Source organism: Bos indicus, chromosome 1 (genome assembly GCF_029378745.1).
Source record: "Bos indicus isolate NIAB-ARS_2022 breed Sahiwal x Tharparkar chromosome 1, NIAB-ARS_B.indTharparkar_mat_pri_1.0, whole genome shotgun sequence".
NCBI lineage: Eukaryota > Metazoa > Chordata > Mammalia > Artiodactyla > Bovidae > Bos > Bos indicus.
Window position 1 is genome coordinate 10718751 of NC_091760.1, and position 72089 is coordinate 10790839.

Below are 72089 nucleotides of genomic sequence, written 5' to 3' on the forward strand. Positions count from 1 at the left end.
TCTCCCAGGCAGCTTTCATTCTGTACTCCCTATTCCACCGAATCCTTGCCACCAGCCTTTTTTTTTAAACCCACTGTGATCTGCTGATCTTCATCCTAACAAATGATCTTTTATTAATTCTGGAGAGATTTACCCCTTTGACTTTTTACAGTGCTCTTTCAATGATGGGAACAAACGGACAGCCTGTGACAAGAGCTGGAGGGAGAAGTTTGTGCTTTCCTAGTATTACTTCCCAGTAACTCAGGGATACACTGAACAAAGATAATTGAGCACCTGCTCTTTGTCTGATAGTGCATGATGCACAAGAAATAAAAAAGCTGATAAGTGATGGTCCTAGTTTGGGAAGAGCTCCCAGATGAATGAATTCTTTCAGCTGACATTGTTTTGAGTCCCTCCTGTGTATCAGGCACTGTACTTGCTGCTGGGGAAACAACAGTGAACAACAGAAAAAGTCCCCCTTTTCAAGGCAGTGACACCCTAGAAAGGAAAGCAGACAATAAACATTCAGGATGCTTTGAGTATAAATGAATGAAGTGGAACAAAGGTGAGCACTGGGAGATCAATTATCCACTCGAAGTTGACCAATCAAGAGTGACTGTACACTTCTTAGAGTAGGGTGGTAATGGTGGTTAAAAACAAACAAAAACTACTAAATTCTATAGAGTCAACTGAATCTGCTGACAGATTGTTTTATTTCTTTTTATTTTAAAAAATTCTGGCTGTGCTGGGTCTTCATTGTGGCACATGGGTTCTAAAACTTGTGAGCTCAGTAATTGCCGTGCGAGGGCTTGGTTGCCCCACAGCATGCAGATCTCAGTTCCTTGACCAGGGATCAAACTCATGTCCCACTGGACCACCAGAGACGTTCCCATGCTGACAGAGTAAACGCAAGTTATTAAAGAGAAACATGAGTCTCCCTAACGTAGGTATTTTGGATTATGTATCTGAGAGAAAAAGAGCTGTCTTTACTTGAGTTGGAAAAGTCAGCAAGATGAGTAGGTTTTTTTCAGTGAATCAGGAAGCAAGATTATGATCAGAGAGTAAAGAATAGAGAGGAAATGTGGAGAAGAGAGGCGAACTGGTTGTCTGGGAGAGTATTTAATTGCCTATTCCCTCTGAGGTTTGAAGTTTAGAGGAAGATGAATGATAAAATGTTTAACATTATGCAGTATGCTTGAGATGCCTAGAAAGAATAACAGCATTTATATATAATCACTGTGAGATGTAATCACGAAAAGACATACGGTGTACATTTCAATAAGGATGTGTTGTGTTGGTGGAACTGTAATAGTGATATAACTTATCACAATAGGGCTTCAGGCCATCATTCTCCTGTATTAGAGTTAAGACGGGAACATTTTGTATTTTAGGAAAGAACTGTTTTATTCTTCGTGAATTAAGATAAAGGACCACCAATCCTTTAAGAATATGATGCTTCTTTACAGCAGGAGAACTTATAGATCATGAGTAATGGCTTATGTTATAGAAATAAATGAATATTCACCAACAGCAGAGAAGAGCATGGTTAACTCCTCTCTGCAAGGACATTAACTTCGTGCATGTCCAGCTTTATTAAATATTTAGCTGCAGTTGAAAACCTGTGAAAAGCAAAACCTTCAGTCCATACATTAGAAGAGTTAGAATGCATCTCAAAGTTTATCATCTGTATTTTGACCAAGGAACACTCGGTGTATTTTGCTAGCACTTTATGTAGGATGTATTGAGTTCTTATATTTCAATAAATAGAATTTATCCCCTGTTTACATGATAAAAAAGTGTTTTAAGATGGAATAAATGATGAACGGTGGCAAATTTTACTGTTGGTCAAAATAAAATAAAGGCTGAGGTTTACCTTTAAAGTTGACCATTTTAGAGTCATTGGTGACCATGACAAGAGCAGATTTTGAGAAGTAGGGGGGAAGAGAGCCTGATAAGAGGAGGTTTCAGAGAGGATAAAAGGAGAATAACTGGAAATATGAATATAAATAAGCCCCTCCTCTAAAGGGTTCTCTCCAAGAAGAACAGAAAGATAGAGTCATAGCTGCAAGAGCATATAGGACAAGGGTGGGTTGTTTAAATGGAAGATCCCATGGTTCCTTTGAAAGCTAACAGAAATGACACTGTGTGAGTAGAAGGGATAGTGCAGGAAGAGAGAAGTCATTGAGAAGTAGAGGGAAAATGGAAACTAATGATGAAATAGAGGAGTTGGCTCTAGATAAAAGGAGGGAGAACAGATCAACCATGGTCACTGGAGATTAAGGCAAAGAAAAGATGTATTAGATTTACTAAGGGAACATATCAAGTTCTTTTTTGGATTGTTTTTTTTTTTTTTTCAGGGAAATACAAAGCAAAGTTGAGACTGAGAAATGGGGAGATAGTGGAGGTTTGGGAGAAAGCAGAGGTAGAAGCTAGTTAGTCTCCTGGGACAATTTTTAATTGTCTGTCCTCTCTGTAAACAAAATAAAAAACAAAATATTTTATTTTGTTTAAAATGCTGGTTTTGACCGACTAAATTGATTTTCTAACACATCGCTGGATCACTATTCACAGTGTCAAAATTCCACCCTGAGGCAACTCTGCCCTATAGAAAAGTGGGCAAAACATCAGTATGACATATTCGGAGCTCCTGGGAGGTTTTAAACATTTGCGATGACTGGAAAGATTGTTGCATTGGTAGTGTACAGAATGGATTAGAACTGTGAGGCTGGAGGTGGAGAAGAGTGCTAGAAGATTATCACCATAGTCTTAACAAGAGATTATGAGTACAGGAACTGGGCATTAAATTTGTGGATTGGCAGCAGGAAAGATTTAAGAGATAAGTAAATAGAATTAGTGGGATTTGCTCACGATTCTATCTGGATGTTTGGTGTTGATGAAAGAGGTGAAATGACTGAGAGAGAAGATTCAAGAATATTTTCCAAGTTGTCCATTTTATTTGCATATAGTTGCTGATAGTAGTCTCTTATGATCCTTTTATTTCTGTGTTGTCTGTTGTGATCTATCCATTTTCATTTCTGATCCTGTTGATTTGATTTTTCTCCTTTTGTTTCTTGATGAGTCTGGCTAATGCTTTGTCAATTTTATTTATCTTCTCAAAGAACCAGCTTTTGGCTTTGTTGATTTTTGCTATGGTCTCTTTTGTTTCTTTTGCATTTATTTCTGCCCTAATTTTTAAGATTTATTTCCTTCTACTAACCCTGGGGTTCTTCATTTCTTCCTTTTCTAGTTGCTTTTGGTGTAGAGTTAGGTTATTTGTTTGACTTTTTTCTTGTTTCTTGAGGTAAGCCTGTATTGGTATGAACCTTCCCCTTAGCACTGCTTTTACAGTGTCCCGTAGGTTTTGGGTTGTTGTGTTTTCATTTTCATTTGTTTCTATGCAATTTTAATTTCTTTTTTTATTTCTTCTGTGATTTGTTGGTTACTAAGCAGCCTGTTGTTCAGCCTCCATATGTTGGAATTTTTAATAGTTTTTCTCCTGTAATTGACATCTAATCTTATTGCATTGTGGTCAGAAAAAATGCTTGGAATGATTTCAATTTTTTTGAATTTACCAAGGCTAGATTTATGGCCCAGGATGTGATCTATCCTGGAAAAGGTTCCATGTGCACTTCAGAAAAAGGTGAAATTCATTGTTTTGGGGTGAAATGTCCTATAGATATCAATTAGGTCTAACTGGTCTATTGTATCATTTAAAGTTTGTGTTTCCTTGTTAATTTTCTGTTTAGTTGATCTATCCATAGGTGTGAGTGGGGTATTAAAGTATCCCACTATTATTGTGTTATTGTTAATTTCCCCTTTCATACTTGTTAGCATTTGTCTCACATATTGCAGTGCTCCTATGTTGGGTGCGTATATATTTATAATTGTTATATCTTCTTCTTGGGTTGATCCTTTGATCGTTACATAGTGCCCATCTTTGTCTCTTTTCACAGCCTTTGTTTTAAAGTCTATTTTATCTGATATAAGTATTGCTACTCCTGCTTTCTTTTGGTCTCTATTTGCATGGAATATCTTTTTCCAGCCCTTCACTTTTAGTCTGTATGTGTCCCTTATTTCGAGGTGGGTCTCTTGTAGACAACATATATAGGGATCTTGTTTTTGTATCCATTCAGCCACTCTTTGTCTTTTGATGGGGGCATTCAACCCATTTATATTTAAGGTAATTATTGATAAGTATGATCCCATTGCCATTTGCTTTATTGTTTTGGGTTTGAGTTTATACACCCTTTCTGTGTTTCCCATTTAGAGAAGATCCTTTAGCATTTGTTGGAGAGCTGGTTTGGTGGTGCTGAATTCTCTCAGCTTTTGCTTGTCTGTAAAGCTTTTGATTTCTCCTTCATATTTGAATGAGATCCTTGGAAGGAATGGATACATTCTTAGAAAAGTACAACTTTCCAAAACTGAACCAGGAAGAAATAGAAAATCTTAACAGGCCCATCACAAGCACGGAAATTGAAACTGTAATCAGAAAACTTCCAACAAACAAAAGCCCAGGAACAAACAGCTTCACAGCTGAATTCTACCAAAAATTTAGAGAAGAGCTAACACTTATTCTACTCAAACTCTTCCAGAAAATTGCAGAGGAAGGTAAACTTCCAAACTCATTCTATGAGGCCACCATCACCCTAATACTAAAACCTGACAAAGATGCCACAAAAAAAGAAAACCACAGGCCAATATCACTGATGAGCACAGATGCAAAAATCCTTAACAAAATTCTAGCAAACAGAATCCAACAGCATATTAAAAAGATCATACATCATGACTAAGTAGACTTTATCCCAGGGATGCAAGGATTCTTCAATACCCACAAATCAATCAATGTAATACACCACATTAACAAATTGAAATATAAAAACCATATGATTATCTCAATAGATGCAGAGGAAGCCTTTGACAAAATTCAACATCCATTTATGATAAAAACCCTCCAGAAAGCAGGAATAGAAGGAACATACCTCAACATAATAAAAGCTATATATGACAAACCCTCAGCAAACATTATCTTCAATGGTAAAAAATTGAAAGCATTTCCCCTAAAGTCAGAAACAAGACAAGGGTGCCTACTCTCACCACTACTATTTGACATAGTTTTGGCCACATCAATCAGAGCAGAAAAATAAAAGGAATCCAGATTGGAAAAGAAGAAGTAAAACTCTCATTGTTTGCAGATGACATGATCCTCTACATAGAAAACCCTAAAGATTCCACCAGAAAATTACTAGAGCTAATCAATGAATATAATAAAGTTGCAGGATACAAAATCAACACACAGAAATCCCTTGCACTCCTTTACACTAACAATGAGAAAACAGAAAGAGAAATTAAGGAAACAATTCCATTCACCATTGCAACAAAAAGAATAAAATACTTAGGAATATATCTACCATGAGGTGGATGAAACTGGAGCCTATTATACAGAGTGAAGTAAGCCAGAAAGAAAAACACCAATACAGTATACTAACGCATATATATGGGATTTAGAAAGATGGTAACAATAACCCTGTATACGAGACAGCAAAAGAGACACTGATGTATAGAACAGTCTTTTGGACTCTGTGGGAGAGGGAGAGGGTGGGATGATTTGGAAGAATGGCATTGAAACATGTATAATATCATGTATGAAACAAGTCGCCAGTCGAGGTTCAATGCACAATACTGGATGCTTGGGGCTGGTGCAATGGGACGACCCAGAGGGATGGTATGGGGAGGGAGGAGGGAGGAGGGTTCAGGATGGGGAAAACATGTATACCTGTGGAGGATTCATTTTGATATTTGGCAAAACCAATACAATATTGTAAAGTTTAAAAATAAAATAAAAAAGAAAGAAACAAAATACCTATATATAGAAAACTATAAAATACTGGTGAAGGAATCAAAGAGGACACAAATAGATGGAGAAATATACTGTGTTCATGGATCAGAAGAATCAATATAGTGAAAATGAGTATATGCCAACAAATTTGGAAAACTCAGCAGTGCCCACAGGACTGGAAAAGGTCAGTTTTCATTCCAATCCTAAAGAAAGGCAATGCCAAAGAATGCTCAAACTACTGCACAATTGCACTCATCTCACACGCTAGTGAAGTAATGCTCAAAATTCTCCAAGCCAGGCTTCAGCAATACACGAACCATGAACTTCCAGATGTTCAAGCTGGTTTTAGAAAAGGCAGAGGAACCAGAGATCAAATTGCCAACATCTGCTGGATCATCGAAGAAGCAAGAGAGTTGCAGAAAAAACATCTATTTCTGCTTTATTGACTATGCCAAAGCCTTTGATTGTGTGGATCACAATAAACTGTGGAAACTTCTGAAAGAGATGGGAATACCAGACCACCTGACCTGCATCTTGAGAAATCTATATGCAGGTCAGGAAGCAACAGTTAGAACTGGACATGGAACAACAGACTGGTTCCAAATAGGAAAAGGAGTACATCAAGGCTGTATATTGTCATCCTGCTTATTTAACTTCTATGCAGAGTATGTCATGAGAAATGCTGGGCTGGAGGAAGCACAAGCTGGAATCAAGATTGCTGGGAGAAATATCAATAACCTCAGATATGCAGATGACACCATCCTTATGGCAGAAAGTGAAGAGGAACTAAAAAGCCTCTTGATGAAAGTGAAAGTTGAAAGTGAAAAAGTTGGCTTAAAGCTCAACATTCAGAAAACGAAGATCATGGCATCTGGTCCCATCACTTCATGGCAAATAGATAGGGAAACAGTGGAAACAGTGTCAGACTTTCTTTTGGGGGGCTCCAAAATCACTGCAGATGGTGATTGCAGCCATGAAATTAAAAGACACTTACTCCTTGGAAGGAAAGTTATGACCAACCTAGATAGCATATTAAAAAGCAGAGACATCACTTTGCCAACAAAGGTCCGTCTAGTCAAGGCTAAGGTTTTTCCAGTGGTCATGTATGGATGTGAGAGTTGGACTGTGAAGAAAGCTGAGCACCAAAGAATTGATGCTTTTGAACTGTGGTGTTGGAGAAGACTCTTGAAAATCCCTTGGACTGCAAGGAGATCCAACCAGTCCATTCTAAAGGAGATCAGTCCATTCTAAAGGAGATCAGTCCTGGGTGTTCATTGGAAAGACTGATGCTAAAGCTGAAACTTCAATACTTTGGCCACCTCGTGCGAAGAGTTGACTCATTGGAAAAGACTCTGATGCTGGGAGGCATTGGGGGCAGGAGGAGAAGGGGACGACAGAGGATGAGATGGCTGGATGGCATCACTGACTCGATGGACATGGATTTGAGTGGACTCCAGGAGTTGGTGATGAACAGAGAGGCCTGGCATGCTGTGATTCATGGGTCGGATACGACTGAGCGACTGAACCGAACTGTCCTCTCTGTGGAATGTTTCCTGTAGAACACCACCCCCACCCCACCGCCATCAAATCCATGAAAGCCTTTATCATGGCTACAGATGGTGATGGAGAGGGGAGCTCTCAATCTAAATCTGGTTAATTCCATCTTCTCTAAGACCTCAACCTTCTGGATAAGCCTAGGAATGAGGACCTCACACAAGATAGATGAATACTGATTCCTTCCATGGGAGTTTTGGCCCTGGAGATGAATGAGTCCATATCCTTCTAGAAAGTCTTGATTGGTGGAAACGCAAATCCTATTTCATGTCATGGGAAAATGAGAAGCACATCTGTGGGGGTGAGGCTGAGGAAAAATAAAACATATGTGCATAAATCACAAAGCGAGAGAATCCTCAGTGCCTTGTTAACCCTAATTCTAGGCATTCCTGAATCCTAGTCCTTCGATTGCAAGAGAATCCTTAATAGCTCTTGTTATTGTTCAGTTACTAAGTTGAGTCCGATTCTTTTGACACCCTATGGACTATAGCCCTCCAGACTCCTCTATCCATGGGATTTCCCAGGCAAGAATAATGGAGTGGGTTGCCATTTTCTTTTCCAGGGGATTTTCCCAACCCAAGGATAGAACCTGAGTCTCCTGCTTTGGCAGGTCGATTCTTTACCACTAAGCCACAGGGAAGCCCCCTTAATAGTTTATCATACCCCTTTTGGCTTGACATACTTTGACTTTGGTTTCTATCACATGCAACTGGGAGATTCCAAAGTAAGCCATGCTCCATCATGGCCAATATTGTGAATAAGCAGAATAGGCACTAAGGGTATATAATGTGATAGATTCAGGAATGTGAAACTTCTTGAGCAAAGCATCTTCCCCCAACTCACCAATTGTGATTTATGAAATTCCACGATAAGGGTGAAAGGGAGTTACCATTTACAGAGTATTTCAGGAGTCTAACCCTAAGCCAGGTGTCTTAAAAATATTATCTCATTAAGATATTAATATTATCTCATTAAGTCCTTTGGCACTGGATAAAAGCTTATTCTTCCAGAGCCCATGGAAGAAATATCTCTTCCTAAAATGCATACATATGTGTCTAAAATATTATTGCATATGCTATTATTCTAACTTAAGGTGAGAGTACATTAATTGTGATATTTATAAATATTGTTTTTGTTGTTCAGTCACTAAATCTTGTCCAATTCTTTGTGACCCCATGGACTGCAACATGCCAGGCTTCCCTGTCCTTCACCATCTCCCAGAGTTTGCTCAAACTCATGTCCATTGAGTTAACCATCTCATCCTTTGTACCCCACCCCCTTCTCCTCCTGCCTTCAATCTTTCCTAGCATCAGAGTCTTTGCATCAGAGTATTGGAGGACTTTAGCATCAGTCCTTCCAATGAGTATTCAGTGTTGATTTTCTTTAGGATTGCCTGGTTTGATCTCCTTGCAGTCCAAGGCACTTTCAATAGCCTTCTCCAGCACCGCAATTCAAAAGAATCAATTATTTGGCACTCAGCCTTCTTTACAGTCCAACTCTCACATCTGTACATGACTACTGGAAAAAAACACAGCTTTGACTATACGGACCTTTGTTGGCAAAGTGATATCTCTGCTTTTTAATATGCTGTCCAGGTTTGTCATAGTAAATTATGATTAAATGATAAGAATCAGAGAGGTAAAATGTGAATTCTTGAGCTAGAGACCAAGACATTGAAAATAAGATTACAGTAGACAGAGGGCTGGAAGTGTAGTGGCAGCCATAAAGAACACAAGAGCAGACAGAGGTAAATCAAGCATAAAATGAAAAGCTGTAGGCAGTTGCTGAAAGAAACACGTCCAGACATATAAAAAAGTATCTGGGAAGGAGAGAGACTGGTGTGTGGCAATGCCTATTACTGGAATCAGTTATTGCTGAGTATGTCAGGTGAGCATTCTCCACTGGATTATAAGGTTGGAAGGGATTACACAAAAAGGAATGTCCTTAGTTATCAGAAGTTCAAAAGAGAAACATCCGCCTGGATTCAGACTGAAAGCCAGCCGTGGAAGAAATATGTGGTACAAAGAATAAATGTCCATAAAAGCCAACTCTATCTCATGGAAAGCTTTTTATTTTCAGTTAGAATAAATAACAGGATGTTGTACTTACTGAAATTCAGCCACCAAACAGAAAGATATCCAATGTATATACATTTATACAATATATACATGAGATAGATATTGGATATCTCTTTGATTTGATAGTGAAATTAAAATGTAAAAATATGAATATAAATAAATACGTGTATTTATGTGTGATACTTTATAAATATTATTATTATTATTAAGGAAGAATTCCTGGGAAGGATTCAATGTCAAAGGGGCAAGGCTGTCATTTGAAATGCATAAATTCTTTAACAATGAGTTCCCTGCAGAGAAAAAGGTCAATAGTAAAATCCTTACACTCACCCCAGGTTTGGAACTAGGAAATCTACCCATTTAAACTACTTATTGGATAGTTTAAATCTTTGTTCTAGAATTTTGCTTTTCCCAGCATTCAGGCCGTGCTGAAGGAGAGCTGTTTATAATCTGAGAATGTGTGTGCTAAGTCACTTCAGTCCTGTCTGACTGTTTGTGATCCCATGGACTGTAGCCCACCAGGCTCCTCTGTCCATGGGATTCTCCAGGTAAGAATATTGGAGTGGGTTGCCATGCCCTCCTTCAGGGGATCTTGCCAACCTAGATATTGAACCTGTGACTACATCTCCTGCATTGGCAGGCAGGTGCTTTCCCACTAGCACCACCTGGGGAGCCACAGTCTTGGAAGGGTTCAGCCAGCTATTCGAGGCTCAGTTCTCCCTTCCCAATTTTCTTTTCCCATCTGAGTCTCATTTGAGAGACTTGTCCTTAAGCAGTTCTCTAATCAAGGGGTAGGAAAAATATTTCTGAACAAAAGGAATTATAATGCTTTTCAAAATGGCATATTCAAATGTGATTTGAAAGGAATACTCTGAAAAGTTAACATTTTGCCCATTATCACAGAGACAGAGAATGCTAGATCTGAAAAGGAATTTAGGAGCCACTTCATACAAAATGCTTATTTCGTTCATAGGTGAACTAAGGCCCAGATAGCCAAAACGACAGGACCACTGTTCACAGTGACCTGACCAAACAGTTAGAAGGAGATCAGAGATGTTCCACTCACAGCACCAATTTCTTCTGAAACACACCTTCTAGGACTTTTTAAGAACTTTCATAAACTCCTGATATCATTTGAATCTACATATTAATAGCCAACATAAAAAAGATCACTAAAAGATGATTAACTAATTAAAAAATCTCAACAGTACATACCCTTTGTGAATGAAGCTAAACAATTCGTTAAAATTGGAAGTGGGCAAACTGTATATCATAAAAGTAATGCTCTATTGTTAAATTTATCCATGTACTACATAGATGATCACCATAAAGTTACCCCCCGAATCCTATTTATTATAGAGTGACCAAAAATGGCTCTGGAAAAAAAAAATAGCAGTACCCTAGAAGGAGTGGTTACTAACAAAGAATATCCAACTGATGGTCTTTTTTCCATCAAGAGCGCTGGCAGCAGAGCACAACAACAGATCTTCACCCAAGAAGATAGCTGACAAAATATAGACTAGCTGGACAGGGACAGCAGAACCAGGAATTTGATTAAATTCAGGAACTGTTATGACAGAAAATGTTTGTTAAAACATAAGAATGAAGGCACAGATTAAATAGTCAAATAGGCTAGATTTTGCTGAAGTGTTCCCTTCCCTGAGATGGGGTGGGATGCAGAGACAGAAGATGTCAACCAACTAGACAGGGGTCCAGAAACTCAGACCAGGTCTTTTTCAGGGCAGTTAAGGAAGGATGGAAAGAGAGGAACCTCAGGAAGAAAGGTAAGAGATGAACTCTGCAGAAATGTGAGGAATGCAGGAATAAAGTTGAGGCAGGCACCAACAGAGAGTTCATCAAGAACACAGATTGGGTGACTATGTTACTGGGTCATGATCAGACCTACCCAGTGGACAAGAGATGCTGTCAGGTTCAGCTGGCCAGCTCATTCTGTCTTAACAGACCCTCTGATGAGACAACCTGGGGCCTTAGCCCAGCCCAGTGACCATGAATCATGTGCTTCAGCACTAAGCCATTTTAACATAATGCCAAATGGAGGTGAAGAAAATAGGGTGCCTGCCCAAAGGAGCAGAAATAATGGCCCGGCTCTCCCTTTGGTGCATTAACCTTCAGGGGAGAAAAGAGCTTTAAGGACAGAGGATGCAGCAGCTTCTCAGGCATTAAGAAGATTAAGGGAAATCGTATTGGACTGAAGCAGAGAGGAAATGGTTTGCCCGTCTCAGAGAGGACATTTCTGTTGCTATTGCCCCTATAAACCACCTTCACCCTCGGTTCCAAATCGGGCAGGGCCAATGGGATTTGTTAGGCCAATATATCAAATTAGTCCTGCTGAGGAGACTCCGGAGGACGGCCTGGAGCCAAAGAGTGCTGTGAAATTTATCTAAGTGACAGGACACTTACAGGTGAAAATGGAGTTTCTAGCTGCCACTGTAGACAACAAAGCTAAAATGATGCTAATTAGAAAGCCTGCACCTTTAGCTCCAGGAAGAAAGAAAGATTCAGAGAGCAGTCCAATGTCCACCTAAAGTCTTTATTACCAGGCTGGAACTTGGGTGAAAATGTCTTGAACACAATCAGAAATTCGGAGATTTCCAGCACCATTAGGAGGACATGAGGGCTACAATGATGCACTCCTTTCACATTCACTGGATTAAGAATGATCAAGGTCACACAAATATTGCAAAAGCAAATAAATTGTCTACTTAGCTTTAAGGCAAGAGGATGTGGGAAGATATTCAGCAGCTGAGTAAACCCTGAGAGGCCCTGAGGGGCCCCCTTCAGCATGGAAAGCTTCCCTTCCATCATCCTCAGGATGTAGGAGGCATAAATTGTGCTTAGCAAAGCCATAGGAATCATCCAAACTTCTCACTGTAATGTGGTCACCTTCAACAGACCACAGCCAAACACATTCTACTGATTTATGCTCTTGAGGGTTCACAGCAAGTTCATCATCTTCATGTGGACCAGCTAAGCCCTCCCTCTCCCCAGCCAAACTTCTCTGTCTCAAGTACGCTTTCTCAGGAAGCAGGCTGTAAGAGTTTAATGTGCAGAATGTTTACCTAGGAGAGGCTTAAGTTTCAACACTGGGGCAAAGACGGAAAAGAAGCAAGATCGGCCAAAGTTGAGTCATGACGCAGATCTGTGACAGCCTCAGTCAATGTCATGGCAGTTCTGATGTAAGATGTGTCTTCAGAGTTGTCCTGAGCTGGGCCAAGATGGCCAGAACTTTAAACCCTCCCTGATCAGTCACTGGATATGGGCTACTCCAGGAACGGGTACAATCAACAGGCAGAGCAGCTTATTGTGGCTCAGCAGTCTCTGAGGAGCTGACAGCTGAAGGCTGGTATTGACAGCATCCCAGCAGCTAGAGCAGTAGATTGTTCCTTAAAGGCAGATCTGGATATGGCACATCACATTGTCCATCACATGCTGTCCACATGTTTCCTAAATTCCCACACAACTCCAGGAAGCAAACATGAATTGAAGTTTGAACCTCCCCAACCTTTTTCAAAGCAGAAACCATAGGAGGAAAAGAAAAAATGCCAAGCACGAAAAATGTTTTGATGCCAAGCACCTTGAAGAATTAAAGTAACAGCCTCTGGTGTTGCAATTATGAGACAAAGATTGAAAGGTGGCTTTGCTTTAAATCAGTGATGGCATCACCGATGAGAGGGACATGAGTTTGAGTAGGCTCCAAGAGTTGGTGATGGACAGGGAAGCTGGTCCCATTGCTGTCGTCCATGGGGTCTCAAAGAGTCAGACAAGACTGAGCGACTGGACTGAACTGAACTGAATGTCTTCCCATTGTCCCCCTTCTGTGAAATGTTCACAAGTTTCACTCAATCAGTGACTTCCTGTTAAGGGTCTGCTATGTGATCAGCATTGCACTAGATCCAGCTGTGGGAGATGCCAGAGAAACACTCAAAAGGATCTCTAACTTTGAGGACGTTTTGGTCTATATGGGAAGAGAGCATAAACACACAAGGGCATAGGAGAACATCTTTTTGCTCAACTACAAGCTCTTCGCAGGTTGAGAGAGCATAGTATAACGTGGTATAGCAAATTTTTACTTAATTACAGTATGAACTTGGTCACATTATTGAAGTGACATTGATCAAGGCAGTTACATCTCTAAGGACCAGTTTCCTTTTTTATATTGAAGTATTGTTGATCATAATGTACAAATTATAGGTGTACAATGTAATGATTCACATTTTTTAAAGGTTATACTCCATTATAGTTATTTTAGAATATTGGCTATATTCCCTAATATTATACAGTATATCCTTGTAGATTATTTTATACCTAATAGCTTGTACCTCTTTTCCTCTTACCACTAGACTGCCGCCCCCAACCCCCATCTAGCGTACTTAGCTTACCAGTGTGTTGTGAAAATTAAATAATTCAAAGGTTGTAAGCATGCTTTGTAAGTTATGAGAGGCAATGCAGACATTTCTGCTCCTTTCATGCCCCACTCTTAGTGTATCAGAGAAGGAAGAGAAAAACCGCTGAGCTGGAAGAGTTAAGCGATTTCAGAGGAGAGTCAAACATTCGAACAAGGGCTGCGAACTGGCTGCTTCTGTGATGTATTCTTGGTGACGTTAGTCCTGTCTCTTCTGAACACCTTTAGAAGGGGCGAATCATTCTAAACATGTTCCAGGTTCAAGCCAGGCACATCCTTCCCACTGTCTGTAAAGCCCACTGATGAACAAGCACTGGGAACAGAGCGGGGTCAAAGAGTTTGTTACGGAAATTATTGCAGCAGAACGGAGCGCATGTGGGAAGAACTTCCTACCTATTGAAGTGGCCTGTGTGGGCGGAGTCAGAGAACGCTGGAACCAGGAAGCCAGGGTCGGCTGGAGGCTGTTGGGTGGTGGTATTTTCATGACTAATTAGCTTATTACGCTTTATCGAGGAGGCGGGAGGGTTAAATTGAGGTTTAGAGTTGTCATGGGTAAACAGTGGAGTGGGGAGGGGAGGAGGCTTAGTCACTCTTGTATGGGTAGCGTGACCCTGTCTTGTCCCAAATGTGGTCACAGTGCAGCTCTGTCTGAACACTGTATCTGTTATGTGAACAGGTTTATGATCCTCCAGAAAGGTCACAGCCTTGCTGGCAACAAAGTCATTTTCTTTATTTCTCATATCTTCCATACCACCACATGTACACATCTGTATAACTCTGGGTTTCTTCAGATACCTGAATTTGCTACTCTTATGGGCAGAATTGTGTCCCCCCAAAATGCATATGCTGAAACCCTAATCAAAGTATGTTAGACTGTGACTGTGTTTGGAGATGGGGCCTTTAGAAAGGTGATCATGTTTAATGAGGCCATTAGGATGGACTCTAATCCATCCTGACCACATCCTTATAAGAAGAGGAGAAAAGAACACACAAAGAGACATCACTGATGGACCACACAGAGGAAGGACCTCTTGAGGACACAGGAAGAAGATAGTCATCTGCACTCCAAGCAGAGAGGCCTCACAAGAGACCAAGCCTGCCAACACTTTGATCTTGATCTTCCAGCCTCCAGAACTGTGAGAAAAAAAATTTCTGTTGTTTAAGCCCTTCAGTATGTGGTACTCTATTATGGCAGCCCTAGAAAACGAATACAGTTACCCTCCCTTCATTGAAATCGGATATCTTGTGAGTGACAATCCAGGCTGAGAGAAGACTAACTCTGCCAGGAGAAGGCTTTAGAGGAAATGGTATGAAGAATGGTCTTGCTCCTTGGAAGAAAAGCTATGATAAATCTAGACAGCATATCAAAAAGCAGAGATATCACTTTGCTAGCAAAGGTCCTTATAGTCAAAGCTATGGTGTTTCCAGTAGTCAGATACGGATGTGAAAGTTGGACCATTAAGAATACTAAGCACCAAAGAATTGATGCTTTCATATTGTGCTAGGGAAGACTCTCAAGAGTTCATTGGACTGCAAGGGGATCAAACCAGTGAATCCTAAAAGAAATTAACCCTGAATATTCATTGGAAGGACTGATGCTGAAGCTGAAGTTTCAATACTTTGGCTACTTGATGCGGAGAGCTGACTCATTGGAAAAGACCCTAATGCTGGGAAAGATTGAGGCCAGGAGGAGAAGGAGATGGCAGAGGATGAGATGGTTAGATAACACAACTGACTCAAAGGATATGAATTGAGCAAACTCCAGGAGATAGTAAAGGATAGGGAAGCCAGGCATGCTGCAGTCCATGGGGTCACAAAGAGTTGGACACGACTTAGTGACTGGAAAATAACAACTTGAAACATGAATTAGAATGTGGCCAGCAGAGAAGGAGGAAAGAGCATGCCTATGGCAGAGACTCTGGAAGTGTGGTCCCCACACCAGTAGCATCAGCCTCGTGTGGGAACTTGTTAAAAATGCAAATTCTCACCCCCCCACCCCGCTTCTTACACAGACTAGATCAGAATCTCTGGGGTAGGGCTCAGCCATCTGTATTCAACAAGCGCTCCAAGTGATGCTGTTGCCGGCCAGGGTTTAAAAACCACAGCCCTACGGTAGACGAGAAGGTTCCCAAGTGCAATCATGAGTAATTCAGTGTAGCTAATAAATACTAGCATGACTCAGAAAGGTTTAAAGAGAGAAGTGAGCATGGATTGAGGCCTTGAAAGAGTTAGAAGGTGGGTGGTATGAGGAAGAGGAGAGGCAGTCGGGGATACAGAAATAAGGAGTGGAAGCTCCTGCCTCTGGGTTAATCCTTAGCTTAGGACTTGAGGTCTAAACACTGCAGTGCCCTAAGGTGAACATGACCCTAAAATCAAGATGCTTAGGACCAAGGGCACATTATTCTAGATTTTCTTCCATGACAAAGACTTAATGAAGAAGTTCTTCAACATTCATTTGAAGTGGTGAAAAACACTTAAAACAGTCTATCCAAAAAAGTTAAAAGTTCTCAGGCTGAGAATTATGGTCATTGGAAGAGATATTTTAAAGCCAAATTGAAGAGGATGTAAAAGTTGCATTAATCGTCCAGAAAGCATCCTTTGTGTGGAATGCAACCTCGGCTTATAGGCTTTTAGTGAAATTAAATCTCTTCACACCTCGCCAAACTTGTGACTTTCCCGTATGAGGGAATCGGAGCCCACCTTCCGGAAAAGGGTTGCCGCAGTGCTCATCTGCCAACGTTTTACTGGCGAGGGGTGGGGAGGGGGTAATTGATGCAGCAGCCGAAGAGCAAAAACCATGAGCCCAGTGGGGAAAGACAATCTCCATCATGATACTTTGGACTTAATGAAATTTGCTGTTAGCAAATTGAGTCCTTCAAATCTAAGATTGGAAAGTTGTAATCAGTCTTTCATTCAGGCTGGGTTGTTTCTGTTCTTTTGTGTTTACAGAATCGATCTGAGTTGCTTTTGCTTTCCCATGCCACACGAATGCCTCTGACCAATTATTCATCCTTTCTGCCCTCCTGACGGGGATGAGTTTGTGTGCTGTAAATCATTGTCCCATTCAGTGTATTTGCTTGGAACTTGAACTTCTGTGTTGACAGTGAGTGACTAATTTGCATGCTTCTGTCTCCTCCCTTGCTCCATACCTTGCACAGATGTGATCATTTACGCTTTAGCTTTTTTGCATCCCTTTATAGCATGAACTCGTTTCTTCATGTTCATTTAACTGCACCCTGAGAAATTATCTATCCACATACTTGGTGGCAAAAGGCAAGAGCAGATGGCTCCAAAACTGAAATGGGAGTTCTTCTGAAAACTCAAAGGGAAAGATTGTGTTCAGGGACTGGGTTATGTGTATTTTGCATTTTTTAGTTCCCATAAAAAAGTTGACTTCCTCAAATCAGATATAGATTTGATGAAACCATTTATTCAGCAATGGCTTTTTTGCCCTTCTTTAACAGTGACATAAAATATTTGAGCATTTTCTTTCCTCACTGGTAACAAAACTATTCAAATGCACTGCCATAATATTTATTTAATTAGTTTCCTGAAATCTTTCTATGGAGAAATAAATTCAACTTTACTCTTTCTTTTTTAGACATAAAATGAAGCTGACTTCTAGTGCTACAATATTTTACTGTGATCTGAGCCTCGCAAAGATGAAACCTGGAAAATACAAATTTAAAAGGTGCCTCATATAAACCGGACTGTTATTTTAATCAGCACTTCTATTCACTTTCTTTTTATTTTTTTATTTACCAGCTTTCCTTCTGATTGTATCATAATAACTGTCTAGACACTGTTCCTAACTGATGGATTTTAAGAGACTGTACAAATGAAGCCAGAAAAAAATAAATTAGCAGTACTGTGCACTAAAGTGCCTCAGTTTAAAGCATTATGAATAGAAAAAGCACTGACCACTTACATATCAGCTAAGATAGCCTACTATCTATTCATTTTCTTCAAGGTTGTGATTAGAAAGTTCTTATCCAACCTGCTGGCCAAAGGTAGAATAAATAATGACTTACAACTGTATGTCTCTAGGTTCTCATTTAACTTTGTGTTTTATACTAGATGCCTGGGAATCTAGATTTGAAGGTTAAGTTACAACTTCAGTTATAATGGTCTTAGAGATTGGTCTTAGGAGTTTCTGACTTCAGTCACTTGCAGGACTGTCATCAGATTCAAAGCTACAGTTACTAAGGTTTTACTTGAAGCAACATAACAATAACAATGACAATAAATAATATCAGAAACAATTCTCCCAGTCAATACTTAATCAGTAGGAACTGGTATAATCATAATGAAAGGTTTTTCAGCAGGTTGAAAACCATCTTATACCTTAAGCATCCCCTAATCCAGGGTCTTACCACTCCTCTTCTGCAGCCTCAGTCCCTTCTCTTAATGACCCGACACCTCAAGTTTAACACCTGGCCAAGTAGGGCAACTCCATTCATGGTACATTCTGGTTGGCTATTACTGATTGATAAGCAAATATGCAATAAGTATTTTTCATGTCATTCCTGATTAAACTTTATCATTTACCATCTCAGCTATCGTTAGTATCCAGTACAATCAGATGAAAAGGGGTCTCAGAACAATTCCAATGTGTGTGAAACAAAAAGGAGCTAGAAGAAGTCATTGGGAGAGGATTTCTGATGTAAAACTTCAAAAAGACTTCTGTATTTGCAAGCAAATCTCTATTTTAGCATTCTCTTTCAGGTCAACTTATCTTTGCCAATTGCCTAATTGCTCTGTAGGATTTTCTCAGAGATAGGATGACTTGCTGTGTTCTGCAGTATGTCACAAGATATATTCAGTCCCCAAGGTTAGAAATTGGGAATATTTGTAGGTGGGCAAGATTCTATCTACAAGCTTATATGGATTCAGTAGATGGTCCCCCAACCGGACCTCCTTTACTGAGCCAGGGCACCCATCCCCCAGCAGCTGGTGTTAGTTTCTTCTAGTGGTTCACAGATGCCCCCTCTTATAGGTAATTGTGTCTGCCACGGAGAACACCCATGCCTGGAGATGCCTAGAACATGTTTTCCCACCACCACCAGAATATCTTGCTCCCAAGGACAGATTCTGGGCATGCCAGGTGGCTCAACAGGTAAAAATATTCACCTGCAATGCAGGAGATGCAAGTTTGAACTCCAGGTTGGGAAAATTCCCTGGAAGAGGGCATGGCAACCCATTCCAGTATGCTTGCCTGGAGAATTCCATGGACAGAGGAGCTTGGTGGGCTATAGTCCAGAGGGTTGCAAAGAGTTGGACACGACTGAAGTGACTGAACACACACAAGGATACATTCTCCCCTTGCAGGACAATTCTCTGATGCCATTATGCTCCAGAGCCCATCATGGAATCAGGCTGAGCTAGATACCACACTTTCGTTTAACTTCTTCTCCTGCACTACCCTGCTGTCTTTGTGTGCTTGAAGACTTGTCCTAAATCACTCTCTGAAAGAATCCCTGTGTCAGTCTCTACTTTTAGACAACCCAATATGACTCTTTTTCTTGGAGGCAGAATTAAAGACTTTTTTCCTAAATATAAATGACAAAAATACATATATTTTTAGACTTTTATCAAATTTGAGGGCCATTAATAATGTTTAATATTGATTTTCTACCAATTATACTATGACAAATTTAAAATAGAACATAGTTCTGGGTTTTATTCTGTTGCAATACTTTGTTTTCTTTTTGTGGGACTTTCATATCTGAAACTCATGTTTTCCCTGTTTCTGATTACCCTGCATATACAGACATAAAGTGTCAATACTTTGTAGGTTACAGTTAGCACCTCAGCTAGTAGAAAAGGCATCTAGGTAGTTTTGGCTTGCACCCCGCATCCACTCTCCACCCTTCTCCATCCTGCTGTGAGCCCCAAGACTTTAACTTCTGACGACTTCACTATCATTCTTTTTTGCCCTCCAACTTTCAGTTCAGCCAATGGAAGACATTCATCAAGAAATTGAAGGATTAGTGAAAAATGAAAAAAAGCATCTTTATTCCAACAGCCACCTTCCTGTCAGGTCATTACAGGCAGACTCTGACCCTCTACCCAAGGCCCCACTTTCTACAAGGGCAGCCCTTTTCACTGAGCTATTGTATGTTCCAGTAACTTAACTGCTCCCCACCCAGATGCCTCAAAACCCCAGCAGTCCCTAAGGATTGCCCCTATCCTTTCTTGCTTAACCCTGCCCACTTCATTGTACATGCTCTCATTAAACTCCCTTCAGTGGTCCCTTTGAGAGTGTGATATTATGCCTGGGCACTGGGTGAAGCAATAGGATAGCCTAACTTGGCTAACACTGGAATGGAAAATATTTCTTACTAGGAAAAAAAAAAATGAATCTGGTAAAAATATGTAAGTCATTCCTAGGGTATCTGATTACTCAGGAACTCCAATACTCATTGTTACCGATTGATGTTTTGGGTTATAGTCATTCAATCATTCCTGTTTTCATTTATTCCATAACCAGATATTGATCACCAACTAAGATTGATGCTCTGTGAGCTATGGAAACCGTGCAAGGCACAGAACCATAGTGTCATGCACAACATCATAAATTTCTCCCTGTGAATGATGCCCAGGTTACCTTTGAACAGTGACTGTAGGTGAAAGAAAATGCTAAAGAATGGAAGCAAACATTCTGACCCCTGTTTGGTACTGAAATGAGAAAGCCCAGGGATTAAAGGAATGAAAGTGATTTGTAAGACAATTGCTTTTAGAATAAGCAGCTGGAGTACCACTCTGGAGAGGTTTCAACAGATGAAGAGGTGATCAACCCTTTGTACGGAAAAGTCGGCACCCTAGAAGATGCCTGGTAGCTAAGTGAATAATCTTCAAGCTGAGCTGAAAATTGGGGTGAAAAAAGCTGTGAGTCCCAAATGCTTTGGAAACGATTTCCCAGGCTGTCTTACCTAAGGGGCATGTCGTTCAACAGGGACTAAACAGTCAATTTGGTGAAAGTCAGTCAAATAAACTGTTTGATATTCTCAGGACTAAAAAACCAATTGTGTGAGGTTTTCATTTTTCAAGGCAGTCATTGTAGAAAGGATGTAAATTTTTCAGATGATTGCTTTTAGAATAACACTGATGTTTAATCTCTGAGTTCTTTCCACTACAGACATCTTGAAACAGAGGAAATAAATGCTGCAGAGTCAAAAACAAGTCTTCAGGGCAAAAACCTGGCTTAGGGTATCACTTATAAAACATCTCTGCATTTTGCTGCATGTTCTATATTGCTGGATCATAGCTAAATATTTCTCCCCCAAAATGTATTTCTTTAAATGAAAAGAGCTAGAGAAATGCTGATATAATCAAGAAAAGGGATTGAATTTAACAAAAGCATGGAGGGTGGCCTTCATTCTTAACCTCTACCATTTGATCAGGTTTCTGGCACTTTTGATTATGCCAAGCAGATTGTTGTATGACTAAAAACAACAGAAGCTACTTGTAGATGGCAATAATTCCATCTATGTATAAGAAGATGAAGAGGTATCTGACAAAGATATTGACCAGTGTAGCAAATATTTGAGAGCTGGCCAATCCATGTCATGTAAATTTACTTGAAATTACATTACATGTAGATATGTAAGTCCATGTTGAAATATAAAGATTTGCTGATATTTTTGTGAAATACAGTCGTTTCTAGTCTACACTCATATTCATCACACATGCTATATATATTCTGAAGACATTGATGGCAAATGGAAAGCATTACATGCCCAGATACAAACTGAACTTCAAGAGTGGGACTAATTAATCAACACTCTTTTGGCTAAAACAGTCAACTACGGCACACTGTTGGTTGGCTGATCACTGTCAAATACAAGGGTTCCCTCATATGATAAGAAATTTGGGAGTGAAGCAGGTTGTCAACACAGGGTTTCTGAGTGCCTTGGGAGTTGAACTGTATGCCATTTATCTTGATAGTTCAAAACCTAGGTCAGTGTTTGGTATACACTAGACACAGTATATAAACACTGGTTATAAACATTTGTGGGGTGAGTCAGTGTGTTTTGAGTTTTAGCAAAGAGTAACATTCACTGCACCTCTCCAGGGCATGAAAGTGTCAAAACAATAAATGACCTCGTTTGGCAGGATAGGAAACAGATAGGCCCACAATTTGACATGGAGTAACTTCGTGAGAAATAAACATAGCAGGCATGATGTATTTGTCTTCCTAGAAAACCAATGGCTTCCCTTTATATCCAACCCAAAGGGTTCCATTCTTTATACATAGTCCTCAGTGGCCATCTGTGGTAGAGATGAATTTCGTCCACACTAAGTGAGAGAAATATCACATTTTTGTTTTCTTAAATCAACTTAGTTCAACTGTGACCCATCTTTGAATTCCCACCCATGCTTGACCCCAGCCTCCAGTGCCCACTCCCCCAAGTGTGCATGAACATGTGTGCACATGTGCATACACACACACACACACGGATGAGGCTCTGATGAGGCAAAAATAAGAATAAAACCAAGTTCTCACCTTTGGAAAGGTCCTTCTAAGATCCTTCAATTTACTGTCTACTTTCAAGGATGCTTAATATGGTCCTTTGTGTCTTGTAACCTGCGCTGGGTCACACTTAGGGTGTACGGATTTGGGTGGGCCTGCGGAAACAGAGCCCCTCATTTCTGAGGACACTTCACTCTGCTGGTGCTGTCAGACTGAAGGGCTTGAGTCCTTAACACCAGCAGCCTGTGGTCCTTTCTCCCCTTTTCATTCTGACTTAGCTGTTTCCCTGCTTCCAATCCTCTCCCTCGTTCCTCACCAGCTCTGGCACTCCATTATTTCTAAAGGCTGAGATTTTTTATATAAAACAAAAAAGAAGCTTCGGGTTTACTATGGCTTGTGTTTTCTGCCAGGCTAACATCATCCATGCAGCAACAAATTTCAAAGCCTGGATTCTGCCTTGAAACACAGCAAAGAAAAGGCAGAAGTAAAACAAATATGATTGACTGTCTTAAATGTTGTGTGCTGTAAAACAAAGCCAAAGTGTTTTTGGTGAAGTTTTAGGGAATGGTAGACGGATATTTGCAATAACTAAAGTTGGCTAAAAATATAGGTTCATGAAAGATGAATTTTTAAACTGTATTTTAATTAGTCTTTATGATTTTGAAAGAGTCACTTTAAGTCGACATTTTTTACTCATCTCACCTGAAATTCTAGTGGATGATCTAGTGGTAGGCTTGTGGTGGAATTGTACTCAGTGTGATTTGTGAGGTGTGCATCTGTGTGCTTTTCCTTATAAACTCTTACCTGGCAGTATAATTTTTCTCCCCTAGCAGCTTAGCTGCTTTGAAAAATAAATTTAGAACTCAGGCGAGATATCTGCTAAATACAACCACAGAAGGCTTGGAAAACAATTTTTTCTAATACTGGAATATATCTACAGTTGGCAGGATTTATCATCATTCTGTTCTTAACATGACCCAACCTCTCTATACATCTATACATATTGTTCATATGTGGCATGCTTTAACAAATATTTTAAACACAAAGAAAGTTTCTTTATAAAAAAAACACATATATTAAATCTTTTTCCTAACTGAGATGTTGGTCTAAAGTAATGTTTAAAATTTATGTCTAATTTTTATTATTTTTACAAGATCACTAAGACTTCTCCTTGCCTTGCAATAAAAAAGGACCATTTATAGTAAGTAGGAAAGTGGATGGATAGATGTATTTTAATTAGGAAAGAACAATAAATATTTAAGACCCATAGCCACATCACTGTGCTAGGCTAAGTAGTTTGTGTGGAGGACATTTTCCTTAAAATTTGACTACTTTTTTTTCTTGAGGAAAAAAAAAAATGCCCAGGTAATGTAGTCACTAAGCAATCAACTGGATACCTGTTTTCAAGGACAGTCACCCACATACACATACACTATGTTTGCAAGGATTTACCAAGTGTTTCCAAAACACTTTGAAACCCAAACACACTCTAGGAATTAGCACTGCTCTCAAATGCATCAAGCACTCTGCAGTTCCCAGTAAGAATCTGGATCACAGGCCATTGCGCATCCCCAGCTGGGCTCAACATCTGCTCTGAATATGTATTTAAGAATTCAGAGGCTAATCTAGAAGGACTAGATCAATTTGACCTCTGTTTTAATGTTCCTGTGTTTAATGTGATTTGTATTTGAACTCTTTGCTGACTCTGCACTTTTTCTTGAAGTTCCTGTCTAGTATTGAAGAGAAAAACTGTGTGGGAATCTCTTTTTAATTATTTGTCTCATTTGGTTAACAAATGCAGTTTGAGAAAGAGTAACAAGTCTTCACGGGTGAGAAGGATCTCCACTGTGGGCTCTTTTCCTGACTCTATAAACTTCATTGCTGTTTCTAAAATGGACTCCCAAACTATTCTAGACAAATCTACTTCACTGCATGACTGATGGAAATGTTGGCTGTCTTTGGGGCATGTATTTGGCTAATTTGGTTATTAAAATAGAAATCCCTGGGTACCCTTAGAATTATTCTAAACCCCCCTCCCCTACCATCCCTTTCACCACCTCCCATCTACTCCAACTCTGTGACTGTGTCTGCTTTGGTTGTTTTGTGGCCATCCTATCTTGCTGTTGGGCTTCTCTGGTGGCTCAGACGGTCAAAGACTCTGCCTGCAATGCAGGAGACCTGGGTTCGATCCCTGGGTTGGGAAGATCCCCTGGAGAAGGGAATGGCTTCCCACTCCAGTATTCTGGCCTGGAGAATTTCATGGACTGTATAGTCCATGGGGTTGCAAAGAGTCAGACATGACTGAGTGACTTTCACTTATCTTGCTGGTAAATATTTTTCACATTATCTAAGTTCTCAATTATATTTGTTCTTATGTTCTTAGATATCATGAGCCAGATTGATGGTAGGGTTACCAGAGGGTAATCTCACTCTTTGTTGAGTGAGCTGCTTTCCATGATGAAGTGAATCTTTAATCCAAGAAGTGCATTACTTTGAAGACCCTGGTAATGTTATCATCAGGACAAAGAGGAAGTGGAAATTAGATCATTTACCTAATACTCTTCCACCCCCAGATTCTCATGATGAGCCATGGAGCCAGCACTGTCTGTTCTGGTGGGAAACATGTATGTCTTCTTTCCATCCCACCTTCATATTCCTCACCTTCAAATTGGTTTTCTTCATTCATCTTGCCCTACCTAGGACACCCCATATGTTCACCTTCATAAATCCCTCCCACCCTTTTATACAGTTCCTCCATCCATATGGCTCTGTGCTCATCCCTAGGACTCTGCCTTGGGCATACAAAGGAATTTATTAGCTAAAATCTCACTGCTGTTATGATATTTACTACTATCATGAGAAGAAAAGGCTGGTACCTAGTAAGCTGTCTTTTGACTGTGACATTCTGGGGTCCTCACCCATCTTTATTAGCCAACCCAAAAGACAATCTCCAATGGTGAGTCCTACAGGCCTGGGAGGGATGCTGACTCATAAGAAGCTGGCTGAACCTTGTGGAGCCACCATTACTCATGTCTCCTTCCCATCTGTGCAGTCTTTTTCCAGAAGAAGGAGCATTTTCCAAAATTGTACTGATATAGCCTGAATTCAGCAGAAGTTTTTACACCATTAGTCAGTGAGTTTAGGAGGCTGCTCACATTGCCTGCTTGCATGGGGCAAGCAAGGAAGAATGAATCAGCCTGCTTTGGTTTTTCAGAATGGTTGGATTGGGTCTCAGATCATCAAGTTGTTACAGCACCTTCATTTTGCTTTGGCTCTGCAGTTACTGCTGGGGAACAGTCTGTAACCCAATTACCCTTCTCTCCAGTCCTCTTAAGTCCAATAAGGATAAACATTACTCAATGGCATATTACTTTTAAAAATGGGTTCAAACAGCACAAACTTTAGACTCCATTTCTACTAGCACGACCCATTAGTCACATCTCACTGCTTAGTACTTTGCGTGTGTGCATGCGTGTGCATGCTGTCACTTTAGTCGTGTCCAACTCTTTGCAACCCTATGGACCATAACCCACCAGGCTTCTCTTTCCGTGGGATTCTCCAGCAAGAATATTGGAGTGGGTTGCTGTGCCCTCCTCTAGGGGATCTTCCCGACCCAGGGATCAAACTTTCATCTCTTACATCTCCTGCATTGGCAGGCAGGTTCTTTACCACTAGCACCACCCGGGAAGTCCCAGTACTTCATACCTCAAATAATTAAAATCTACTCACTATTTGCTCATCTTAATTCATTTAGGAACCCATCATCCCAAACAAAATTTATCTCAGCTTATGGGTTTTCCCATGAGAGAGCCCTGTATTCTGCCTCTGTCTGTATTCTAGACAGGTAGTTATACAGTGCAGGGTTCCTGTTCTGAAATTTAAATCATCAGAATATACAGGTTTTCTAAAAATGACCCAAACCACTTGAAGAGGAAACAGTAGCCAAGAGCGTGGGGGTGGAAATGGCAAAGATGTTGCTGGTTTGCAGAAATATCAAGACCATCTGCTATGTCAACAATGTTTCTGCCACAGTCAAAACCAGCTGCTAAGAATAAAGGCTGGACAGGATGGCAGACTCCAGGGTGAGAGAAGTTGGCCCTCCTGACAGGGGAAAGCCTGCTTCAGAAGGAGCTTGACGGTTAGGGGAGACAGCCAGTGGGAAGCGGCAGGCCCCAACAAGGTCTGCGTTTGCAAACAAAGCATAGCTCATACCACACTGATGAGGGCCACTCTGTTTTGGACTTGTCTCAAGAATGCCTTAGTCACACATACGGCATCTATAGAAGTGAGGCGCCAAGTTACTCACTGGAACACCTCGTCCACACCTTAACTGGAGACGTTATGGCGCATCAGTAAACGTGCTTCTCTACTCTTCTTGCAGTTGTCCTGGGAGAATACAAGAAAGCAGGAAAAGAAGGCTGGCCATTGTAGGGTGAAAGGTTGTCTTACGGTTACTTTGAGCCATGGTGCATTTGCCTATATGAAGAAGTAGCAGTTCAGGTGACTCACTAGGGGAAGTGAAGAATGCTCTCCACGAAAACATTCCCTAAACTACGTCTGCACAGAAAACATTCTTATCATTTATTTCCTCCTGGTCCCAAATATTCATCCACTTGTCGTCAGAAGCTTGTGATTTGGGTTTAATCTACTGGCTTCATAAAGAATGCCAATCATCAGTTCAAGGTAGACAGAATGTAATGTGATAGAAGTTAAAACAAACATCTGCATTAGATCAGGTGTATTATTGGTGGTGGTTGGTGATTTACAATCTGATAAAGTGGAAAAGACGCGATTCATATGTACTTTGGTTTTGACTCTGTAGAATGCTAGAATTGTTATGATCTTGCCATTTATCGGTCTAATCTTTTACATTATAATAGTAGTTACCCTTATCTTCTTTCAAATCTGGATAAAGACAATAATTAAGAATATACTGTAGAGCCTTTATGTGTGTGTGTATGTGTTTGCAAACACTCCTCTGGCTTTCAAGCAAACTATTGACAAAAGCTGTTTTGTTGTATTGTCCTACGTCAATGATTTCTCAAGAAAATTAAGCAAGTGATAATCTCCATTTAGTACATTTTAGATAATCTCCTAAAAACTGACATGGCTTTTCCTATGTAAACACACAATGGCCTACCCTCCCAATTTGACTTTATTTATACAGGGAATTCTCAGAATCACCACACCAGCTGGTCCCTAAAAAGCTCCCTCAAATAATCTATATGATCACTTTTACTGCAGCCACATTTACTGTAGTCCAAATGTGAATCTTGCAAAGATATTTTTTTCATGGCAGTTCATAAATATTCTATTTCCCTTTTAGCTAGACTTGTCACTAACAAAGCATTTACAGTCAACATTTGCAAGGTGGCTATCAAAACTGAATTCTGTTCCTCTGTACTAAAGACATTTATGTACTTATAAAAAAAACAACTACTCAGATTCATTAAGTACCACTATAAATCTTTCTCCTGAAATGATGATTCTGCTGTCTTCAAGTCTCTGCGGTAGCACAGTGCTCACTTTGCTACAAGAAGACTTTAGCCTGCAGGTAGACTGCTACTGAGATGGCACCGCCTGGTAGATAGAGGGTGAAAAGAATCCACCCACCTCATTCTGCCCCGAGGTCCCAGGCAACCTTGAGCAAGTCATTTGGGCTTTTCTTTGCATTTCAGAGTTTCTTTTCACAATGATGGAAAAATCTTCACATCTTCTGTCTTTGCAGGGACCATTCTAACATGGCCTTCATTTCTTCCCATTATATACATTTTTATTACTGTTTTATTGTTTAAAATCCCTTATGATATGACCATCCAACATTCCTGGGTATCTATGTGATTATATCAGAGAATCAACTACACCCCAGGGAGTGCTCGTGGTAAAGAATCTGCCTGCCAATGCACGAGACGCAGGAGACATGGGTTTGATCCCTGGGTCGGGAAGATCCCCTGGAGGAGGGCGTGACAATCAATTCCAGTATTCTTGCCTGAAGAATTCCATGGACAGAGAAGCCTGGCAGGCTACAGTTAATGGGGTCACAAAGCGTTGGACACGACTGAAGTGACTTAGCATGCATGCATGCCCTCCTCCAGGGGATCTTCCCAATCCAGAGATTAAAACAGTGTCTCTTATGTCTCCTGCATTGGCAGGCAGATTCTGGGCCAATGATTCTCCAGGGAAACCCAAAATGTTATGTTTCAGTTTCAGTTCAGTTGCTCAGTCATGTCTGACTCTTTGTGACCCCATGGACTGCGGTACACCAGGCTTCCCTGTCCATAACCAACTCCTGGAGTTTGCTCAAACTTGTGTCCATTGAGCTGGTGATGCCACCCAACCATCTCACCCTCTGTCGTCCCCTTCTCCTCCTGCCTTCAATCTTTCTCAGCATCAGGGTCTTTTCCAATGAGTCAGTTGTTTGCATCAGATGGCCAAAGTACTGGAGTTTCAGCTTCAGTCCTTCCAATGAACACCCAGGACTGATTTCCTTTAGGATGGACTGGTTGGATCTACTTGCAGTCCAAGGGACTCTCAAGAGTCTTCTCCAACACCACAGTTCAAAAGCATCAATTCTTCAGCACTCAGATTTCTTTATAGTTCAACTCTCACCTCCATACATAACTACTGGAAAAACCATAGCTTTGACTAGACGGACCTTTGTTGGCAAAGTAATGTCTCTGCTGTTTAATGTGCTGTCTAGGTTGGTCATAGCTTTTCTCCCAAGGAGCAAGTGTCTTTTAATTTGGTGGCTGCAGTCACCCTCTGCAGTGATTTTGGAGCCCCCCAAAATAAATTCTGTCACTGTTTCCATTGTTTCCCCATCTATTTGCCATGAAGTGATGGGACCGGATGCCATGATCTTCGTTTTCTGAATGTTGAGTTTTAAGACAACTTTTTCACTCTCCTCTTTCACTTTCATCAAGAGGCTCTTTATTTCTTCTTTGCTTTCTGCCATAAGGGTGGTGTCATCTGCATAATCTGAGGTAATTGATATTTCTCCTGGCAATCTTGATTCCAGCTTATGCTTTGTCCAGTCCAGTGTTTCTTATGATGTACTCTGCATAGAAATTAAATAAGCAGGGTAATAATATGCAGCCTTGACATACTCCTTTCCCGATTCAGAACCAGTCTGTTGTTCCATGTCCAGTTCTAACTGTTGCTTCTTGATCTGCATACAGATTTCTCACGGGGGTGCTCCCATGGAAATGTTATGTACCACAGACTATATTCTCTTCATGGACTTCTTTTTTTCATATCTGCTCCATGCCCTTTCCCCGGTCTTTGATACAGTCCAAATTTGTTTTTAATATTTCAAAGTTCCTAAACAAAAGAAAGGGCTACCTATTGCTGAGTTCTGGCATATGGGAGATGATTTATTCATTTAGCAAGCATGCAATCCATAACAGAGTTGAAGGACTGTTGGACAAATACAGGAGAAAGGAGAGTTTCAATGAGACAAATTTTGATTCAGCATCAGTGTTTTTCTTCCCATGGAGACTTGCTTACATGTGAGATGTGTAGGATACAGAGCACTGCATTGCTAGAAGAAGACTATGTGCTGAAAAGGAAAGGTATTCTGGGTATAAATACAAGCTACATACAGCTACCCTAGATGCACAGGCTGAGCCAGCTCCAATACAATTGTCAGAACAGGAATGATAGGATCAAGAGGTGATACCAGTGGGCCCTGTTCAGCTATTAGGAAGGAGGTTGCCGGGCTATGATGTGAAGTCAGATTTCAAAGTCTCAGAATATTAGCCCATCCTCAGCAGCACCCTAAGCAGTGGTTAGAGAACCACACCGCCACCATTGCCCTCAGTCTCAGTAAAACAGAGGGCTTCCCCGGTGGCCCTAGGTAAGGAATCTACCTGCCAATGCAGGAGATGCAAGAGGTGCAGGTTCAATCCCTGGGTCAGGAAGATACCCTGGAGTAGGAAATGGCAACACATTCCAGTATTCTTTCCTGGAAAATTCCATGGACAGAGAATGGGCTACAGTCCAGTTCAACTCAGTTCAGTCACTCAGTCGTGTCCAACTCTTTGTAACCCCATGGACTGCAGCCCGCCAGGCTTCCCTGTCCATCACCAACTCCTGGAGCTTGCTCAAACTTATGTCCATCGAGTCGGTGATGCCATCCAACCATCTCATCCTCTGTTGTCCCCTTCTCCTCCCACCTTCAATCTTTCCCAGCATCAGGATCTTTTCCAATGAGTCAGTTCTTTGCATCAGGTGGCCAAAGTATTGGAGCTTCAGCTTCAGCATCAGTCTTTGCAATGAATATTTAGGACTGATTTCCTTTAGGATTGACTGGTTTGATCTTCTTGCAATCCAAGGGACTCTCAGAGTCTTCTCCAACAGTTCAAAAGCATCAGTTCTTCAGTGCTCAGCTTTCTTTGCGGTCCAACTCTCACATCCATACATGACCACTGGAAAAACCATAGCCTTGACTAGACGGACCTTTGTTGACAAAGTAATGTCTCTGCTTTTTAATATACTGTCTAGGTTGGTCATAACTTTCCTTCCAAGGACCAAGCATCTTTTGATTTCATGGTTGCAGTCACCATCTGCAGTGACCATCTGCAGTGGTTCAGTCCATGGGGTCACAAAAAGTCGGACATGACTGAGCCCGCACAAGATCTGTAAAAAGTGTGCCTAGAATGAGGATAGTATTTGCCCTAACATAGCTGGGTTTTGGTCCTGTCCTGGGTTTAAAAAGAAACTGAGATTCTGGGCAGAATAACTGTGCAGACTACGAGAAAATAAAAAGAAATAAGAAGCAGAGCCTAACATCCAGAGGGTGACCTTGCACACATAGTCAGATCATGTTATTTTCCTTCTGGACATCAACAATCTCACAGAATACCAATTTCAGACAAAGTTACTCTGAGACCAAGACAAGTGAGGCAAAACAAGCCTACTTCATAATCTTGTCTAAGCACAGATATAATTGAGGTTGCTCTATCACCCATAAGATACCAAACACCTTCTTTCTTTACCAAAATGAATGGCTGCCATTTCTTTACTATTCTGCCATCTCTATGGATAAGAGTTCTTGATAACTGATTATAAAATTCGCCCTGCTTTTTGACAGCATCCAATCTAGAGTGAACTCTTACTTTCTTAAATCCTCCTTCAGATCACTCAAAGCCCAGATCCTCTAAGGGGACCTTCCTAATGTCCTCTTACAGAGACAGCCCATGGTTTCCTATGGGGTGTGTTCCCTCTCACCGAAACAAGTAATAAACCCAACTTGTCCAATGACAGCTGTGCTCCTGGAGGTCTCTGGCTAGAGGGATTGACACTGCAAATTTGGGTTAAAGACAGAAGCCCAGTTCTAAGGAATCTGCCAACATTTAGAGGATGGACATTGTTAAAGCTGTAACACGTTTGGAGTTACACAAGCAACTCAAGTTGGCCTCAGGGCCCCGGATCTTGGAACTCGTTCTCACCACAGGTGAATTCCAAACCACTCCAGAAACTAGAGCTCGTGTCACAGTCCTGGCTGGAAGTGGGCTCTTTAGGGTAACAAGAAACACTACTTGGACCTGCAGTAGGGAGTTCAGAAAAGAAGCAGAGAGGGAAGGAAGAGGCACTTAATGAGCTGAGCTGTGTACTCGAAAAGCTGTGAAATGTTGTAGACCAGGGCCATTATAATCAGAACTGTCAAATCCGTCAACCATCCAGAGATACATTGAAGAAAAGCAAAGATAATGATAATTCCATTGCTAGAATCTAGGAAAACCTTTCTTTAAAAGTGTAGCTATGAGGCCATTTATACCGCATCCTTTTAACTTAGTTTGTGCTGCCTTGCTTTCACTCTCTTTCACACACACACACACACACCTCGTTATCAATGTATCTTTATTTTTTTCCATTTCAAGCCTTTTAAACTTATGCCCAAGGCTAAACGTTCTAACTTGTTTTATTCTCTGCTTAAAGCAGTAGCTCTTGACTTTGGCGGCTATACATTAAAATCCCCTGGGAAGCGTAAAAAAAAAAAAAAACTTGTATCCAGGACATACCCTAGACTGATTCAGTTAGAATTTATGGAGTAAAACTCTGATATAAGTGTGGAGTTTTGTTTTGTTGGCTTTTTCCTTATGGACAGTGAAAGTGAAGTCGCTCAGTCATGTCTGACCCCATGGACTGTAGCCTACCAGGCACCTCCATCCATGGTATTTTCCAGGCAAGAATACTGGAGTGGGTTGCCATTTCCTCCTCCAGGAGATCTTCCCAACCCAGGGACTGAACCCGGGGCTCCCGCATTTTAGGCAGACGCTTTACCATCTGAGTCAGCAGGGAAGTACTATGGACAAGTGACTCCAATGTGCCAAGATTGAGACCCAGTCTTGAGAGTTTCTGGTTGACAGTTTCTGCCTTAGTTTGCTAAGAGCTTCATTTTTTAACTGGTGAGTCTCTTTCCGATGAATACACCATATCTTCAGCCATATTCCTCTAGCACAACTGTTCTTGACCTGCCTACATCCCACCCATGCGGTTAAATTGAGAGTGGAGGCTCAGGCTTCCCAAGTAGTGCTAATGGTAAAGAACCTGCTTGCAAATCAGTGCTGGAGACATAAGAAATGTGGGTTCAATCCCTGGATTGGTAAGATGTCCTGGAGGTGGGCATGGCAACCCACTCCAGTATTCTTGCCTGGAGAATCCCATGGACAGAAAAGCCTGGTGAGACAGAAGAGCCATAAAGTCGCAAAGGATCAAACACGACTGAAGTGACTTAGTACTCAGGTGTGCAGGACAGGCTCAGTCACCTGTATTGATTCTAAAGAATAATGGAAATTTGACAACCATGGAACTTGCACCAGCTGCACAGGTGGAGAGGGGATATTTAAAATGAGTTCACATGAACCACTCAGAATAGGCAATGGCAGTTGTGCTGGGGGGGTGGGGTCTGTGGGAAGAGGGTCAAAAAGATCTCCAAATGTACCAGATATCATCTTAATTGCTGGAGGAAGGTGGGGCACAAGGAATCCTAAGAAGGGGTCTGGACAGTAAAAGGTCATTTATGGAAACTGCAAGCGTGACTATCTACTGGTAAAGAAGTATTTTCATGCCTCTGGGGCAGGCTTTCCTGTGAGTACCACCAGAACATCAGCCTCCATGAGCTGCAGCTAGACCAGCACCCATCCCTCTTGTGTAGCAACTAGATATTTGCTATTTGAAATATCATATGCTTAACAGATTCCTGATGAATGAATAAATGAACTTTATCTAATGCAGGAAGTCCTTTCATTCTTTCTCACAATCCTTAAAAATATTGTTTTTCTTTTAGACCATAGCCACCATCTTAGTGTCTTTATAACTGTAAAGAATTTTCATTATTGCCTTTTTCAATATTGAGCATAGTGTGCTCTTAACATGGTTTGGGTATTATAAGGGGCTTCCCAGGTGGCGACAGCAGTAAAGAACCCTCCTGTAAATGCAGGAGACCTAAGAGATGCAGGTTTGATCCCTGGGTCCAGAAGATCCCCTGGAGAAGGAAATGGCAACTCACTCCAGTACTCTTGCCTGGAAAATTCCATGGACAGAGGAGCCTGGTGGGTTACAGTCCAGGGGGCCGCAAAGAGTTGGACAGGACTGAGCGACACAGCACCAAGAGTAAGATGAGATTTCTGAATTCCAGGTGCTTATGGATACCAGGTTGTACTCTGGGGACATTTCATCCATGATCCTACCAGGTCCTATGGAATCATCACCTAGAGGGAGTATCTACAATGACAGCGTCTTAGGTCCCATGGCTGGCTAGTGGGGAAGGACACTAGTGGCTAGGGGTATGTAGATTTTTCTTTTATCCTATTCCTTATAAATAACTTCTATTCATTGACACAAGAGATGAAATTCCTTGATCTATATAAGCTATATGTTGCTTGATATACATTGTTTTAAGAGACACTTCTTGATCCAATTACTTAAAATAACAATGGAAGCCAAAGTCAAAACATTCAACCATTCTAACTCCAGAAGGTCATTAGTTTATGTTATTTTTCACATCTCCCTCTTGAAGAATATTAAAGCAAAGCCACCAGGCAAAAGGTAAAAACTCAAAAATAACTAAATTTTATTCTATAGACAGAGTTCATAGTGAGCATGTATTTACACAATGAGTATACATCATTTTAGCATTTTAGAAGTCTTAAAGTGGTTTATTGATTCTAAAAATGTCCTAATTTTAAACATATTTTATTTGTACTTTAAAATATATGGTTTATATATTTGATTTGGTTTAAATATATGACATCCCCACAATGATTCATATGACACACACATTTTAATCAGTTTTCAGAATTAACAATGATTATGATTATACTTGTTACTATGAGATATCCACCCAAAGATGCTCTCATGGGCATACAGTGTCCAAAACAAGTGTGATCCTTGACTAGGACCCTAACTTTAAGGATCACTTTCCTGGTCTTTCTCCAAACAGTGGCTCCATAGATAGAATGATTTTGGTGCAGGGCGTTTTCTCTTTATCTTGAAGTGTTTCTTTGCTCTAGTGGCATTAAATTTTTTTTTACAATTACTTACTATTCAGTACAGATCCATGAAGATAAATACTGGTCTGTCCTATCAATGAGCAAAATAAATTAGTTTTCCACTGCATAGGAATAGTCTGTTTTCATGTTGATGTCAGGAAATACATTGAATGACAATAATTTAATCATATCACTACAATGTATGCTTGTATGAAGCGCTTATTATTCAGGGACTTAACTTGATGGTTGGCATTCTTTATGATAAACCTCTGCATAATACTAGGTTTTGCTCCAATTATTTGAATACCCAATGGAAACCTGACATTCTATTAAGGTCAATTTTCTGAAAATTAGCTGTGAGTTAAAAATTTTTTTAATGTATTCTATCTTTGTATCTCATTGGGTTTGAATTTTGTGAACACATGTTTCCACAGGACACAGCCGTATGAATTTGCAGCTGGAATGAATTTGCAGCTGGAATAATACATAAGCAGGAAAATATGCTGAGAATTCATATGAAGAGATAAAGCTTCGAAGGAAAGGCCCAGCTAGCACTGAAGCAGTTGAAGTTGAGAAATCGTACTCACAGAAGAAGAACTGGCTCCCTGCAGAAGAAAAGCCTTTATATGTAAAAAGGATGTAAATAGGATGTAAATCCTATGTAAATAGTATGGAGAGTAAACTCAAGCCCATTCCTGGCCAGCTCCAATGTTGAAAGGATGTGAACTGAGAAAGTAGGATGGAATGAGGCACAGGGACTTGTCTGCAATGTTATCAACAAAAGTGAGTATATATGTACTTGTCTTCAAGGAAGTGGTGGAGCAACTGCTGATCTTCTGCAGAGGTCTGTCCATGTTTTATAAAGATTAGATGTGATGGTATATTCGGAAAAAAAAAAATCCCCTCAGCGTGGATAGGGAAAAGTTCAATAGTCTGCAGAAAATGTTACAATCTGCTTAGAAGTCCTATTATTACCCATCTACTATCTTCAAATACGTATAACTTCTTTCTTCTAAAGATTTATATATGTATCTTCAAACTCCCCTGTTATACTAATCTCACTGAGCTATGAAATTATGATTCTCAGCAAGATCATCAGAATTCACTGCAGCTTCCCTGCCAAGATCAATACTCTCTTTCACCTGCCATTGACCAGAAGGCTTTCACCCACATGGCTGTGTGAAGCTCTGTCAATTTAATTACCCTCATTTTACCCTCATCTCTTCCAAATTACAGAGACTTCTCTGCTCTCCTTTAAAACACTTCTTATTGTATACTGTGTTTAGTCACTCAGTTATACCTGACTCTTTGTGACCCCATGGACTGTAGCCCTCCAGGCTCCTCTGTCCTTGGGGATTCTCCAGGCAAAAATACTGGAGTGAGTTTCCATGCCCTCCTTCAGGGGATCTTCCCAACCCAGGGATTGAATCTCCCACATTACAAGTGGATTCTTTAGCGTCTGAGCCACCAGGGAAGCCCATTTTTGTATATTATGGTCAACCATTTAGGTGTCTGTTTCTCAACTAAACAACAAGTTCTTCAAGAGCAAATATCAGGTCTTATTTATATCAAAAAGAATCTTGCCAAGGGCCAAACACCTACAATAAGTTGGGTAACTAATTCTTAAGTGGAAAAGCTATTAATATATGAAGTTATTTAATTTGGGGTGCATGCTAACGTTAAAAAAAAAAAAACCAAAACCTGACTATTTAGTTCTACCTTCAGTTCAGTTCAGTTCAGTCACTCAGTCATGTCTGACTCTTTGTGACCCCATGAATCATAGCACGCCAAGCCTCCCTGTCCATCACCAACTCCCAGAGTTCACCCAAACCCATGTCCATCCAGTTGGTGATGCCATCCAGCCATCTCATCCTCTGTCATCCCCTTTTTCTCCTGCCCCCAATCCCTCCCAGCATCAGAGTCTTTTCCAATGAGTCAACTCTTCGCATCTGGTGGCCAAAGTACTGGAGTTTCAGCTTTAGCATCATTCTTTCCAAAGAACACCCAGCACGGATCTCCTTTAGAATGGACTGGTTGGATCTCCTTGCAGTCCAAGGGACTCTCAAGAGTCTTCTCCAACACCACAGTTCAAAAGCATCAATTCTTCAGTGCTCAGATTTCTTCACAGTCCAACTCTCACATCCATACATTACTACTGGAAAAACCATAGCCTTGACTAGGCAGACCTTTGTTGGCAAAGTAATGTCTCTGCTTTTGAATATGCTATCTCGGTTGGTCATAACTTTCCTTGCAAGGAGTAAGCGTCTTTTAGTTTCATGGCTGCAATCACCATCTGCAGTGATTTTGGAGCCCCAAAAAATAAAGTCTGACACTGTTTCCACTGTTTCCCCATCTATTTCCCATGAAGTGATGGGACCAGATGCCATGATCTTAGTTTTCTGAATGTTGAGCTCTAAACCAACTTTTTCACTCTCCTCTTTCACTTTCATCAAGAGGCTTTTTAGTTCCTCTACACTTCCTGCCATAAGGGTGGTGTCATCTGCATATCTGAGGTTACTGATATTTCTCCTGGCTACCTTCAAGAAAGTAAATAAATAGGATAAAATTCTATTTTAGAAATTTTTAAAAGAGACTTACAACCAAAAATATTTCATTGCAGAAACACAGATGCAATCACAAACATGTGAATCAATCACTCTAAAAGTGGCTTTAGAAGCCAGGCTTTGACATTATTGGTTAAACTTCATTGGCACCAAGAATAGCATGAGAGATCAAAAGTTGCCAAAAATGCACAATGTGTAATTCATATTTGATTCAGTATTCTTAAAGTCAGAACATTTCTCTTCTAGTTCACCAAACAGATATATGTGCTACATACATATGCTACACACACACATGCTGCTGCTGCTGCTGAATCACTTCAGTCGTGTCCGACTCTGTGCGACCCCGTAGACGGCAGCCCATCAGGCTCCCCCGTCCCTGGGATTCTCCAGGCAAGAACACTGGAGTGGGTTGCCATTTCCTTCTCCAATGCATGAAAGTGAAAAGTGAAAGTGAAGTCGCTCAGTTGTGTCCAACCCTCAGCGACCCCATGGACTGCAGCCCACCAGGCTCCTCCATCCACGGGATCCTAAATCCAAGTCTAGCCTTCACGCTAGTTACAAAAATTAAACCCAACTATCCCAAGTCACTTTGGGAAGAAAACTAATTGACTACATTGGTGAAAAAACTCACCATTTTAATAGCCAACTGAATCTGGTCAATTTGTTAAGAACCAGTGATCAATTATAGGCATATCTTGGAAATATTGGAGGGTCTATTCCAGATCACTTCAATAAAGCAAATATAGAAATAAAGCCAGTCACACAGGTTTTTTCTTTGGTTTCATAGCACATATAACAGTGTGTGTGTGAGTGTGTGTGTGTGTGTGTGTGTGTGTGCGCGCGCGCACGCGCACACTCTATATCACAGTCATTTCAGACTCTTTGCAACCCCATGGACTGCAACCTGCCAGAATCCTCTGTCCATGGGATTTCTCAGGCAAGAATACTGGAGTGGGTTGCCATGCCCTCTTCAAGGGGATCTTCCCAACCCAGGGAATGAACCCACGTCTCTTGCATCTCCTGTGACACTGCAGGATTCTTGACTGCTGAGTCACCAGGGAAGCCCTGTTTACACTATACTGGAGTCTACTATAGCATTATGTCTAAAAAATGTACATACCTTAATTTTAAAATATTTTATTGCTAAAAAATGCTAACCATTATCTGAGCACCAGCCAGTCATCACCTTTTTGCTGGTGAAGGGTTCTGCCTCCATGTTGATGGCTGATGACTGAGCAGGGTGGTGGTTGCTAAAGTTTGGAGTGGTTGTGGCCATTTTTAAAAATAAGACAAATTTGCTGCATTGATGACTCTTCAGGAACAATATCTCTGTAACGTGCAATGCTGTTTGGCAGCATTTTACACACAGAACTTCTTTCAAAATTGAACTAAATCTCTTCAAACCCTGCTGTTGCCTTATCAGTCACATTATGTAATTGTCTAAATCCTTTGTTGTCATTTCAATGAACCAGCAGTAGTTTCCATCTCAAGAAACCATTTTTTTATAGGAAACAACTCTTCATCCATTAAGTTTTATTTTGAGATTGCAGCAATTCAGACACATTTTCCAGTTCTACTGCTAATTCTAGTTCTCTTGCTGTTTCCACATCTGCAGTTACTTCCTCCACCAAAGTCTTGAGCCCCTCAAAGTCATCCATGAGGGGGAAATCAACTTCTTCCAAACTCCTCACATTGTTGATATTTTGACCTCTTCACATGAATCACAAAATGTTCTTAATGAAATCTAGAATAGCAAATCCTTCCCAGAAGATTTTAAATTTATTTTTCCCAGATCCACCAAAGCAATCAGTATCTATGGCAACTATAGCCTTATGAGGAGAAGGCAATGGCACCCCACTCCAGTACTCTTGCCTGGAAAATCCCATGGATGGAGGAGCCTGGTAGGCTGCAGTCCATGGAGTCTCGAAGAGTCGGACACGACTAAGCGACCTCAGTTTCACTTCTCACTTTCATGCATTGGAGAAGGAAATGGCAACCCACTCCAGTGTTCTTGCCTGGAGAATCCCAGGGACAGGGGAGCCTGGTGGGCTGCCGTCTATGGGGTCGCACAGAGTCGGACACAACTGAAGCGACTTACCATCGGCAGCATAGCCTTATGAAATGTAGTTCCATTTTTTATTAGTGACATATAATTGATGTTCAATATTATGCTACTTTCAGATTTATTATGTACTGATTTGACATTTGCATACATTATGAAATGATTATCACAAAACTCTAGTAAACATGTTATCATGCAGAATTATTGTAATATTATTGACCATACATTCCTTATGTTGTATATTATACCCCAATTACTTATTTATTTCATAACTGAAGATCTGTACCATTCACTTATCTTACCCCCCCACCCCCTTCCTCTGGCAACTGCCTGTTTGTTTTTTGTATCTATGAGTCTGTTTTCATTTTGGTTTTTATTTTGCTTTGTAGATTCCAAATATAAGTGAGATCATATATGGCATTTGTCTGACATATCATTTAGCATAATAGCTTCTAGATCCATCCATATGATCTAAAAAGGTAAGATTTCACTTTTGGCTTAATAATATTCCACTTATTGGTTGTCCAATAATATATATTATCACATCTTTATCCATTATATACATATATATATTACATCTTTATCCATTCATAGCATGAGGATGGTATATCCTTCTGTTTGTGTAGCTTGAAAAGATTAGGTATTAACTCCTCTTTAAATGTTTGGTAGAATTCTCTGTAAAGGCATTTGGTCCTCAACTTTTGTTGATGGGAGTTTGGGGGGTTTTTTATTACAAATTCGGCTTCACTTCTAGTGATTAGTCTGTTCAAGTCGTCTGTTTCTTCTAAGTCTTGGTCAGTCAGTCAGTTCAGTTCAGTCTCTCAGTCGTGTCTGACTGAGACCCCATGAATCACAGCACGCCAGGCCTCCCTGTCCATCACCAACTCCTGGCATTCACCCAAACTCATGTGCATCAAGTTGGTGATGCCATCCAGCCATCTCATCCTCTGTCATCCCTTTCTCCTCCTGCTTCCAATCCCTCCCAGCATCAAGGTCTTTTCCAATAAGTCAGCTCTTCGCATGAGGTGGCCAAAGTATTGGAGTTTCAGCCTCAGCATCAGTCCTTCCAATGAACACCCAGGACCTATCTCCTTTAGAATGGACTGGTTGGATCTCCGTGCTGTCCAAGGGACTGGCAAGAGTTTTATCCAACACCACAGTTCAAAAGCATCAATTCTTTGGTGCTCAGCTTTCTTCACAGTCCAACTCTCACATCCATACATGACCACTGGAAAAACCATAGCATTGACTAGACAGTCTTGGTAGGCTGTATGTTTCTAAAAATTTGTCCATTTCTTCTAGATTGTCCAATTTTTAGGCATATAATGGCTTGCAGTAATCTCTTATGATCCTTTACATCTCTGTGGTGTTGATTATAATTTCTTTTGTTTCTGATTTATTTCTTTGGTCCCTCCTTTTTTTCTTGACGAACCTGCCTAAAAGTTTATCATTTTGTTTAGCTTTCAAAGAAACTGCTTGTATTGTCATTGATCTTTTCTATTATTTTTTCAGTCTCTCCTTCATTTATTTCTAGTTAGGGCTGTTATTTTCTTCCTCTTACTAATTTTAGGCTTTGCTATCTTTTTTCTAGTTCCTTTAGGTGTAAAGGTCTCTTGCATTACAGGTGAATTCTTCACCATCTGAGCCACCAGGGAACAAATCTGAAGTGAGTCTCATAGGACAGCATATTTATGGATTTTTTTTTCTATACCATCATTCTGTGTCTTCTGATTTGAGCATTTATTCTACTTACATTAAAATAATTAATGATTATTAATTACTGCATGTTGTTCATTGTTTCCTGATTGTGTAGTTCATTTTTTCCCTCTTCTTTTGTTCTCTTCCCTTGTGATTTGATGATTTTATTTAGTGTCACATTTGTACAATTTCTCTTTCTATTTTATAGCTCTGTTACAGATTTTTTGATCTGAGGTTAGCATAAGTTTCACATATAGCAGTCTATGTGTATAGCAGTCTATTTTATGTTGAAAATCACTTAAGTTTGAGCACATTCTAAAACACTACATTTTTCTCCCCCAAACCTTTTGTTTTTGATGCCATATTTTGTATCTTTTTATTTGTGTATTACTTAACTAATTGTTTTAAACATATATTATTTTACCACTTTTGACCTTTAACTTTCGTACCAGCTTTAAAGTGGTTGACCCTTTACCTTCACTATGTGTTTACCTTTACCAGTGAGATTTTTTTCTTTCAAAATTTTGTTTCTAGTTATATCTTTTTCTTTTCCACTAAAAGAAATCCCTTTAATATTTCTTGCTTGACCAATTTAGTAGTGATGAACTCCTTTAGTTTTTGCTTGTCTGAGAAACATTTTATTTTTCCTTCAGTTTGAAATGATAACCTTGCTGGGTATTCTTGGCTGTAATTTTTTTTCCTTTTAACACATTTAGTGTATTGAGTCAATCTTTTCTGTCCTGTACACTTTGTGCTGAGAAATTAGCTAATACTTTTATAAAGGTTCCCTTGTACACAGTATCTCTTTTCCTCTTATCGTTTAAGATTCTCTCTAACTTTTCACACTTTAATTATGTGTACTGATGTGGATCTTTTGGAGTTCATGTTGTCTGTAACTCTCTGCACTTTCTGGACTTCTATGTCTGTTTTCTTCACCAAGTTAGGAAAGTTTTCAGCCACTATTTCTTCAAATAGATTTTCCGTCCTTTTCTCTCTCTCTTCTCCTTCTGAGACCCCTATAATGAAAATGTTAGCATGCTTAATTTACCAGAGGTCTTTTAAAGTACTTTTATTTATTTTTTCCCCCCTTGTTGCTCTTCCATTTAGGTGATTTCTACTACCCTGTCTTCCAACGCGCTGATCTGTTCTTCTGCATCCTCTAATCTCCTGGAGGTGACCTCCAGTGTGTTTTTCATTTCAATTATTGTATTCTTCAGTTCTGATTGATTTCCCCACCCCCTCATCTCTTTTTTGAAGTTCTCACTGAGTATGTTCTTTCTTCTCCTGAGTACAATGATCTTTATGACCATCACTTGGAACTCTTTGTCTGGTAAATTGCCTATCTCTGTTTTGTTTAGTTCTTTCTGGGGTTTTGTCTTGTTTTTTTGTTTAGAAGGTGTTCCTCTGTCTTCTCATTTTGCCTGACACATTGTCCTTGTTTCATGTATTAGATATATCAGCTTCATCTCCCAGTGTTGAAAGAGTGGCCTTATGTAGATGGTGTTCTTTGGGGCCCAGGAGTGTAAATGCTTGGTCATGAGAGCTCGGTGCTCCAGGTGTATCCCCCGTGTGGGCTGTCGTGCACCCTCCTGTTGTGTTTGGGTTCTGATAGCCGTGGGCTTCCAGGTTTGAGGGCTTGGCCCCCAGAAGCAGAAGTAGCTTTGGGGAGGTATCAGTATGAGCAGGGGCTTCCCATCAGGTGCAACACTATGAAATGGGTGGAGCTTAATTTAATTTAAAAATGGCATACTTAAGTTACAAATAGAAATATACAGTACTCTTTATGAATATTACTATTTTAAAAGATACATTTATAAAATGTAACTGTTTATGGAGATGACCCAGTTAAATATATTCTCCTATAAGGTAGGCTGCAGTCCATGGAGTCACTAAGAATCAGGCACAACTGAGCGACTTCACTTTCACTTTTCACTTTCATGCATTGGAAAAGGCAATGGCAACCCACTCCAGTGTTCTTGCCTGGAGAATCCCAGGGACGGGGGAGCCTGGTGGGCTGCCGTCTATGGGGTCGCACAGAGTCAGACACAACTGAGGCAACTTAGCAGCAGCAGCAAAGCCCAGCTAGATATTCTAAGTATGACATATGCTAAAATGCTCATGTATATTTAATACAAAAATAAGCTTGACCAATGCAAAAAAAACTGAAACCGAGAATATAACTATTCATAACCTAGAAGAGGGTCACTTCAGGCTGACAGATTTTATATAAAAGCAGATATTTTAAGGCACATATCATGAGACTTTGAAATACATTATAAGAGAAAATTAAATTCTTTCCAAGAGTTAAGGGTGTTCTCAGTCAGGTACAGGATAGCTTTCCCTATTTTCAAAGAATTACTAATATGTATCTGCATTTGGGTCCACATGTAGAACTTTCATGTTGAATGTATTTCTCTTTTATAGTCCACTTAGCAAAACTTGAACTGGGGGTGGTGCCACCTCCTGACTTGTTTTTCTCTTCCATAGCTCTTGCTAGAAAGAATCACTGAGGCAGTAGAAAGCTTTCGTCTTGGTATTTGGGCTCCTTCATATGATTATGACCAATTCCATTGCCTTTGGACTGATATTCTTGCTTCTCTTTTTTTAAAGGAATAATTATGTTCAATGCATTCTTTTGGGAGAGACTTTCCCTCCCCAGAACACTTCATTTCCAACAACTTTCCTGGGAGCTTGAGAATTCATAAGAAGTCCGCTTTCTTAGTAGCCTAATCACAGCCTGGAAAGAAATATGCTAATGTTTTCACCATTCTTCATCAGTTCCACACATCAGCATACAGACTGATTTTTAGGATGAAAATCACATCACCCACCAAATGGAGTTGGAAATGGGGTTAGGAAAACAAGTAGGTTTTTCTTCACTCTTTAATGTCTTCACTGGTATGATCCAGCCAAATAAAAAAGAAGATGTAGAGAAACATTAAATGTCTCTTTATACTTAGCAAATACTCCTGGGTTGAAACAATTCTAGTATTCACACTTTAGAATTTTTGTTAATAATTAATAGTATTATATCTTGCATTTACCAAGTACATTGTATTATTTCAATTTAATATCTTGATAGATTCTCTCTACAACCTACTGAAAAAACTAAGTGAAATATTTCTATTTATGTTTATAAATTAGAAGTTGAAACAACAATTTGAGTTCATTCAAGTTCTTATTAGAATAGAACTAGAATCTGAGCCATGATTCTTGAAATATTTATTCTACACTACAAAGATTCATTGTTATTTGGACAAATATTCAACTTACATTAACTTATCATCTCCAGAGAAAACCAAAGAATATGCAGCAGCTGTAAACAAAGAGTATTTTGAAAATGTGCATGTTCATATACTTATTCTTCTGTGATACGTTTAAAGTCTTGGAGATTCATTTTTCTCTTATGACATAAAACCCACCAACAAGCCATATAGATGGTAAACACACATTTTTTTGAAGATTGCACAAGGCTTCATGAAAATATTATCATACATAATACTTCAGTTCAGTCGCTCAGTTGTGTCCGACTCTTTGTGACCACATGGACTGCAGCACGCCAGGCCTCCCTGTCCATCACCAACTCTTGGAGTCCACCCAAACCCATGTCCATCGAGTTGGTGATGCCATCCAACTATCTCATCCTCTGTCGTCCCCTTCTCCTCTTGCCCTCAATATGTCCCAGCATCAGGGTCTTTTCAAATGAGTCAGCTCTTCGTGTCAGGTGGCCAAAGTATTGGAGTTTGAGCTTCAACAACAGTCCTTCCAATGAACACCCAGGACTGATTTCCTTTAGGATGGACTGGCTGGATCTCCTTGCAATCCAAGGGACTCTCAAGAGTCTTCTCCAACACCACAGTTCAAATGAATCAATTCTTCGGCACTCAGTTTTCTTCACAGTCCAACTCTCATATCATACATGATCACTGGAAAAACCATAGCCTTGACTAGATGGACCTTTGTTGACAAAGTAATGTCTCTGCTTTTTAATATGCTGTCTAGGTTGGTCATAACTTTCCTTTCAAGGAGCAAGCGTCTTTTAATTTCATGGCTGCAATCACCATCTGCAGTGATTTTGGAGCCCCCCAAAATAAAGTCTGACACTGTTTCCCCATCTATTTGCCATGAAGTGATGGGACCGGATGTCATGATCTTAGTTTTCTGAATGTTGAGCTTTAAGCCAACTTTTTCACTTTCATCAGAGGCTCTTTAGTTCTTCTTCACTTTCTGCCATAAGGTTGGTGTCATCTGCATATCTGAGGTTAGTCATATTTCTCCCGGCAGTCTTGATTCCAGCTTGTGCTTCTTCCAGCCCAGCGTTTCTCATGATATACTCTGCATATAAGTTAAATAAGCAGGGTGACAATATACAGCCTTGATGTACTCCTTTTCCTATTTGGAACCAGTGTGTTGTTCCATGTCCAGTTCTAACTGTTGCTTCCTGACCTGCATACAGGTTTCTCAAGAGGCAGGTCAGGTGGTCTGGTATTCCCATCTCTTTCAGAATTTTCCACAGTTTATTGTGATCCACACAGTCAAAGGCTTTGGCATAGTCAATAAAGCAGAAATAGATGTTTTTCTGGAACTCTCTTGCTTTTTCCATGATCCAGCGGATGTTGGCAACTTGATCTCTGATTCCTCTGCCTTTTCTAAAACCAGCTTGAACATCTGGAAGTTCACGGTTCACATACTGCTGAAGCCTGACTTGGAGGATTTTAAGCATCATTTTACCAGCTTGTGAGATGAGTGCAATTGTGTGGTAGTTTGAGCATTCCTTGGCATTGTCTTTCTTTGAGATTGGAATGAAAACTGACCTTTTCCAGTCCTGTGGCCACTGCTGAGTTTTCCAAATTTGCTGGCATATTGAGTGCAGCACTTTCACAGCATCATCTTCCAGGATTTGAAATAGCTCAACTGGAATTCCATCACCTCCACTAGCTTTGTTCATAGTGATGCTTTCTAAGGCCACTTGACTTCACATTCCAGGATGTCTGGCTCTAGGTGAGTGATCACACCATCTTGTTTATCTTGGTCGTGAAGATGTTTTTTGTACAGTTCTTCTGTGTATTGTTGCCACCTCTTCTTAATATCTTCTGCTTCTGTTAGTTCCCTACCATTTCTGTCCTTTGTTGAGCCCATCTTTGCAGGAAATGTTCCCTTGGTATCTCTAATTTTCTTGAAGAGATCTCTAGCCTTTCCCATTCTATTGTTTTCCTCTATTTCTTTGCATTGATTGCGGAGGAAAGCTTTCTTATCTCTCCTTGCTATTCTTTGGACCTCTGCATTCAAATGGGTATATCTTTCCTTTTCTCCTTTGCTTTTCACTTCTCTTCTTTTCACAGGTATTTGTAAGACCTCCTCAGACAGCCATTTTGCTTTTTTGCATTTCTTTTTCTTGGGGATGGTCTTGATTCCTGCCTCCTGTACAATGTCATGAACTTCCATCCATAGTTCATCAGGCACTCTATCAGATCTAGTCCTTTCAAATACATAACACATATTCAAGAGAAGAAATTCAGAGAAATGTATTACATTAAATCTAATGGTAAAGCTAATAGTAGAATTTGAATTGTAGGGAAATAAGGAAGAAAGAGGAAGGAGAGAAGGAGAATATCTAATCTACTGGACTTTTTCCAAATCCTACACGTAGAGAAAGTTGAATTCTGAATTCAACTCAGTCTGGAATGGATGAACGGAAGATTATACTGGTTAAATGCATTATACTGTGAATAGCAAAAAAAGAAAAATTATTGCTGTTTAAGTAATTCATTTTCATCTCACAGGAAAAAAAAAAAAAAAAATCCAGAAGGAGATGGTCCGGGCTTGTGTATTTGTTAAACAATGTTGTGAAGGAACTAGACTCCTTCTGTATGTCAGCTCTGCCATCTTTAGCGTGTGGCTGGATTCTTCAGGGTCACAAAGTGATTTCTGGACCTACAATATCATTTGCACATTCCAAGGAGGAAGAGGATGGGGAAGAGAAGGCAAACTGCTTCTCTTAGCGGTACTTTCCTCTTCGGTTCATTGGTCCCCACTCTATCACATGATCACTTATAGCTGCAGGGGAAACGGGGTGTATAAGTATTCTTCCTTGAGGTCTCTATATACAGAAATGTAGGGGAAGCGGGTGCTGTTGAGCACCCATAGTGTCTGCTACAGAAAACTAGACTTTAGGGTCTTCAAGGTCTTTCTAGAAGAAAAGAGCCTTAAAACAAATCCTGAAAAATAAGTCCAGAATGCAGTGAGAGAAGGGAAGTCAAAACAGAGAAAAGAACAAATTGAAAATCCTGCAGGGTGACTGTTGTTTTTCTTTCTGATGTGGTAAAGCATTATAAGTGAAAATGTAGCCCAGGGATATTCAAAGGCAGAAAGTTTCTAAGAAACTCATCTAGTGCATATTGTGTCCTTGATAAATAAATGGATGAATTCTAGCCTTGTTTCTACTTCTGCAAATGTCGATTGCTTATTGAATCTAAGACTTTTGTTCTGGTATTCATGTTTGAAAGTAAAGTCTTGGAGTCCAGCTCACTACCATGAAAGGTAAAAAACTTGACATTATGATCACATTACTGATCACTAGAACATAAGGCATTAGTTTTAGCATTTGAAGTCTAGGGAGAAATACAATATTTGCTTGTTTTACTCCCTGATGAAACATTTCTAGAAAATACTTTGCCACAAAATCTCCATTGCTTTCATCATGCTTCTTACTTTTAATCTCCTTTAAAATAAACAAAACAGTAATTTAATAATGTATCGAATAAAAAAGCAAGATTGAGATTCACTCATTTCACAGAAAAAAATTACAGATTTTGATTAAAGTAATAATCAGAACAAGATGGAAAATTTTCTTGAGATGGAAAAAAATAAGTTAAAGAAATTCTGAGTACATAATAACACTTAGTTCTCAAAACGAAGAAAATGCCAACCAACTACATAATGTTCTCTATGTCAAGAAACTGTTGTCCCAGAAGACAGATTTTGAATGCTGAACAGGAAAATGTAATGATTAAATTCCATGCAGTCTGCATCTCTTGGGTCTCCATTTTGTGGCTACAAATTTTCATAAGCCCGGAGGAAAAAAGATATGAAACTGCATGGCCTCTGTCTTTAAATGATTTATAATCTCATGAGGAAGGCAGATATAAACAACAAACATACAAACTGCAGAATACTATAATGGCTTTTCTTGGAGACACTGAAAGAATAAACACATTGTCTTTTACCTAGGGGAGATGAGAGAAGATCACAGAAAATTTGATGGCTCCAACCATCTGGCATTCTTGATATTTTCTAAAAGGGTAGGTTTTAAGTTTCTTCAGCACAAAAAGAAAGAGAGAGTGAGACAGAGAGACAGAGAAATGGAGGGAGGGAGGCACGAGGGAAAGTGGGAGGAAAGGAGGAAGGAAACAGTAACTACGTGAGGTTATGGTAACAGCTTGGTTGTAGTGGTCATTTCACAGTGAATACATATATTAAAATATCAAGCTGTACTCCTTAATACATAGCTCCTGTATCTCAATGACACCTCAATTAAGGTGTAAACAATACCATGTTCTTAAGACCAACCTGTGTGTTAGGATAGAGTTCCCTGCCCACATCAATCTTACAGTTGAGTAGGGTAAAGTCAATTTATAGAAGAATGGGATCAAATAGAAAATGTAGAATAACTCTATGTAAAACAAGGAAACCTTTTGGTATTCACAGTTGAGATCCAGTCTAGAGATTTACCACTGAACCAAAGCCTGAATGATGTTGATAATAACTGAAGGTTGATACTTACTGAAGGTTTTCTACTATTATAAGTAATGATAGTAACCATAACCAACAGTTACTGTGCATAAAATTTGGTTAAGCACAAGGAGACTCTTTCCTCAAGGATATTTTTAGGGCACTATAAAACAATTATATCACCTCACTTTTCTCTTCCATAGAGATTCTCAGGGAAAACTCCCTCTGTAAAGGGAAGGTATGATTTTTGTCACCTTCCCACTGGGAATTCTCAGCATCCTTATTTGTATTTCACAAGATGCTTTAACTTACCAGGTGGAAAAGTGTTGTGAAATTACTATTATTATTCAGCTTCTGTTTTCATCTGTACTTATTTCTCTGTTAGGTCCTATTCGTGGTTTCGGTAAAAGCCAATCACAAAATGTTACCTTGGGGTGTTAATGGGCCATTAAAAATCACCTAGAATTGCTTCTGAAGTGAAAGTAAAGTAGAGCAAAAAGAAAAAAAAAAAACCACTGAAAAAGAAAGTCAGAATGAATACACTGATTATGGAAGGATAAACATTCCTTTAACTGTCTCCCAAGATGTTCTTAAATAATGGACTAATGACCTAATTCATCACCTTGATGGTGAGGTTCTATCAAAACCCACTTTATTTTGGTCACACCAGTCTTGTAGAGTAAATACGAATAGAATCAGCACTAGCCCCCTGAGGTACCTGGATCTCAGCAGCAAGGTTTATTATCAGTGTAAGTTCCTCATCCGCTCCTGCACTCAACCACACACTGTTTGCACACCTTAGTATAGCACTTATAATTTTGCATTGTGATTGACTATGTTCTTTTCTGTTTTACTGGCTTTTCCTTAAATTTATCCAAGTAATTAACTACACTTAATTCATTTTGAATCACTATTGTCCCTAGCAGAGAAGCAAATGGTCTTATGCTAAATTACTCAACTGATCAATTCTATCCGAAGATCAGTGCAATTGCTTAACAAAAGGTAGCTTTTTCATTTAAAGCCAGCTTTCTAAACTATGAAGGCAAAAGTCAAAATTAAGGTAAGAAATGCTAAGCAGAAAACAGGCTGAGAGAGTAGTCCCTTAAATATGTTAAAGGGAACCTGAAACCCACTGGTGGGTCACAAGCTCCCTCCTGAAATTACCTCTATGTCAGTACAGTCCATGTTACATCACATATGTTCGTGAGGCAGTATATTAAAAATTTCTTGTGCCTTATTCATCTTTGTACCCCCAGTGCCAAGCACAGTGCCTGGTATAAGGTAAATGTCAAAAAAAAAAAATTAAAACTATTCAAACGTTGAGTCCTGAGTCTTAACTTTCTGGGAAAAAATAAAGCTCTTAACACTAAAATGGACATTGACATATTTTGACTCATCTTTAAAGAATTAACTTTCCTTCTCCACTCCTCTTGAGCATTATAAACTCATTCAACTTTCTATTCAATTCTCACCTGACCCCCAAAGTTTTCCCTTGACTACTTGATCTGAAGTAACTCCCCCTTGGTACCTCTCTACACTTTCCCTGTATTTCTACCTTTTTGTTGAATTGAGCATTAATGAATCTGTTTATGGTCGTGAATTTGTCTAAGCCATTTGTTTATGGTCCTCCTTTTTCACTCCAGAACATGTTTCCTTATCATCTTCCTGGTTTGCCCTGTATCTGGAATCTAGAAGAATGCTGCTCAAACTTGCTCTACATTGGAAACACAGGGAGCTTTTAAACAGGTAGATCAGATCAGATCAGATCCGTCACTCAGTCGTGTCCGACTCTTTGCAACCCCATGAATCACAGCACGCCAGGCCTCCCTGTCCATCACCAACTCCCAGAGTTCACTCAGACTCATATCCATCGAGTCAGTGATGCCATCCAGCCATCTCATCCTCTGTCGTCCCCTTCTCCTCCTGACCCCAATCCCTCCCAGCATCAGAGTCTTTTCCCATGAGTCAACTCTTCGCATGAGGTGGCCAAAGTACTGGAGTTTCAGCGTTAGCATCATTCCTTCCAAAGAAATCCCAGGGCTGATCTCCTTCAGAATGGACTGGTTGGATCTCCTTGCAGTCTAAGGGACTCTCAAGAGTCTTCTCCAGCATCACAGTTCAAAAGCATCAATTCTTTGGCGCTCAGCCTTCTTCACAGTACAACTTTCACATCCATACATGACCACAGGAAAAACCATAGCCTTGACTAGATGAACCTTTGTTGGCAAAGTAATGTCTCTGCTTTTGAATATGCTATCTAGGTTCTAGGTCATAACTTTCCTTCCAAGGAGTAAGCGTCTTTTAATTTCATGGCTGCAGTCACCATCTGTAGTGATTCTGGAGCCCGGGTCCAATCCAGGACAATTAAACCAGACTCTCTGGAGCAAGAAAATCATGCATTACTATTTCACCTTGTTTTAAGATTAACAAGTAAATGTAATTGGCAGTCAAGTCAAAGAACCACTGACCTAGAACATAATGGATGATAACTAAGCACAAATGAATGAACTGACTAGAACTCGGTACTCATTGTTCAGTACCAGATATTTATATAGGATAGACCCCTTTGCTTTGTTTTAAAGTCATAGCTGGAACCCTAAATAGCTCTCATGGATATAACAGCTTTTAATTTAAGCATCCTCTCTTTACTGCAACTGGAAAAGCTACTTGTAATGAGTCAGTAGTAGCTTCTCTGTTTATGAAAAGCAGTGCATTATGGAACAAGGATAAGTAAATGGAACCCTCAAAAATTCTAAGGATAAACAATCCTGTACATGACAAATGGATAGATGTGATAAGGGAATTTATTAGCACAAACCAAGCCATACACAGATTGTGAAAAATGGGAGATGTCAGCCATCTAGACAAAGCGAGTACACAAAATCCAAAATCACTATAATGTGAATTCATTTAAAAATATTCTTGAAAATATTTGTCTTATTCTGCCTTCTCCCAATCATTACACTCTTCATTCTGTCTGCAGAGGAGCAAACAGTCATGATTATATATTGCACATTGGTGAGCTTCTTGGACTAGATGGCTTTATTCCTGCATTTTGTATGTTATTCCATCACCCATTCATATTCTGCTTCAGTCAATAGTAGAGAAAACATTAAAAATCCTATCAACTGTGACACTCTAAAAGACAGTGATGATTATCCTTTAGGTAATCCACATTTTTCTTTAGCCTTTCCTGTCAACCATGGAATAGCCAAAACAATAAGCTGGTTGAAAAATTTTACCCAGCTTACCAGAGGGAAAACTTATTTTCTTCACAAAATTCTTGCTCCTTCCATCCTGGCTACAAGTGCCTTATGGAATTTGACAAGGATCATATTATCTGATTCTAATTTAAAATGCTGCAAGTGACAACTAGGGACACCAGTTATTAATATTTTATAGAACCAATAATTCTTCAGGGGATACAGGCATCGAATTGCCTTTGGGTAAATATCATTGGTTAAACTCCTTCTCAAGTGAGGATGATTTATTTGACTCTAGGTAATAAGAAAATAAAGAAGACAGAAAGGAAATCCATATTATAAAAGAGATACCGGCCATTGGCACTGTACACATCTTATTTAGGACCCAATTAAAATAAAGGGAAAATAATTTTTAATTTCTATAAGACAGTTGAGCAAATGTGAACACTGAAAACAGATTTGATGATATCAAAGAAATATCAAATGTTTATAATGGTATTATACATGTATTAGATTTAAAAATCCTTTCCTTATAGAGAAAAATACTGAAATATTTACAATAAGACTTATCAGTCTGGGAATTGCTTTCAAACAGTTTAGAAGTGGGAATGGATGGGAATATTGATGAAATAAGAATGGCCAAATATTATTATAATAAGTGCTGAAACTATATAATTAGCATATAGGGTTTATTTTACTCCTTTCTCTTTGTATAGATATATATGTATATATGTGTGTATACATATATAAATACACATATATATATATACCTTTTTATTATGGGAATTTTCAAATTCCCATAATAAAACATATATGTGTGTGTGTGTGTGTATACTAAATATGTATGTATATATTTGAAAAGTTCCATAATAAAAAGTTATTTTAATGGAATTTTTATGGAAATTATGGAAAATTTCAAATATATATGTATATATTTGAAAGTATATGTATATATTTGAATACATATGTTGCTGTTCAGTCGCTAAGTTGTGTCCGATTCTTTGTGACCCCATGGACTGCAGCACAGTAGGGTCCTCTGTCCTCCCAGAGTTTGCTCCAATTTATGCCCATTGAGTTGGCGATGCTAACTAACCATCTCATCCTCTGCTGCACCCTTCACCTTTTGCCTTCAATCTTTCCCAGCATCAGGGTCTTTTCCAAGAGTCAGCTCTTCATAGCAGGGGCCAAAACATTGGAGTTTCAGCTTCAGCAACAGTCCTTACACTGAATATTCAGGGTTGATTTCCTTTAGGATTGACTAGTTTGATCTCCATGCGGTCCAAGGGACTCTCAAGAGGATTCTCTAGCACCACAATTCTAAAGCATCAATTCTGTGGCACTCATTAATCTTTATGGACCAACATCCACATCCGGACATGACTACTGGAAAAACCCTAACTTTGACTATATGGACCATTGTCTGCAAAGTTATATATATATATATATTCATATATATGAAAATATATGTGTATGTACACATATATATATTTGAAAACTTCCATAACAAAAAGGTAAACAACTAAAAACAGTTTAGACAATAGTAAGGGCAATGATTACAACAATCTGATATTTCCAAACACATTTATTATGATAGTAAAAAAAGTCTTACTATATTAGTAAGTCCTCCACATGGATTATAGAGTAAGGCAAGTAGTCTAAGGAACTGTCTTTAAATCTTATGCTGTCCTGTTTAAATAGACTGTTCTTTTCCATTTAGTCCTTCAATAAATGTTCTCCATCATAGGTTATGTCCTTGGGACTGTTCCGAGTACTGGGGAAATAGTGATGAAGTATATGGTCTCTGTCCTGAAAGAGTTTACTGACTATATGATAAAAGCTATTGAATAAATAATCAAATATACAATTAGACTTGTGATAAGCACTGTAAAATAAAAATTACAAGATAATTATTTTAGAGATATTTGTTGTATGTAAACATATAACAAGGCCACCTGATCTTCTCTAGGGGGTGGTGATGAGTAGCAAGAATTTATAGGGAAAGACTTTCCTGAGTCTTGCTTCTAAAAGAAATGGGAAGCCTTGCAGGGTTTTAAGTAGATATGATATGATCAGTTTTTCATTTTTATTAACAGCTAAAGTATGTCAGTAGAACATAGACGATAAGTACAGAAGTCCCAATTTTGCCACTTACTAGCTGTCATCTTCCATGTTCACATCTTTGAAGTCATAAAACTGTAATTCTGCCTCTGAGGGTTGTATTGATATTAAAAATTAAATGAGATAATCCATAGCAAATTCTCAGAACTATTGCCAAGTTTTAATATACCACAGAAAGAAGATGGGAACTTGGACCAATCAGTCAAACTCCAAGGGTTTGATTTGATGGTGAAAGAAAAACACATTTTCTTTCTACTAAGTATGCCTTTTTTAAAATCAATAGTTGGCTTTTAGAGGTCTTTAAAATTATAGCCAATTTTTCAAAATAAAAATAGTCAATTTCCAAACTGGTGATTAATGTAGAATACTCTCATGTTAAAAGATTAATAACATTTCTGTAAAACCTATTTTATGTTCATATGCTATGCTCATTTCTCATTTACAAGATTATCAATTCATCTAAAGTGCATTAATAACATCAAAGTATTCAACCACAGCAACATTTTCCTAGCTTTATCATTGCTGCTGCTGCTAAGTCGCTTCAGTCGTGTCTGACTCTGTGACCCCACAGACTGCAGCCCACCAGGCTTCTCCGTCCATGGGATTCTCCAGGCAAGAACACTGGAGTGGGTTGCCATTTCCTTCTCCAATGCATGAAAGTGGAAAGTGAAAGTGAAGTCGCTCAGTCGTGTCTGACTCTTAGCGACCCCATGGACTGCAGCCTACCAGGCTCCTCCATCCATGGGATTTTCCGGGCAACAGTACTGGAGTGGGGTGCCATTGCCTTCTCCCAGCCTTATCATTAGATTCTGTCATATCCATAGTCATGAAAATTATAGCTTGGCCAAGTTAGGAATTAGCTGTGTTTTGACTCCTACTTAAATATCTCATTGTATAACATTCAAACAATTAACAGATTTTTACTAAATCCCCAGATTTTTTTTTATTCTATCCTCATTGCCATTGTAGAAAATAAAGACCCACAAGTTTACTATTCTTTGTTCATCAATTTTAGCTACTGTGAACTTCATGACAAGATAAAGAATTATTTATCTTTGTTTTTTTTTTTTTATTCTTTGTTTTTTAAAAAAAGTTTGACAAAGGATAAAATTGCCCTTCTCATAGATATGTTTAGATTTTTTTTCCATTTTATTTATTTATTTATTTTAACTTAACAATAACGTATTGGTTTTGCCATATATCAAAATGGATCCATCACTGGTATACATGTGTTCCCCATTTAGAATTTTGTTTCCTGAATTTTGCTTTTCTCTTGCAACAGGTTTCAGTGTTGGTCTGTTCACACACATCTAAAATCCAGAGCAAAGATGAACTGTCTGGTCACTATGTCCGCCACTTTCACTGATACAGCGTCACCTCAACAGCACTGGCTTAGAGAGGAAAGAACACTGCCCAGAAGGGAAGGAAGTGGACTTCTGGGACTCTGCAATTGATAGTTGTGTGATTTTGGTAAACCTTTCACTGATGATGGGACTCTGAGCCTATTATTGAAGGAGCCTGACTAGATTAGGGGTAACAAATTTGACACCTATGGACAGGTTTCATGGCAAGCCAAATCCATTGTTTTTTGTCAGCCTTCAAAATGCCAGATAGGCAGAACATTCACTTTCTAGTATATCATAGCCCTACTCCTTCATCAGAAAACAGCAAAATTCTGTAAAGCAATTATCTTTCAATAAAAATAATAAATTTTTAAAAAGAAAAGAATATCTTTTCTAAATTCATAGACATCATTTTTGAATAGTCTTGTATTTACTGAAAAATTGACCAGATACCAGGAATAGATTGGATCTATTCCTTTAGGTCTAATCTTTGTGTTCTGTGGCCTGTACTTAATCATGCTGGCTCTGAACCTTTTGTTAATATATATATATATATATATATATAGCCTGAAATATACAGAATAGCCCATTCTCAAGGCCATGACCTTTAAAAGTATAATACTTTTCCATTTATATAGAGATAAAAAGCTGCAGCGGAGAAGGCAATGGCAAGCCACTCCAGTACTCTTGCCTGGAAAATCCCACGGATGGAGGAGCCTGGTAGGCTACAGTCCATGGGGTCGCTACGAGTCAGAAACTCAGAAACGACTGAGCAACTTCACTTTCACTTTTCACTTTCACGCAATGGAGAAGGAAATGGCAACCCACTCCAGTGTTCTTGCCTGGAGAATCCCAGGGATGGCAGAGCCTGTTGGGCTGCTGTCTATGGGGTTGCACAGAGTCAGACATGACTGAAATGACTTAGCAGCAGCAGCAGCAAAAAGCTGCAGAATGGAAAATAACATTTGTCTTGCTGGAGGTTTATGGTACATTGTGACCAAACATAGATGCAAGAACCAGGTGCAAGAACAAATTTGCAACCGTCAGCCACACCCCCTCCCCTTTTAGTATAAAAAAGCCTTAATTCTAACTCAGGTAAGACAGTTCTTTGGGACACTACTTCACCATCTTCTTGGTCTTCTGTTTTTCCAAATAAAGTCACTACCCCCTGCCCCCAACAACTCATCCCTCAGTGTATTGGCTTGTTGTGCTGTGAGCAGTACAAGTTTAGACTCAGTAAGACTTCTTCTGTTCTGGGATCCCATCCATGATACTACATTTCATTTAGTCATCATGTCTCCTGGGGCTCCTCTGGGCTGTAACATTTTTGCATATGATGACCATGACAGGTTTGAGGAATTCTGGCAGGGTATTTTGTAGGATGATAATCTATAGAAATTTGTTTGATGTTTTTCTCATAAATAGACTGGAGTTGTAAGTTTGGGGGAAGAAGACCACAGAAGTAAAGCACCATTCTCATGACATCATATCAACAGTACCTGCTGTCAACATGATTTATGACTGCTGATATTGATCTGATCACCTGGCTGAAGTAGTGTTTGTTAGGTTATCCACTATAAAGGTACTTTTTCTTCCTTTCCGCACTATATACTTTAGAAGGAAGTAACTATATGCAACCCACATTTAAGGAGTGGGGAGTTATGCTCTTGCCCCTTCATGTGCAATATCTCTACCAATTACTTGGATTTTTTTCTGTATGGGAGATTTGTGTCTTTTCTCCTTTTAATATTTATTCCATCACTTATTCCAATATGAACTCATGGATGTTTATTTTATACTTTGTGGACTGTCCTAGCGTTTGCTTTCTGAAGCTTTTTCAGTTGGATTCTATTCTTTGACACACTCCTACCAACATGGGTCTGGACCTTTTTTCAAGCTCTTTCTTACTTTCTGATACTATAAGATGCTCAAGATTCCTGTTTTACATTTTCTTCCCCAGTCCTAGAATCATCCATTTCTCCAGGAGCCTTGGTTCCTTTTATTAGAGAAAGGTATTAAAAACCTAGATCTGGGTGGTAGGTATGCTCATTGCTACTAAGATGTTGTTTCTTTTGGGTCTTCTCAGCTCACAGAGCCTCCTTTTAATTTTACACCTGACCTAAGTCAGATATTTGATTACTAGTCTGGGTATTGAAGATACATGAGTTTTCTTGACTCGATATCTAAATTACCTCTAAGTTTCCTTCCAATTGTTATAGCATTGTTAGTATTCCCTCAGTTAAGAAAAAATTGCCAATTTTGGTCCCAAATTGAAATGTAAGGAATGAAAATGGAAAAATTTCAGAACAAACTTTTAATGGGCTCTACTCTACCAGGCACACACTCTCATGGGTTCATTGTTTGCAATGACTCTAATATATACTGATTCTTTTATTGACATTTCACCCTTTCCAAATCTACCTCATTTCCACTGAACTTTCCAATGCAAGGTTTCTCAAACTTAACGCTATTGACAATTTGAGCTGGATCATTGTTTTGGGCTTCCCTGGTGGCTCAGACACCAATGTCTGCAACGTCTGCAATGTAGGAGACCTGGGCTTGATCCCTGGGTTAGGAAGATCCCCTGGAGAAGGGAACGGCTACCCACTCCAGTGTTCTTGCCTGAAGAATCCCATGGACAGAGGAGCCTGGTGGGCTACAGTCCATGGGGTCACAAAGAGTTGAACAAGACTGAAGCGACTTAGCACAATGCACGACACATTCTTTGTCGTGAGGGGCTGTCCCGTGCACTGTAGGGTGTGTACCCGTGGTGTCTACCTACTAAATACCAACAGTACCACCTCCCATGTTGGTGTGACAACCAAAATAATTTCCTGACATTGCCAAATCCTCCTGAGGAGGCCAAATTACCCTGGATTGAGAACCACTGTCCTAGTATGGAAACTTAAATTTTCAGCACGTGTTGCTAAATCCTTTTGACATTACAGTTCATCTACCTGCCTGGACAGACATGTTCCTTTGGGAATGGAGCCTGTACTACAATGAGTGCTGTACTAAACTTGCCCCTATTGTCTGCCTTGCCCCTGAGATCTCAGGGTTCTCATTTTCTTACATATCTCAGCCAACTATTTTAAGAGCCCTGGCTATGAACAACTCATTGTCTCTATCCATTTGGTATTTGCTATTATCTCTTCATGTGAATGAGTCTATCTCTACTTTTAACCTGCAAATACTTCAAAGTCAATGACTGTAATTTGAGCTCCTCTTTATCGCAGACATATCTAGAAATGGCTACAATGTATAATTGTTGGTTCACTGATCATTTTTCAACTCACTACATTAAGGAATTTCAGTGTATCAAAAGAATTTTTGAAAAAAATAATCAATACTAATTGGGAACAAGAGTAAAGCAAGTTTAAGTTATCTTCTTTGCCAAGTTAACAATATAACTTTAATGGAGCAATAAGCTTTTATTGTTCTGGATTTCTATTCAAAGGTTTATAAGAAGCACTGAGGGAATTATTTTTCCCAAAATCTATTTCTGTGCTCTCTGCAGTCCCTTTACTGTGACAAAGATTTTTGTGTAACTATGGGACTTGGGAAAAGTTAAATGAAGATGGGAAAGTTCACCTTTTTTTTTTTTTTTCTTTAAAAATTCTTTAATAGAAACACTGAAAAACAGCAAACATCCTTTAAAAAGGAAATTTTCAAAGGGATTTTGCAGATATGCCATCTTTTTTTTTTTTTCTTTTTTAATAAACCCTCCTCCCTCCTCCCTCCCCATACCATCCCTCTGGGTCCTCCCAGTGCACCAGCCCCAAGCATCCAGCATCGTGCATTGAACCTGGACTGGCATCTCATTTCATACATGACATTTCACATGTTTCAATGCCATTCTCCCAAATCTTCCCACCCTCTCCCTCTCCCACAGAGTCCATAAGTCTGTTCTATACATCAGTGTCTCTTTTGCTGTCTCGTATACAGGGTTATCGTTACCATCTTTCTAAATTCCATATATATGCGTTAGTATACTGTATTGGTGTTTTTCCTTCTGGCTTACTTCACTCTGTATAATAGGCTCCAGTTTCATCCACCTCATTAGAACTGATTCAAATGTATTCTTTTTAATGGCTGAGTAATACTCCATTGTGTATATGTACCACAGCTTTCTTATCCATTCATCTGCTGATGGACATCTAGGTTTATCCCAGGGATGCAAGGATTCTTCAATATCCGCAAATCAATCAATGTAATACACCACATTAACAAATTGAAAAACAAAAACCATATGATTATCTCAATAGATGCAGAGAAAGCCTTTGACAAAATTCAACACCCATTTATGATAAAAACTCTCCAGAAAGCATGAATAGAAGGAACATACCTCAACATAATAAAAGCTATATATGACAAACCCACAGCAAACATTATCCTCAGTGGTGAAAAATTGAAAGCATTTCCTCTAAAGTCAGGAACAAGACAAGGGTGCCCACTTTCACCATTACTATTCAACATAGTTTTGGAAGTTTTGGCCACAGCAATCAGAGCAGAAAAAGAAATAAAAGGAATCCAAATTGGAAAAGAAGTAAAACTCTCACTATTTGCAGATGACATGATCCTCTACATAGAAAACCCTAAAGACTCCACCAGAAAATTACTAGAATTAATCAATGATTATAGTAAAGTTGCAGGATATAAAATCAACACACAGAAATCCCTTGCATTCCTATACACTAATAATGAGAAAACAGAAAGAGAAATTAAGGAAACAATTCCATTCACCATTGCAACGAAAAGAATAAAATACTTAGGAATATATCTACCTAAAGAAACTAAAGACCTATATATAGAAAACTATAAAACACTGGTGAAAGAAATCAAAGAGGACACTAATAGATGGAGAAATATACCATGTTCATGGATTGGAAGAAAGTTCACCTTTTTAATTTTTCTTTATATCATGGCCTACTCCCTTTCAGTGACTTCATTTCTGTACACGGTGGGCATGTTTTCTGGTCTTCCCTGCGCCTGTAGCTACTTCTATCAATACTGTCTCCTGCCTTCCTTGAGGTAAACAAACTTTCCCCACTTAAGACATGATTATGGTCAAGCTAGAATCTCAGTCTCCTACTTTTAACCATGTAGAGTGGATATTTGGGTAGGGTCAATCAGTCATGTTATTGTTAAGTACAAGTTCCTTCTAACAAATCAGCTCACCAGGGATGCTCAGAACTACTTCCTGCAGAGAAGTCCTTCTTTTTGTTCCTAACAAGGAGAATGTAAACGCAGGGCTGCTGTTTACTTCATCCTGCTTTCCATAGTTGGCAGAAGCAGAGATGGTTACAGTGGTGCCCTGGTTCTAGGTGTGTGCCCATCTTCAATGATCCATCTCAACATCTATTGAGATTTTAGTACTGTTCACAATGATATGTGGCCCTCTCTGAAAGAGGACTCTATATCCCTAGCTTGGTCGTGTCACTTGCTCTGTCTCCCTGTAGGAGGTGATATTTCTCTCACCCTTTGTCATCAGCCTTGGCCACTTGGCTTGCTATATATGCAAAAGGAATATGATACATACAAGCAAAAATATTAAGAACCATAACTTGGTCCTACAATTATTTCAGGGGTGCTTCTTCAGCCCAGTTCCCAGAAGGAGAATGTATGTGTACCAGAGACACAATCAGAATGTAACATGAACAAGAAATAAAGCTTTGCTACTGTACAACAAAAACTCCTTTTAATATATCAATCTTTCTCTCTCTCTCATCTCTCCCATAAGATGATCCCACCAGGTTTCTGGAATAACTGGAAGCATTCTGACTAATTATTTTGTGACTAATAAATATTCCTTGTTCCATGACTAATACATACAACTTAGCAACACGTTTACAAAGCAATTTACCCAGGTCCCAACATGCATGAATAAGTATACATCTAACTAGTCTATCCTAGAAATGGCTATTTTAATGTCAAAGAAGAAATTATCTTCAACATTAAACATATGCTCAGAGATGCTAAACAAGTTTTCAGAGTAGCACTAATTTGTTCTCTCTAACACTCATATTTACATTATAGCTAATGTTTAAGTCTCTCATCAAATACAAAAGCTATAATTTCAACTTCTTTTAATAATTCTTTCAATGTATTTTTCACTGCTTTTTTTAAATATATAAATTTTATTGAAGTAGTGCTTTTTATACTTTAAAATTTTAGTTTTTAAGAGTCATTAAATTTACTTTGAACATGGAATATTATTTGTTTCATGTTGAAATTAAAACATACTAACATTTTCATGTATGTTTAGACATACGAAGCATAGTAAAATTTTGAAATTTCTCTATTTCCATTAGCTAATGTATTACAGAAATGAGCTTCCCAGGTGGCTCAGCGGTAAAGAATCTGCCTGCCAAAGCAAGAAACACATTTTCAATCCCTGGTCCAGGAAGTTCCCCTAGAGAAGAAAACAGCAATCCACTCCAATATTCTTGCCTGGAGAACCCCATGGACAGAGGAGCCTGGTGGGCTGCCGTCTACAGGGTCACACAGAGTTGAACACGACTGAAGTGACTTAGCACCAGCAGCAGCAGCAGTGCATATCCACATCTGATTCTCCTTTCCTTCTTATGAACACAAGAAGACGATTTTTTTCAACAATCTTGCAGTTAGAGCTAAATGACTAGTTCTAGTTCAGTGGTTTTCAATCGAGAGTAATTTTCCCCCTCACCTCTCCGCCCAACTCCACCAGGGGAGATTTAGCAATGTCTGGAGACATGTTTGGTTATCACAGCTGTAGAAGGTGCTCTGACATCTAGTATGAAGAGCACGGGGTGCTGCTGCACACCCTACCAAGTACAAGACAGTGTGACAACAACAACGGGTCATTCAGCCCCAGTGCCGATAGGGCCAAGGTTGATAAACCCTGTTCTAGGAAATGAAACTGAAGGGGAAGTAACTTAGGTCACCTCCAAACTATGGCTTTCAAAGGCCTCTCTTCTGTTTAAGAAGCACCCTTGGAGGCTATGTGTTGAAATGGAAGGACCAGACTGGGTTCCTGAGTCATCACACAGAAAGAAGCTGCCCTGGAGAGTTGCCTGAACCTCAAGAGTCTGTGTAATCATTACGTAAATCTCTTTTTGTATCTAACCTTTATTGTGTGTTTTAAGCCAGATTTCAGAGCTAATTTGTTACTGCCGCATAATTCATCCTATCCTTAGTAACACCACTGTTGTTGATCAGTCGCTAATCTTCGCGACCCCATGGACCGCAGCACGCCAGGCTTCCCTGTCCTTCACTATCTCCCAGAGTTTACTCAAAGTCATGTTCATTGATTCAGTGATGCCATCCAACCATCACATTCTCTGTCAGCCCCTTCTCCTCCTGCCCTCAATCTTTCCCAGCATCAGGGTCTTTTCCAATGAGTCTGCTCTTCACATCAGGTGGCCAAAGTATTGGAACTTCAGCTTCATCATCAGTCTTCCTAATGAATATTCAGGGTTGATTTCCTTTAGGATTGACTGATTTGATCTTGCTGCCCATGGGCTCTCAAGAGTCTTCTCCAGCACCACAGTTCAAAGACATCAAGTCTTCAGTGCTCAGCCTTCTTTATGCTCCAACTTTCACATCCGTACATGACTATTGGAAAAACCATAGCTTTGACTAGTCGTACCTTTGTCTGCAAAGTAATGTCTCTGCTTTTTAATATGCTGTCTAGGTTTGTCATACCTTTTCTTCCAAGTAGCAAGCATCTTAATTTCATGGCTGCAGTCACCATCTGCAGTGATTCTGGAGCCCAATAAAATAAAATCTGTCACTGTTTCCACATTTTACCCATCTATTTGCCATGAAGTGATGGGACCAGATGCCCTTATCTTAGTTTTTTTATTATAGCTAGCTTCACAAAATTTCACTTATGTGAATATCAATATACTACATTTTTTAAATGCCAGCTTATATCATATGTACTGCTTCAAGTAACATTCAATTATTATATATAACTCATTTTTAGGCAAATATTTTTCATTATTTCAGCCATGAACACATGCTGAAGATAGAGATGACATTATTCAAGCATGAGCAGGATTTGAAGAATATATTTGAAAGACCAGTTGGCAGTACACTCAATAATCTTCAGAATGTAGAACATAATTGTGTGAGGGTGAAAAGAATAGATCACCCAGGTCTGATGATGAAACTGAGAAACTCTAACTTCCACGCGGTGCAGAATGTTCTTGTGCACAAGTCATAAGAATATAAAATAAGAGATTTGAAAATGAAATTTTTCCTCAGCAGAGTGGATACCACACTGCATTTCTCAGCTGCCTGGCTATGGCAAGTGATGTATGTTCATAACACAGTGGATGGTGGCTTAGGAAGGGGATCCAGTAAAATCTGTGCTGGAGCCAAGAACACAATCCAAGGAAAATGCCTCTAGTTAATCATCATGATCACTCCCTCTGTGTGCCAGAGAAGGGCTCACTTTCTAACTCAGTCTTACTATAGATGATTTAAATTAGCCAAGAGCAGAGATACAAAGCTAAGGCTCCCCAAATTTTAACTCAAAGGCAAGAGTTGCCTGGTTTTTCATACTTTCTACTTTTTTTTTTCCTTTCTCAGTGAAAGGCATAATAATAATTTGTAAAGCTTTCAATTCATGCTTCCAAGTCCTTAACAACAATCTTATTATGAGACATAAAGTTGTTTGAAAAGGAACAGAAAAGGAATAAGAAATGTGTGCCTTACTGTGATGACACCAGTGTGCAAAATAAAACCCAGTTCCAAAATGGTGATATTTGCAGAAACTGTATATTTAATCAAACTTTTCTGACAGAAACATTTTATTGCCATTGCCAAAGAAGCAATAAAAATCAGAATTCATATGCATCTTTTTTTAATAAAAATTAACTCTATATGAGCATATCTCATGGCTAGCTAAAGACCATTTTGATATAATCAAGGAAAAACTGGCTTTGACTAATAAGTACTTTTTCTTGATAAATAATTTTGACCCTGTGATGGTGCTTGTCTTTCTAATATAATCTTATGGAAGTGACACTGTACAATGTTCTGGAAGGTGGACCTAGCTGGTAGTTTGGGGATTCAAATTCTGATACTAAAGAACTTCCAAAATTCTGCAAAATATTGCTGAGGCTCAGACAGTTTCCACCACAAAATACTAGGACTTCCTTTGAAGAGGGGAAGAGGGAAACTTCACATTAGGGACTACTGAATACTCAACTTTGTATAGGAGTAACCAAGTACCCAACAAATTAATATATTTTGTTCAAGGTCACTTCAAGAAATCAGCTTGGTTCACACAGGCATGACTACTCAGGAAGGTCTAATCCGAAGGGTGGCATGAACTAACAGGAGCAAAAATGACAAGACTGATTATTTTCTGATGATGCTCCGAGAAGGATGCCAACCACGTAGCTGATGGTACAGGAAGGATGATACAGCACCACGTGGGAAACACCAGGGCCTTGGCCTCATAGACTGGAATTCCAGTCGGGTCACAAGCAAAACACTATAGGAAAGAGGAGCTAAAGACGCAGTGGTAACCCAAGTCCATGACCCAAGTCCACCTGTGACCTCAACAGTAGAATGCCCAGCCTACCAAGCAAAAAAATTACCAAGAATGTATCTATAAAATGATATCACCTACTACTTCCTGGTGGAACTAAAAACTCCCAATTTACTCCCGGTCCTAGTCAGAACTAGTGTTAAGACCAGAAAGGGTGTGTCTTGCTACTCACTCTAGAGTCGGGGAAAAGCACTGGCTGAGAAAATACAAAGAAGGACTAAATTTAGCTCCTGAGAATTCTTTCATCTTACATTTTAAAACTGCTTCTGTACTCTCCTTGGAAGTACAAATGTCATCTCATATTCTGATTGCTATTCAGTATATAAGCACTCTAGCACCCACGATAAATGGCATCAGTATTGCAATTTCCCATAAACAGTATATAAGAAATTCGAAATTCAAGAGTAAATACTCAGTTTTTGAGAATATTTGTCACATAGTTAGAAACCAAAATAAGTACTGAAATCAGTTTACTAAATGTATAACATAAACATTGTATGAAACATGTTAAATTGTATGACTTTTATTTTGTGAATGCACTTAATTGTATCCATTGATGTTAGACTAAGATGAATAATTTTATTTATCTTTATAACTCTTCCAGTTTCATGACTCATAGTAGGTACTCCTTTGATTAATGATCTTGAAAGCAATACGTTCAAACCATGGGTATGACATCAGCTTTATGACCACAACTTTAACACTAGGTTTCAGTTCAGTCCAGTTCAGTTCAGTCCCTCAATCATGTCCGACTCTTTGCAACCCCATGAATCGCAGCACGCCAGGCCTCCCTGTCCATCACCAACTCCCGGAGTTCACTCAGACTCACGTCCGTCAAGTCAGTGATGCCATCCAGCCATCTCATCCTCTGTCGTCCCCTTCTCCTCCTGCCCCCAATCCCTCCCAGCATCAGAGTCTTTTCCAATGAGTCAACTCTTCGCATCCAGTGGCCAAAGTACTGGAGTTTCAGCTTTAGCATCAGTCCTTCCAAAGAACACCCAGGACGGATCTCCTTTAGAATGGACTGGTTGGATCTCCTTGCAGTCCAAGGGACTCTCAAGAGTCTTCTCCAACACCACAGTTCAAAAGCATCAATTCTTCAGCGCTCAGCTTTCTTCACAGTCCAACTCTCACATCCATACATGACTACTGGAAAAACCACAGCCTTGACTAGACGGACCTTTGTTGGTAAAGTAATGTCTCTGCTTTTTATATGCTATCTAGGTTGGTCATAACTTTCCTTCCAAGGAGTAAGCGTCTTTTAATTTCATGGCTGTAATCACCATCTGCAGTGATTTTGGAGCCCCCCAAAAAACTGTACTGAAACTGTAGCTGTTCTACCCATATGGTTGATCAATAAAGCAAAAATAATTATAAGAAGTACAAACCTCCCTGGGGTTTCATGAATTCAGTTCTAATTTTGTCCATAGGGAAAGTAATGGTGATTATAGCTCTAAAATACAATTATTTATTAAATTGCAATGATATGCTTTTATGCAATTTATTAGAGCTAGGTATTAATAATGGTATGCACCTAAAAGAAGCAGAAGATATTAAGAAGAGGTGGCAACAATACACAGAAGAACTATACAAAAATGATCTTCATGACCCAGATAACCACAATGGTGTCATCACTCACATAGAACCAAACATCCTGGAATGCAAAGTCAAGTGGGTCTTAGGAAGCATCACTATGAACAAAGCTAGTGGAGGTGATGGAATTCCTATTTCAAATCCTGAAAGATGATGCTGTGAAAGTGCTGCACTTAATATGCCAGCAGATTTGGAAAACTCTCCAGTGGCCACAGGACTGGGAAAGTTCAATTTTCATTCCAATCCCAAAGAAAGGCCATGCCAAGGAATGCTCAAACTACCGCACAATTGCACTCATCTCACATGCTAGCAAAGTAATGCTCAAAATTCTCCAAGCCAGGCTTCAACAGTATATGAACCGTGAACTTCCAGATGTTCAAGCTGGACTTAGAAAAGGCAGAGGAACCAGAGATCAAATTGCCAACATCCGCTGGATCATGGAAAAATCAAGAGAGTTCCAGAAAAACATCTACTTCTGCATTATTGACTATGCCAAAGCCTTTGGCTGTGCAGATCACAACAAACTGTAGAAAATTCTTAAAGATATGGGAATATCAGACCACCTGATCTCTCTCTTAAGAAATTTGTATGCAGGTCAAGAAGCAACAGTTAGAGCTGGATATGAAACAACAGACTGGTTCCCAATCAGGAAAAGTGTACATCAGGCTGTATATTGTCATCCTGTTTATTTAACTTATATGCAGAGTACATCATGAGAAATTCTGAGTTGGATAAGCACAAGCTTAAATCAAGATTGCTGGAAGAAATATCAACAACCTCAGATATGCAGATGACACCACACTTATGGTAGAAAGCGAAGAACTAAAGAGCCTCTTGATGAAAGTGAAAGAGGAGAGTGAAAAAGTTGGCTTAGAACTCAACATTTAGAAAAGTAAGATCATGGCATTTAGTCCCATCACTTCATGGCAAATAGATGGGGAAACAATGGAAAGAGTGAGAGACTTTATTTTTTTGGACTCCAAAATCACTGCAGATGGTGACTGCACCCATGAAATTAAAAGACGCTTGCTCCTTGGAAGAAAAGCTGTGACCAACCTAGACAGCATGTTAAAAGGCAGAGACATTATTTTTCCAACAAAGGTCCATCTAGTCAAAGCTTTGGTTTTTCCAGTGGTCATGTATGGATGTGAGAGGTGGACTATAAAGAAAGCTGAATGCAGAAGAATTGATGCTTTTGAATTGTGGTGTTGGAGAAGACACTTGAGAGTCCCTTGGACTGCAAGGAGATCCAACCAGTCCATCATAAAGGAAATCAGTCCTGAATATTCATTGGAAGTACTGATGCTGAAGCTGAAACTCCAATGCTTTGGCCACCTGATGCAAATAACTGACTCATTTGAAAAGACCCTGAAGCTAGGAAAAATTGAAGGCGGGAGGAGAAAGGGGTGACAGAGGATGAGATGGTTGGATGGCATCACTGACTCAATGGACATGAGTTTGACTAAGCTCTGGAAGTTGGTGATAGACTGGGAAGCCTGGCAACTGCAGGCCATGGGGTCGCAAAGATTTGGACACAACCGAGGGACTGAACTGAACTTAATTGAGGTATTAACAATAACTACCCCTCTAGATCAGTCCTGGGTGTTCTTTGGAAGGACTGATGCTAGAGCTGAAACTCCAGTACTTTGGCCACCTCATGCAAAGAGTTGACTCATTGGTAAAGACTCTGATGCTGGGAGGGATTGGGGGCAGGAGGAGAAGGGGATGACAGAGGATGAGATGGCTGGATGGCATCACGGACTTGATAGACGTGAGTCTGAGTGAACTCTGGGAGTTGGTGATGGACAGGGAGGCCTGGCGTGCTGCAGTTCATGGGGTTGCAAAGAGTTGGACATGACTGAGCGACTGGACTGAACTGAACTGAACCGCTCTAACCAAGCACAAGTACTCTGGTTTCTTGTAGTTACAGCCACTTCTTGACTCCGAGGTCTGTGCTATTTGTTATATGTCACTCAGGTTGAGTTGTTAAACTCAGCCCACCCAATCCCTGTAGGCATTTGAGTTTGCCCCTGCTTTTTAGCCTTGACCAAAAGAAGATCCTGCATTATCTGGTAAATGTCCTCGCCTGCTTTTCATCTCTCTCATATCTCTTGCAAAGCTGGGAAAAGACACATGGAAATACAATGAAAGCAGAAGTCACTCATTGACAACTAGACCAACAGCCTCAATCCATGATATCAATGGGAACAACTATTATACTTAAGACCATTCTTTCTTTCTGGCTGATATGCAAATACCCATGGGGTCAATATGCTACTTTTAAATTCCCCATTAGAGTGATTTCCATTGACCATGTATTTTTTAAATGCTAACTATGAAGGCAATGGCACCCCACTCCAGTACTCTTGCCTGGAAAATCCCATGGATGGAGGAGCCTGGTAGGCTGCAGTCCATGGGGTCGCGAAGAGTCGGACACGACTGAGCGACTTCACTTTCACTTTTCACTTTCCTGCATTGGAGAAGGAAATGGCAACCCACTCCAGTGTTCTTGCCTGGAGAATCCCAGGGACGGGGGAGCCTGGTGGCTGCCGTCTATGGGGTCACACAGAGTCGGACACGACTGAAGTGACTTAGCAGCAGTAGCAGCATGAAAGTGTTACTGTTAGTCGGTCAGTCATGTCTGACTCTTTGTAACCCCATGGACTGTAGCCCACCAGGCTCCTCTGCATGTGGAATTCTCCAGGCAAGAACGTGGAATTCTCTAGGCAGTCTGGAGTGGGTTGCCATGCTCTTCTCCAGGGGATCATCCTAACCCAGTAATCAAACCCAGATCTCCTGCATTGCAGGCGGATTCTTTACCATCTGAGCCATCACAGAAGCCCAACAATATCAAGAACCAGTTTTTCTGTTGTTTTATATCTTAACATTTTCAATTTTTAAAAAATATTTATTTATTTATTTGACTGCACTAAATGTTATCTTTTAGTTACAGCATGTGGGATCTTTAGTTGTGCCATGCAAACTGTTATTTACAGTATGTGGGATCTAGTTCCCTGACCAGGGATTGAACCCAGGCCCCCTGCATTGGGAGCCTGGAGACTTATCCACTGGACCACTAGGCAAGTCCCCTAACATTTTTTAAAGGCAAAAATTAAGAAAGTTTTCTTGGTATCATGATAGTCTCATCATTTATTATAACTTCACAGACTTACTAGGTATATAATTGTCCAACAAAACTCAAAGATGAGGTCCTTATAAAATCAAGAGAGATAACAGGCCATGTAGAACATATTATTTTGCTGAAAGTCCTTAGTCATCCACTAGGTTCATTTTTCTGAATGCCCACTTTTCTCCTTCAGTGGTTTTGATTAAAATTCTGGAAATAGATGCAACTCTCTGGTAATACAGCAGGCAAAATGGAAAGCAGACCATATTAATCTGTCACTAAACCTTAAATATTCCTTCTCTTCTCTTGTCTCATACAAAATGAGCCTCATCTACCATGTATTTTCATTCCACTGCCCCTTTCAGGTTATTGATCTTTGTATTATTTCTGCACGCACATGGAAAGGTTTTATTATGTGTCTGAATTAAATCTATGATGCATACAGGCTGCTTGACTCAGCCAAATGAGTCTTTAATACACTTCAAAGTGAATCTTTAAAAAAATTTTTTTCATTAAGAACTGGTTCCCATTACAACTTCTAAAGTTACTTGATAGGCTTATGCAGTTTTACAGCATGTACTAAATATAAATGAAGAGCAAATAAAAATAAATATTACACATCAGGAGTGCTCATAAAACCACTGGGTAATTGTTCTGTCCTCTAATCAAGCTCAAGAAAGTAGCACCCAAATCCTATTTTTAATGTTCTACACTTTCTATTAAAACCTTATGACTGCGCCCGAGATAAGACCATATGCCTAAGCCAACATTAAGCAATTTCTCTTTTTCTCCCATTAAAACAACAAAACAACACACAAAAAAATCCAGAAGCTAAGCAAATTTAGCTTCAGCTTCTTAGGATCAACATGTTTAATTAGGAAGATAAAGCATTTTAATCTTAAAAGCAAATTATTTATTCCTCGGGGATTTATTTTCCCATAATATATAATACTAAATGTTTTGAACACATTATTTAAAATAATAGATGAGTGTCTTGGCCCCAGGGCATAAATACACATGTGATGCACTAACAGTTTATTCTCTTAATTATTTACAATGGTTGTGTTCTCTAATAACATTTATGATGTGTTAAGAAAATAAATCAAGAACAATTTAAAAGTAGAAGTCACAAAATATAGCTGAATGAAAATTGGAAACTTGAGTAGTTGAGTAATTGGAAACTTAAGATCGGCTCTAACACTGATCTTGTGTATCTAACATTGTAAATCACTTCTTCTCTAATTACTATTTTTATAATACTATTGCTATAATATTAATTCTTAAATAATGTGATTAAAGTGAGTTAATATTTAATTAATAATCAACATATAGGAATATATAACTTATATACCCATCCAAAAGATTGCCTATTCTGTTAGCAGACAATATAACAATAGCACCTGGGGGACTAAAGATAGGAAAACTGAAGAACTACAGTCCAAATCCATAATGAATATAGACACAAAGTACAAGTTTTAAAGCTCTCTGGGAATAAATGAATACACACAAAAATTAAATTCTGCCCATGAAGGAATGACTATTTCTGCCCCTAATTTCCTCAAGTTCAAATAGAAAGGTAACTGCAAATAAAGAAGTGGGGTGGATCTAAGGGGCAAAAAAGCTTGTAAAGCTCTGTCTGCCTGGCTTACTTCACTTAGTATGACAGTCTCCAGGTCCATCCATGTTGCTGCAAATGGCATTATTTCATTCTTTTTTATTGGTCGAGTTAACAGTCCATCATATAAATATACCACATCTCCTTTATCCATTCATCTGTGGATGGACATTTTGGTTGCTTCCAACTCTTGGCTACTGTAAATAGTGCTGCAGTGAACATTGGGGTGCATTATCCTTTCCAACTATGGTTTTCTCCAGATAGAGGCCCAGGAGTGGGACTCCTAGATCATATTGTTGTTGTTGTTCAGTCACCCAGTCGTGTCCGACACTTTGCGACTCATGCACTGCAGCATGCCAGGCCTCCCAGAGTTTGCCCAAGTTCATGTTCATTGCATTGGTGATGCCGTCCAGCCATCTCATGCTCTGATGTCCTCTTCTCCTTCTGTCTTCAATCTTTCCCAACATCAAGGACTTTTTCAACAAGTTGTCTGTTCGCATCAGATGACCAAAATACTGGAGCTTAAGCTTCAGCATCAGTCCTTCCAGTGAACATTCAGGTTTGATTTCCCTTAAGATTGACTGGTTTGATCTGCTTGCTGTCCAAGGGACTTTCAGGGGTCTTCTCAAGCACCACAGTTCAAAGGCATCAATTCTT

General features: G+C 39.5%; 1 long non-coding RNA gene across 1 annotated transcript; it reads left to right on the forward strand.

The window, feature by feature from the left end:
* Positions 1–10172: 10172 nt before the first annotated feature.
* LOC139182194 (uncharacterized) lies at positions 10173–18509 on the forward strand. The gene is made up of 3 exons (XR_011565804.1): positions 10173–14319; positions 16820–16973; positions 17472–18509. It is a non-coding gene; the product is annotated as an uncharacterized lncRNA (long non-coding RNA).
* The last annotated feature ends 53580 nt before the right edge of the window (positions 18510–72089 follow it).